Here is a 71,147-nt window from a genome sequence, read left to right as displayed (position 1 = left end):
GAAAGATGCCAAGAGCCCTGATCCAACTCTGGGGTCTTAAACCACAGTTATCTTGCCTCCTGCATGTCTCTGTTAAACTTAGGGTGGTCTGCACCTCCAGCAGGGGACAGGAGAGACTGGGCAAGAGCTGGGCAGAAGAGAGAAGAAATTTTCAGTAGGGACTATATAGGATTCAGCACTAACTCAGAATGATAGAACAAAGGCAAATGATGTTTTGGAAGACCACAGCAAGTTCTTAAAGGTGATAATTGGTTTGGTGGAAGGGAGAGGGGTTTTTTTACATAGACTGTGGAATTTCTAATTCTGTATAAATTATTTTCCTTTTTAATACTAGACCTGAAAGGTTTCCATTTCAGGAATGGCACCCTGGCTGTAACATAGGCTTCTTCAAATAGGAAGCAACAGAATCACCGAAGAGTGGTAGGGCTGCTGTTTATTGCAAAGCTTCATAGACACAGATGAAAGACTCTAAAAGTGTTGACAGTCATCTGCAGATCCCATAAATCACATCATTTCACTGTGGGTAATCATCCAGGCTTCCACAAGGTCGTGACATTTTCCCCACTTTCTCCTTTTCAGGCAGAGAAACTGGACAGAAGAAGTTGTCTGGACAGCAGGTAACTTCTGTTAGCTCCTCCACAGCACACAACACCCTCCCATTTGATCAGCAGACCCCAAGCGAAGTGTCATGCCTGCTGGGAATTTGCAGGTTTATAACACTCGGGGATGGCTTGCCTGGCAGAGGTGAGTTTGCAACAGTTTGGAAGCCACTTGTGCAGATGCAATCGCATCACTTCTTTCTTTTCTTCCCGCAATGCTTGATACCTTCCTTTCTGCCACCTGCTTTAAATAGCCCTGGTTAGTTTTCCAGTGCTGGTGTTTCTTACCACAACTCCCCTATTTGCCCATAGAGAAAATGGGGCAATGATCTCATAGGAGGAAAACAAAAGGGCCACATTTCCTCTAGAGTAAGTAAGTAGGTCAGTGCCATGAGACGTGATGGAAGCGGATCCCGTGATGCCCACGGGGCGGCTGGAGGAGGCTGGGCAGGCAGTGGAGCTGCTCGGGGGAGAGCTGAGGTGGACCTTGGTGCTGGCCCTCCTGCTAGCAGGCAGCAAAGGTGGGTATGAAAGGGTTTCACCATGCAGCTGGGTCACAGCATCACTCCCGCACAGAGTGAAAGTCCAGCGAGACCTTGGTCTCCACCACCCCCCTGCTCAGAGGGAAGGTGGTGGGGCAGGAGGGCTGCCGCCTTGCTTCCAGCACTGGATGGGGAGCCAGGAGACTGGGCTGCCTTCCTGCGCAAGCGCCTGGACGTTACCTAACCTTTCTCTTTCCTCATTTGTATAATAGGGTTAATAAACAAGCTCTGCCCCACAGTGATGACATAAAGTTAAGCTCTTTCATGTTAGGTGCTACAATGGGCAGCACCATAGAAACCCATAAATAAGGTACCTTGAAGTTCTGTTGAGGTATTAGCCTTGTTTTAACAGTGCAGATATTACATGAGTTACTACACGCAAGAAGCTTCTCTTAATTAGGATCAAAACTTCCTTTTTTTAGCTTTGTTTTAGTGGCTTTTGAGGCTGAACGCATTTCACTTGCCCAGCCTATTTGGCAATTTATTATAATCTCTTCAAACTTGCAGCTCCTTTCAGTACACTGTTAAATGCTTTCCTTCTCATTACTGCAATCTTCAAATTGCAATATCACAATCTTCAAATGTAAGTGGTTTTTTTCTGATGTGTAATTAGTTTCTCTAAAGTCTAAATTCAGATACGGCATTGTCTTTTGTTGGTGGTGTGGCAGATACAGGATTTGGCTCAAAACCCTGATGGAAAAGAAAGGATCTGTGGGCTGTTTCTGGTACAACAGGAGACCGCTTTTCCATTTCACACTTTGGCTCAAGATTTGCCCACAATTGGTAACGTACCAAAGTAGCCGTTCTGCAAGGAGCGTGTCTGCACAGAGATGTACAGAGAAAATCATTCTGCCCTAACGATCTCCAGACAACCATTGTGGTAAGTGTCCAATTGTGACCCTGAGCTGGGTGCGTGGACTGAGCCCAAATGGCTGGAGGGCAACGCCAGGGAGCCATGCGGGCTCTGAAGTGGGAAACTGCAGGGCTGCGTTCAGTCTCCATCCTGCCACAAAGACTTCTGGGCAGATGTGAGTCAGATCCACACTGGGCCACCTGTAATATGGGCTACAGCTGCCCTTCTAATATCCTCACTGATCACTGAACTGGAGTTTCGGCAGCTTTTTTGTCTTTCTGTCTCCAACAGTTTCAGTGCTCAGACTAAGTACTCCTAGGAAGTGCTGCACGTGCCAAGGAAGCCTTTCTCACCAAAGTGCTATCCAGAATTGCAAGTAGAAGTGGTGGATGCCTTGGAGGGCAGATGGTTTTTGAGCTTTCCAACCTGCCAGTGTGAACTCAAAAGATTTAGATAATTCAGATACACCTTGTGTGACTATCCAAGGCTATAACATGAGGTTTACCTTCTGCTGACTACTAGTGCAACTCAGAAAATGATTAGAAAGTGCAATAGAAATTGTTTTTCACAGATGTACTATGAGGCTTTTGTACTTAATATGTGTTCACGGCTGGAGAGTGTGGGAAAACTGATGAAGGGGGAGGATGGCTTGGTTAAAAGAGTGGTGTGAAACTTGGGGGGGTATAACTCAGTTCCCAGCTTTACCACAGGCATTCTTTGTCACCTTGGGATGGTCACTACAGGCACAGCTCCAGATTTGGTGGCAATACCCGCTGAGGGTAATCTTATGCTGGAAACGGGCAGACTAATTCCCCAACCTGGATTGCAATGCAGACACAAACCGACATAGCAGAAGGACCAGGAAAGGAATATCTATGAATGAAAACTCTACTGCTGTCAAGAAGAAGCAGAGGGAACAGGGTAGTCAATCTGCTTGAACATCAATTCATCATCTGCTCAGTGGAGAATGCAAGCTGGGTTTCAGTAGTAGGCAGTCTGAATAAAGTGCTCATCTCCAAACTCATGTCACCTAATTTCAAGGAACTGCAGAAGACCAGCACATCCAACATCTTTTTTTCATTGACCTTATGGCCATTGCCATGTTAACTTAGGTATTCTAGTTAATTCACTAACATTAGTTGGCACAAGTCTGGGCTTTAGTGGATTAATTTAAGCTAATTTTTGCAATCATTCCTGATGTACTTAAAAAGAAAGCTCCATTGGTGATGTTTCAGGGCTCATTCACAAACTGGTACTCAAGATGTTTGACCTTCAGAGTATGAACATTGCTTCTCATTACAAAACCTCCAAACCCAGCCATACACTAATTTTAGAAAGTCTCACCTCGAAACCCAGCCATGCACTAATTTTAGAAAGTCTCAGTGGAACCAGTATCCAACTCTTTTACTGAAAGGATCCTGAACAAAGTGACAAACTTAATCCCATTACCTCACTGCCGGAGGGGAGCTTCCCAGAAATTTTCCTGATGCAAAGGCAAAACAGCTATTCTTTCATCTTTTTCTGAGTCATGTCCACAGCACCTCTCTGGAATGTAAATGTGCCTGGGTTTAATGATGTGACAAGGTAATTAAGTGTTAATGTGTGGATGCAAAGGGTATACAAGTTGCCAGATCTAGTAAATGCTGAAGCCAAGCTAAGGCGTTTACCAGACTTACAACGAATTGCTGATATAAGGTGCTAATGCCCACACATTATTCCTGTTAGAGAAATAATTTTTACTGTAATAGACAAAGAAATTAACTTTGCATTTGAATTTTGAATAGTTATTCTAACAAGAAAGCAAACAGGACCCAATCTTGGGCACATGAGAAGCAATAGAAAAAGTAGGACATAGCACTATTATTATTTAAATTACTATAGTGCAGTCAGGTGCCAGCTCAGAATTGGACACTCCCCCTTCCTATTCCCCATTAGCTTGATGCGCTTGGGATATACGAGTCCACATATATATAGATTTATGTTAAACACATAACAGAATTCTTTAGTTACAAAAAAGAAAACAGACAGGTCAGAACTGTCTGGATGAAATTGGCCCTGTACCTGGTCTTTAAATATCTCTAACGCCAAGCAAATGGCTGATTTAAGCAATTCAACTCTACACAATCTCATTCAAAGTGCATGTTACCCTCTAAATAAACATATTTCCTATTCAAATGCAAAACCCTTACTACTTTATGACAATGAATATTTGCATAACAGGCACCCAGTTCTGTAAACTCAGGTGCTTGAGTGACAGGAGATGAAGTTTGTAGCTTGCCTGGGCAAGCTACTCTGGGCAATGGAAGCATTCGCTGCAGGAGGCTGCAGGGTCCCAGGCTCTGCGTAAAGACCACACTGGGATCCTGCTAACCTCCAAGTGTCACCTTGGCCTTTTCACAGCTTCATAGCCCACCAGCTGGCCTGTCAGTCCCACCACAGTTGCACGTTTGATAGCTGTGCCACCAGCTGGCAAAGCCTCTGTCTGTCCTGTAGTCATTGTCTTTTCTTTTGCTTTCTAATTATGCCTTTTAGAATCACAGTACTTATTGGTTGGCATCATTTGAGTAACCAAGTGACACAACAAAGCAGTGGAAAAGGAAGATGATTTTTAAGTATTGATATTTTGAAAGAGAGGGTATAGATTGACAGGCCAAGAGGTTGGGCAGCGTGTGGTTTGCAGCAGAGCAATGAAGAGATGAGCAAGGTCTTCAAGGTTATTAGAAAGTGTGTGGGTGCCGCTTCTGAGGATCAGGACCTCTGTTTGTACATCCGTATTGTCCTATCACTTCTCCTTCTCGTTGTTCATCAATTAACTGACTTGAGATAATGAACATCAGCATCTACCAGAGAGAAGCTTACAGCTGAGGGACTCTTGCTTTTACAACTATGTTAAGCTGACCATTTGTATTTGTCTGACTGTATCCTTATCCACGTATAGTGGGCTTTCAGTCCTCGTAGCTAAAGAGATGTAAAGCATAGCCTAAAGAAACTGAAAGCTTCTTTAGTAAGATACTCTGTGTGCCTTCTCTCTTAACTTAGACGAGACCTACTGTGGTCCAGGTGGCTGGAGGCTGGGCTGCTGTGAACTTCACCTGCTTTTTGAGTTATTCTCTGTGTGACTTCAGAGACATCTGCACACCAGTGATGGAGAGAGGCGTTCAGCACAGCTGACCATACGTGTAGCTGTCGCTGCCTCATGCCAGAAGGTGAACCTCACCCAACTGCCACGTAAAACCACATTCACATCACTGAGGTAGGTCTTGACTGACGACATCAAACCTGTGGTTACCAAATTCGTTTGTGAAGCCTCTTGCACCCCTAGCCATGAGTAACCATTAGCTTCAATGGGAAGAGCTCAGATGGTTCTGGAGCTGAAAGGGGAATTTCACAACTATTAAAGCTCGCAATGAGTCTTAGGAGTAACGCTGTATTCCAGAACTGCAATTATTTCTGTCTTTAGTTGGTTAAAAATTAGTAAGAGAGCAGTATGATTTTGCAAAGTGTCTTGCCACCTAGGTGATTTTTGGGGGGATGTTTCCTAAGTGATTTAGAATATCCTATCAAATCATACTTCTACAGGTTTACACTTGGCTTTGCCAAGTTGGTAATAGAGACGTCCTCTTAGAGGAAGTTAAGCTATAAAGGGAGGGACTGAGTTTCTAGAGAGCTACGTGGGCAGGGTAATTACCAAGGTTAATAAAAGGGTGATCTTTGTGTGCCTCAATTCTTAGTTATCCAAATGGAAAGACTTTACAAAGGCTCTAATTTCCAGAAATGTTTGTAAAAAGTGACTTCATTTTGGGCACTCTAAAACTGAATGTATTCAGATCACTTGCAATCTTAATAAATAAGTCAGAAAATCCTAGAAATTGGAGAGGTACAGACAAATTCTTTCTCTCTCACTGATAACGTTGGATTATAACCTAGTGTCATGTCATTGAAAAGACCCAGTGAAGGCGGCAAGATGTTAACTTTAGAAATCTCAGACATGATAAAGCAGTTAAAATAATAAAAATAAATTTAAAAAAAATTTTAACAGGTATGGCAAAAACACCCCCCCTCGCCCCAATATGCCACACCACCTAGTCTGGAAAAAGGAGGACAAAAAAGCATCCAAACTTCCAAAAAGCCACCAACTGGCTCTAGCCTGGACAGGTAAATGAGCAATTTATGCATTCACCGAAGGATTGGCAAAGGTCCTGCCATGACAGCAACCTCCTCCCTAGCCCTGCTCTGCATAGCCAGCCTCTCTACCTATCCCAGTCCTAACCTGCTGAAAAGGAGGAGCTTTGCTCTGTCCATTCCTTATTTATAACTTGTCAAGAGCTGGGAGGGAGGGGTGAGCTCGCTGTTGTGCATCGTGCTGCTGCCTGCCCGCTGTCAGCCTCGCGATCACAACTACAAATGCCTCCCGCGCAGCGTGGTGGCTGCCTTTGCGCTCTTGGGTTCCTCTGGCTGTTTGCAGTGGTGGAAGCAAAGACCAGAACCTACTACCTTGGGATTGTGGAAGAGAACTGGGACTATGCACCTTCTGGGAAAAATCTGATCACGGGACAAAACCTCTTAGAGGACAAGTAAGTCACTGGGGGTTCTGATAAGCTGGAGATGTATTGACAGCTCCAAAGAAAATTGACTAATGTGGTTAATGTTGCTGTGAACATCTTAAGATGGTCTCTTTCTTGTTTTTCTTCTGACAATGTTGTCATAGGCGGGATTTCAGCTTCAAGGCAAGAGTAGACTTTGCTTGACTTCTCTTCCATCGTGGTTGATTAAGCAAAGTGATAGTTAGTGTGTATTTGAAGGACACATAAAGGAACTGATATTTGTCAAAAAAGTGTCAGGTACTGGGCTTAAAATCCCCTGTGTGTGCTTCATGGAGATGCAGGTATTTCTGGGACTTGTCCAAAGGCAAACTGCAACTTTGCCATAATCAAGCACAGCTCTTTGTGATAAGACATAGAAGTCTGTTTAACTGGCAAAAGATAGTAAGTTTTCTCCCTGTGAGACAATAACAGCTGGGGAGCTTGGTATGACATTGTAAAATTCAGATGTTTATAGTACCTACAAATGAGATACAAGCAGGTGGTCCATATATCCCTGCAATATATGCAACCATGGAGACCTCCATTTAGGAAATCTATTTAGATAAGTGCTTAAATATACAAGGGCAAACGGTCACACCGAAGTCCTGGCGATCACCTGTGCTGAAACTGGAGTTTGTAGGTAAGCGCGGTGATGAATCGTGCCTTGGCCAGTGGAAAACAGGCATCCGTTCTCGTGCCTGCACTGCTGGGGTTGGCTGTATGTCCCTCCCACACCAGAAGAGCTGGCCTGGACATTGGATGGGGATGGCAAAGACCCTTGGTGCCTCTCGACAGCGTGGGCTTCAAGTATGTATGGGAATATTTTTAAGATTTCATTGATATCTTTGACGCCCTAGAGATAGTTTGGGGGTCCTTCCTCTGAGTCTAGGCTTGGGGTTGGGATGGGAACTGTGAGGGAGTGAGGAGATCCTGGTGTCCATACCAGGTCTGGAGGCACGTTGGGAGCTGGATGCTGTGTCCCAGGAGTTAGAAATGGAAACGTCCTTTCTGACTTTTCAGGAAATCCCAAGCAACGGTGGACTTTTCTCTAGTGGCCAGTAATTTCAGAATCACTCTCAGCTGGATTTCATAAAGGAAATTATTTTGCCACAAGCAGGAGGCAAGAAAGAGTTTTATTTTTCAACACAAATTTGTGCTTATGCTCTTAACAACTAGAGGTTCCAGATAGCATCCAAGTCAATAGGTATTCCCTTTATAGGTAGAATTCAGGGTAATAGTTTGTTCCCAGCCCATGAAAACAAGCTTTGCTGGAAAGGTTATTCTTCAGTTGTGTTAAACTCTTGAATTTCTCACTTACCTGCTCTTTTTAGCAGAGGGTAACTTTCTCCAATCCTTAAACTGGAAGACCTCTCATTAAAAATAGTTCACCTTTAAGTGAAGGGCAGGTACTTGTAAATCCACATCAGTACCACTGAAAGATTGGAATCTGTTCTGTAAACTGTACTTTTAAGGCTGTCTGCACTTTGTGGTCCCTGAAGGTCAAGTGGCACATTTACTTTAAAGTCTGTGACATAAATGTGATGCCTTGTACATGGCACGACAGGGAGGGAAGATAGCTTATGTCTTCAGTCATCGCTGTAATGTAATAATTACAAAATGTTAATTCCAAAGGGTTTACCCACAGAGGATTTTAATGTAGACTATACGTTCAAAGCTGGGGAGATGTTTGCGATGGACTCCCTATGTGCAGAATAATGAAGTGATTCTTGTAACTAGTTAACTCCATTTCCAAACTGTATTGAGTTGAGCCAGAATAAAGTGCTATATTCGGGAATAATAGCATGTCTGTGTAAGCATGTGGACTAAATAGTGAACCAGTAATAGCTGTTTTGGCTATTTAGCTCTTCAGAATAACCTCTAATGTGAATTTAAAGCATTATACTAATGGGCTACTTTTCAGCTAATTAATTGGTTCCCATGGATATTACCAAAAACATAGTTCCATAAACAAAGTTTAAGGATCAGTTCTTAGGCAGGGACAGGAATGCATTTTGAGCCAGCTGTGTTCTGCAAGCAGCGACGCTCCGGCTCTCCGAGCCTAGCACTTCTCACCTTGTGATGCATCCTCACGGCACCCATCTGATGCGGTACTATCCCAGTTTTATTGATAGAGAAGTGAAGATAAAGAGGTTGCAGACAAACTGATTATCTTTAAAAAGAGTCAGTGCATATACATAAAGGAATGCTCCCTTTGATTCCAGCTAGCCCACAGACATATAATCAAACCCACTTATTCTTCACTACTTAATAAAACTGCTGAATTAGCAAGAGTGTAATGGAAAGTGTTACGTTACTTGGATCAGATAGTGAGATTTAAAAGATGATTTTCAAAGTTGCTGTGCCAAAGTCAATAGTACCTTCCTCAGCCTTTAGTTTTTAGCAGTAAAGAGGAGAAAGGAGACCTCGGTAGCTGAGGCATGGGGCTGGAAATCAGGTGAGCTGGTTCTGGCACAAGGCACGGCTACGCTGCTCAGTTCCCGCTGTGCTGGTGCCGAGTGAGCTGCCTCCCCAGCCAGGAGCTGTGGAGCTGCATCAGCACCTCCCTGGGTGTGAGCTGAAAAGGCTGCCTCTCGTCAGAGGTGATTAACCCAAACGCAGCCCTGTGTTAACATAACTATTCTGCTTGGAGGTTAATTTTTATTATGCTTTGTGTTGCTGCAGTGCTCAAGGGCCAACCTGCTGCTTGCACAGAGCAAGTATCTTACTGTGCATCAGTGCTTCTGATGTAAAGAGAGTAATGAGGCTGTTCACCTCTGCCATTTGTCTTGTCTACTTCAAGCCTCAAGCTGTTCCACTATTTTTCATAATTTGGAATGTTATGAATGAAATCAAGACATTTCACTCTTGGTTCTCCCTTTGAAAATTAAGCTGACATTTTCTGAAGCAGACAGGTCTTTGGAAATCACAGATCCAGATTATGGCCACTGAGTATAGGTGAGCTGGGAAGGTGTTCAACATCCCCTCCCACCTGATATAACTGGTGAAAGAGTTGACATCATTAAACCATGGTGGACTGGACACACAGGGTGCAAGGTGCTGTCGGTGCTGCTGGACGTGCTGCAGATCCCAGTGAGATTTTGTGGGTTAGGGCATGAATATTGCTGCAGTCGGAGGGTGAGCTCAGACATTGCCTTCTACCTTTAACGGTCACACAGGCAACTTTTTCTCTTTCAAGAGAAAAATACACCTAGCTGTTGTGACTTGACATACATCAGTCTTTCCCGCCCTACTGTGGCTCAGCCCTCAGGATTATAGTTTGGTTGATAATCCGTTTGAATTAATTTGGTACTAGTTGATATGATGGACACTCTTAAAGTGTCCATCTTAAATCTTAAATCTTGCTCTGCTGCTGGTAGATGTTATTAAGTTTAGCCCAATGTAACAGCTTATCCCTTCTCTTTAGGCCACCAATCCTACATTTATCTGGGCCAAATCTTGCACCCACCAACACTAACGGGTGTTTTTTGTTACCACAGCATCAAACACAGTTTGTGCAATGTGCCTATGAGGAGATCCCACCCAGATAAATGACAGTGAAACTATCGTCACAGCTGCTAAACTAATGGCAAAGTCATCACGTGGCCAAATGACCCAATTGCATCAGTGGAGATGATAATCGTGGGAAGGGTCAACATCAAAAGGGCATTTGAGGTGAAATCCTGGCTCTAACGAAGCCTGAGAGGAGTTTGGTATTGACTTCAGGGGAAGCAGAAGTTTATTCTAGGAGAGAAACCATTATAGCCACACTTAACCAGGGACGCCTCAGAACTTTGCCTAAGATTTTATGGGTTTGATTGACCTCTTCTGCGGCTCATGTGGGTCAGAAAAGGCCTAAAACATGCTTCGAGGACATTGTGTCTCTCTCTTTTTAGGGCATACACTTTGTTGTTTGATGCTTGTGGTCAGGGCACCGTCTACAAATGTGAGCTGGCACCACTGGTCCCCCTCCCTTGGCCATTCCTCTAGCACAGACATTGCATTGGCCTTAGCACAGGAGTCATGGTTTGGCAGAGGGTTACCCTGAACAGGTTACATGACCCAGGGGTTAAAATGATTGGGGCATGAAGCCATGGCCACTGTCCTGGCTTACTCCAGCCACAGGAAAAATGGGGAACTCTCAGGAAAAAAACCTGTTATAAACCCAGCCACAGAGTACGTGAAGAGGGTAGAGAGTAAGGAAGGTTTTACCACCAACAGATTTTAGGGAACAAACCCATAAAGATAGTTGTTTAAATGGTTGTCTGTGTAAAATCTATGGGACTTTAGTGGAACAATGGTAATACAAGAAAGTTTGCATTTGCCTACAGTTGCACCCAGGAATGTACAGCGGCTATTGAGCATGTTAACAGCAGGAGAAAATCTGGGACTCTACGTCTGGTAGTTATTCGAAGTGCTGATTTTTCAGCGGTGATTACAGTGGCCAAAAAACTCAGCAGGCTTTGAAATTGTATCAGTGAGGGATCTGGCTGCAGTCTACTGAGAAGCTGTTTGCTTGGCCAAGCACAACGTGTAGCTCTTTCCTTTTCTTACTGCACACTGTATTACAGTACTCATTACAGTACAGTAAGCACCTCTTGAAAAAAATAACCTGTTAGGTTGTAGCTCTGTTTCTTAAGATCAAAGGTAACATAAACACAGTAAAAATGTTGGCAAAATACTTTTTCTGTGTGATAAAAGAAACAGGTGTAGAAACTATACTTAACTTATGGTCCTACCCTAACTCATGGTCCTACCCTGAGAAGGCAGGCTATCTGCATGTCTAGTCTTGATCTGAAGTAGAATCTACATGACACTCTTGTTTTACTCTTTCTCTTATTTGGAAGAGTCATAGTTCTCATCATTGCAGGGAGATGGATGTCTATAATTATGTTAATATTTATTTTTAAGGAATTAGAGTTAATTCCCTATTAATAGCTCCCTGTCCCACTCATGTGCATTGCCAAATTTTCTTGGAGCTTAAGAACTGCTGAGAGTGGTCAACTGGCAAGATGAAATCAGGCACAGATATAAAGGTAGGATTTGCATGGTTTTCTCAGTCTGAAGAAGACTTCTTAGGCCATGATTCACAAGCCTGCTTACCTCTATATGTAATCTCAAGACTGGCATGGCTGGAGGAGATGAAGGAGGGAATTTAGGAAGCTTGTGTGGGTACAGCTCCAGAGGATGGAGTATTCCCCTTTCCTATAAGAAGTGGGACCGGTTGATCATCACGACTTTCTACACATGAATTGCAGGTTGACAACTGAGTAGGAGGGAGATAGTCAAGATTTAGAAGAGCAGCTTTTGCATCTGCACAAGACCAGAAAGATGCAAGAGGTTCAGGCAGCCATATCACAAAGCCACCAGGAGGATGAAGCAGTTTGAAGTGAGCAGGGGAGCACGAAGAAGCAGGGAGAAGGTTTGTCTTCTTGTGAGAAGAGAGAAATGACAGATAGGAGCCATTTTGGCAGAGGTTGCCCTGTAGAATGGGCACATTGAGACCACTGGAAGAAAGAGGCAAAGGCAGATTCAGAGAATTGGATGCGGTAAACCATTGCAGCATTTGGAGAAGCCACTGCTGCAATAACATATTGGAAAGTCAGTGGGTGGGAAAGAATGAAACAGGAGATGCAGCTGAAGGGGATGTTTAATGCAGTGACTGAAAATGTGAAGTGCTTCCCAAGGAAGCAGATGCCATCAAAGGAAGACAGGGAATGGTGTTTGAGAATTATTGTAAAAGACAGGAGATGAAAGGTCAGCAGGACACTGTCCTGAAGCTGAGAAAATCTCCGGGGGACTCTGGAGACGGGTGGTAAGCAACTGTGGGGTGGGAGATGTGCTGGTACAACTAGCAGTGGCAGTACTGAGAAGCTCTTACTGAAAGAAAGAAGAGGTACAGGGGGCAAAACTCTGTGTCCCATTGATGGAGCAGCAGGGGCTGTGGCACTGACCCTGTGCCAGCTCCCCCTGACACATCTGCTGGCTGCACTGCAGCACTGGGTAGAGGTACCAGCCCCACAGTGTGGCCACATGCCCATGATCCAGGCACCTGGGAGTGCAGAGAAGTCACTCAGACATGCATCCTTTCTATGAGCTTCCTATGGCTGACACCACTAGCTCCAGTGTGGGTAGTGGTAGTCTTTCTCCAAAGGACTTTAAGCACTGTAATGTGCAGCACAGCAACACTTGCAAAGAGGCACAGGGGTACCAGCTACTTGCAAGGCTCAAACGGGCACCCAAAATTCCTCCTGGATGAAATGGGGCAGCCTTGACATCTAGACTGGGACTCACAACCACCAGTGTGCTCTGTTCTTGGGTACTGAGGGCAACCAAAAGGACTTGCTGAAAATACATGTCTCTATACAGGCAGAAGAACTGGGCTCTACCCCTCCCAGACAGAAGGAGGAGTGAGGCTGAAGTGTCTGCACTCCAAGAAACTCCCAAACATCAGGGCATTTTGGATTAGGAAACTCTTCTGCCCTTTGCAGAGCGAGGATCTAGAAGGAAAGGAAGCTGTGAAAGAGCCTGAGTCTGTAACGCAACAGCAAGGGCATCCGTGACATGTAGTATTTGTCTCCCAGAGTTGATTGCTTGTTTTCTTTTGGACAATGGTTAAACAAAACCCATAATTAACCAGGGCCAAGAGGCCAGTTTCCTCCTTTCATGCTGTAATCCCTTTCTGGCTCCATGACGCTTGCGTTGCTTGATGCCCTGCACAGAAGAGCATCAGCTGCGTTGTGACTGGCGGCAGCTGATGCCCATTGCGCTGACAGTGGGCTCTAGCTCTGAACGGGGGGAGGATTTGAATAGGCCTCGTTTTAGAAAGCTAGCACTAAGAAGACTTCTTTTCCTTACACATAGATAACTTAAAGTAGGAGAGAGGCACAGATCTAGCCAACAGAGATGCTACAGCATGGCTTTAGGCACTGAGAAAATATCTGGTGCCTAAACCTACAGGGTTTTCTCAGGGTGATTTCTTGAACTTCAATACCTAACTGGATTTTGGGATCCCTGATCTATGCTTTTAAAGGAGTTAGGGTCATGTGAAGCATTTGACAAAGCCTGATCAAGAAGTGCATTTTTCTGGGGTGAAGTTCTCCTGCAGGTGAGGCAGCGTATCCCAGGGGTGTGAAGTTATGGGAGAGTGTGCAATGTTGTCTGGCCAGAAAGCCAAGGGCATAAGGGCACTGTCATCATGGGGAAAGCACGGTGCCATGGCAACACCTCATTTAAAATATTTGGTAGCTGATGAAACTGGAAAAAATTCTGCTGAAAAATATCTCCTGAAAATAAGTACTTTCTGAAAAAAACCCCTATATTATTTTTTTCCTAGAGAAAGTTTCTTATAAACCATTTTTAAAATAAATTTATAATTTGAATTACGGCATAGCCACATGAATACAGTGCCATGAGGTAAGGAAGCACGTGCATTTACACTGCACTACTACTGACACTACTTACTACTCTGTGGTAAGGGCTCTTGTAGGAGCTCTTCCCCCCAGGCAGTGGAAGGTATCTTCTCAGTCAGCGTGGTGTGACTTGCCAGGTCTTGCTGTGCACACAGACAGTTACTGCAGACCTGCTAATTCACTGAAAATCCAGACTTCTTGGCAACTCATTCCTTAACCACGCTTTTGGGGTGTATTTATCTGATACACATTATTCTGTGAAGAAGCAGACTGAGAAGCTTCAGTCCCTTCACCTTCATCCTAGCCAACTGTTTCTGCCACAGCAGTAGCATTGGTAACATTTTCATTTGTGCCAAAATAGCTCTTGGCTTGTTAGAAAGCACATTTTTCAAATGAAAAAGCGTTCTTTTTGGAGGCTTTTATATCTGGTTCACTTCAGCGATCTGGTTTAGACAGTGACCACAGAGGTGTAACGACCACAGATGGGGGATGTTGTGAGTTATGGTGTCAAGCAGAGATGGCTTGAAAAGGGGGAGTAGTGGATCTTATGGTGAAGAAATTATAGCAAATCATACCTTTCAACTCATGTGACAACCAACACTTAGGTTGCTGGCACTGCACAAAAGCACCTAATTAAAATGGGTTCAAACAGGTGAACCGGCCAGTCACAAAAACTCACTATAAATATGAAATTGCTATATTTCTGCCAGTGGTACTTCATGAAAATTTAGCTCAGCTTTTTAATGAGTTTGTTAGGAAGGACAAAAGTTCAAACAGTCTTCAGGGGATGCAAAAACTCATGGAGCCGTCAACTATAGTGAAATTGGTCATACAGTCCACTGCTGGTTGTGTAGCAAAGGGGTTCATTTCTACCCTTCTTGTGTGGGATATTTAGGGATGAAGAATGTGTACCATACTTGTCAGCTGTAACCTGGAGAGAAGTAAAAAAAGATTTTATGTCATAACAGAGGGGATGAACGTGGGTTGCCAGTATGATGTTATACTTAAAAGGGCAAAACTAATTCCCAGTTGTGTAAGAAATATTGACTGGGAGCACCTCTGGCTTTAGCTGGAATATTACTTGCCTATTGTGTGAAGCTCTTGCGTTCAGACTTCAAAAGAGATAGAGAAATATTGGAAAGCTTTCAGAAAAGAACTTCGGGAAAGATTTGTGGCATAAAGAACGTCAGTGTACTTGGTTTGTCCAGAAGAATGGTAGGTGGCAATTTAGTCAATTAATTAAAACTTATGCAAGTGCCTGCATAGAAAAGAACTCTTGATGGTATGTGGCTTCTTTGATGTGAGAGAGGGCTTGATGGGAACCAGTGGCTGGAGTGTGGAGCTAGATGATATTAGACTACAAATGCAGTTCAGGATTTGAAGGGAACAGGTATTTAATAGCTGTAGTATGTCAACCACTGACTGTATGGTGTGTTCTCCATCACTTGAAGTTGCTATAAAAATAAACTTTGGAATTAGAAATTACGCATTTCATGCAAAAAGTATTTCATGCTACTCTTCTGGGGTGTCAAACTAGTTGAGTTGATTATAAATGCTCTTATTGGCTTTTGAAAAAACTTAATTTGGTTTTGCTTTGCTTCTGAACAGTCATGCTTTCAAATATGAGGTTTCAAACCTTCAAAAGAGGGAGAAGCTGCTAAAACTGTACAGAAAGGCCTGAGTGGCTGGTCCTCAAGTGAAGACTCGTAGTAACCATGCTAAAGACCAGACCTGCAAGCAGGATGACTGTAACTGTACATAAAAGGGCTTAGACCCTGCTAAGGCTGTCCAGGTTTACTCCTCAGCTTTTATTCCACCAGCTGTGTGATATGTCCCAGGGAACTATATGCACTGCAAGCACCAGTTATTTGATCAACTCTTAAAGGAGTTTTTTTGGTCTCTGAATTACTTTCCCTTCCCAATACTAGGTTTGCAAGTGTCTATGCAACAAGAGGAGCCAACCGGATAGGACGTGTGTACAAAAAGGCTATTTTTAGGCAATTCACAGATGACGCTTACTCCCAGGAAATCCCCAAAGCAGCCTGGCTGGGGTTCCTCGGGCCAGTCCTGAAGGCAGAAGAAGAGGATGTCATTATCGTCCATCTAAAAAACTTTGCTTCCCGCCCATACTCTGTGCATCCGCATGGGGTATTCTATGACAAGGACTCTGAAGGTAAATCTGGTTTGCCTTTTCCTCTGGAGTAGCTAATATCATGGCTAAAAGTTTGTCCAAGTATTTATTGTTCTGGCCATTGACATCAGAGGACTTTAGATCACACTGTCATAAACTCATCAGTAATTGCAGCTGATGACTAAAACCAGGAACAGCCTTGTCTCTTAAAACTTTTTGCCACAAACATTTGACGCCTGGGATAAATCCAGTACTGAAACAGGTTAGGTGGGTCTTTTTTCCTGAATTATTTTCCCGAATTATAAGTCACCAAAGCATCTTCCCTCCTTCCTTCTACTTCTAGCCTGTTTGAATGGATGGAGTTCTTGTAAGTAAATGTTTTCCTCTGTGTAGGACTATAACAGGTGTGATTTAGTTTTCAGAATCCCACATCTATGCATGTCTATTTTGGTTAGAGGACTGTATGAATTTGTCTACATTCATTACTCTCACCAGTTTCCTGTGATAAGATACACAATGTTAGCTGACAAAATGTGTAGATGGCTGATGAGAATAAAGAGACGAGGAAAAATTAGAGCCTGTTAACACATTTTCAAAGCTTTGTCTACTGATAAATAATGGATTTTAACTCTCAAGATTTTTTTGACATTTTTACCAGAACTTCTGAGTTTTCTCAAAATTTCTCAGTGATTCTGTGTTTGTGAGTGCTACTATTATTTTATAAATCTGTGATAAAATAGAAGAAATTAGACATTTATTTAAGAAAAATAGTTAGGGGCGGGGCTAAAAGCTTCCTTTTTTCTTTTAATGCATTAGGAGCACTTTACCCTGATGGAACCGGCGGTAAAAGCAAAGAGGATGACTTTGTGGTTCCCGGTGGAAATTACACGTACACATGGCCAGTAAGGAAAGATTATTCCCCAACTTTGGCAGACTCAAACTGCTTGACTTGGATTTACCATTCTCACATTGACACACCAAGAGATATTGCATCTGGTTTAATTGGGCCACTGCTGGTTTGTAAAAAAGGTACTGAGCTAGAAACATTGATGAAGCAAGCCCCTCTGCCAAGCTTGGCATCTTAACAGTCATTTTTGCTTACAGGTATAAACATGATGGTCTAGAGTCTATCCCTACATAGCCCATAAAAAGGGGCAAGGAATAGCTGGGCCATTCCAGGAGCATCCCAGGGTAGGTATTGTAGCTCTGGGACAACCCCCTTCTTGCTCCCCTTTGGCTTCACGACAGATTTGCCTCGGCTGGTGGAGGGACTGCAGCATGCTCTGTGGCCAGCCAGTTGTGGCCGAGACCAAAAATAAGCGTTCCCAAACTGGGATCATTTCAGGACAAGCAAAGGACTCATTGCCCAGGAAGTGAAATTAGGGCTGGGCGGGTGACTTCGGCATTGGCATTTGCATATTTGAAACCCCAGTGTTCTTTGTAATTTTTTCCCCATATGGATTATATATTTATTTTTGCTCACAAGTTGTATATCACAACCATATGGGGATGTGTGCTGAACAGCTGATGTGACAGCCTGTTCTGCATGCTTTATAGCCTGTTAATTTTGTGCTGGAGCCATCAGGGACCATGTACCAGCCCTCTCCGCCTTATCATCTGAGCCATTGCCCCCTCCCCCCCCCCGGGCATGTGTAACTCTGCCACCTCTTTCCAGTACCTCCCACAGTACAAAACCAGCCCTGATTTCACATACAGAACATATAAGTGAAGCAGGTTTTATATATGAAGAAGAAAAAGACTTAAATGTGGAAAGGATAGGCCTGGTGTCCAGCTTAACTCACACAATTAAAATATCTCAGATTTTTATTCTCCTGGAGAGCCTTTGAAATCTGCAGAACTGCCTGAATGTGTGAAATGGCCAATAAGTATGCAATAATACATGAAGCTAGGAGATAGCACATTCGAAACAATCCCAGCCTGAAAGGCCAGGTCAACTGCATGTTTGGTCTTGAATTCATCAAGGTGGATAACTGCATGATGTTACTGCTGTAGTCCTTCATCCAGCGGTGGTGGGTGGCTCCGTACAGGACTGACAGCAAGGCTCTGGGGCTCCCTCCCATAGGAGACAGGGGAAGCAAAGGTTTTCATGGGTTCAGAGGTAGACTGGACGATTAGATGAAGTGTAAACCTGCCAATGGTTGATAATAGACTACTCGGTATCGCCACTCCTATGGTCTCAGGTTGCTTCCCAAATGGTCACTCAGATAATGGTATTGAACTTAGCCTGAATAGATTATATTCATCCTGCTTTTTAAAATTTAAGTATCTAGTCCCAGATAATTGTTGAGGCTTCCTCGTTAGTCCGTGGAGAGTGAGCCACATTTAGATGGCCATTCTGAGGGTATGGTTCACCAGTTGCTTCAATGCAACAGAAATGCAGGCTGCCACTTGCCTCTTCCTAATTCCTGGCCAAAAAAAAAAAGTCACTGGTTTGTGGCTGGATCAGGCCCATGATCTGGCTCACTATAAGCACACAGGTGCTAACACTGACTAAAGGGCAGGGTTAGGTGCAGTAGGCCAAAGATGGGGAAAATGGGACCACAGATATTGGCAGGTACTTGCACTTATATCAAATCAAAGAGATCCTGAAATATCAGCTTGACTTAGACGAGATGAACTGCCTTCTGGAGGCACTCATCTGTTCAAAGGCAGTTGGAGGGGAGCCAAGATGCCTTAGAAGAGCAAAATTAGGCGAGATTCATCCTGCCCTATGGATCATGGGCAGAGCACCATATTTCCCCGAGTGCTCCAAAGTTATTGTCACTTTTAAATTCAATCCCCTCCAAGGCTTTTTTTATCACTTTCCTTTTCGTTTGCAATTTAGGAACTGCAGATGAGACCTCACTAGAAGGGACTGGTGCTGCTAACGCTTTTGCCCTGATGTTTAGCATTGTAGATGAAAACTTCAGCTGGTACCTCGATGAGAATATAAACACCTTCTGCTTAGAACCAGCCTCAGTTGACAAAGAGGATGAAGGTTTCCTGACCAGCAACCGAATGCATGGTGAGCAGGACTCTTGAGCAAATGGTGACCTACAGCAGTGACGAGGCTCTTTTCATTTCAGTAGGACTTTCTGTCCCTTGTGGTGTCTCTCCTTTATCTATGTTAGCAAGGAATGGGTCAGGATGTTGAAGCACTGTGTTGACAAAGAGCCTCTCCCTAAATACAGCCCAACACGCTAGTTTGCAGAAAGGAGATTCGGCTTTCATGCTCAGCTCTGCCACTTGTTTAGCATTTTATCTTAGGCAACAGATTTAAGCCATTTGGTGACTGTTTGACCAGCTGTGAAAAGAGAAGAGTAAACTGCAGAGCACTTTGAGATGTTGTGTTGGAAGAGTCCAGCATTTCTCAAAGGGCCTTGTGGATGGTGGGCTGGATGGAACAACCATTCCTGCCCTTCAGAGATCCCTTGGCCGATAGTACTTTGTGCCATTTGGAGATCTGGCGCAAGTTAAATTCAAATATTTCTCTGTATTTTGGTTGTTCCATGGAGCTTAGGAACTAAAATATTTTGCAAAATATGAGTTTCATTCTCCTAGTGTCCTGATACATTGTCAGGTGTGGAAGCTGAGCAACAGAGAGCTGACTAGGCTGATTTGACCGATACAATCATTTTCAAATCTAAATTGCTGAAGCCTGGCATATAATGGTATATTTATGACTCAGAATAGGAGGAAATAGATTTCAGACATGCTAAATAGCTGCAGAACAAGTTAACTTCATTATCAGGCCTTTTTGGTGATGACTTGGCCTTTGCAACATCTTGATATCACCCAGGAAGTTTTTCACAGACCCAACCAGAGAATTTGGGCCATTTGATCATCCGGCGCTGTAAGCTGTGTGTTCAAAATGTTACTCTTCCTCAAGGAGCCTGTGAGGGCTTTATTCAGTGTGGACATTCAGACAGTTTCTTTTCTGGGCCAGGAAAGGATCATCCTTAGAAATGGGGTAGAGGCACTTGGCACTTCTCTTTTACCTCTCATAAAATCTCATACTTTTGTTTTTAGCTATTAATGGTTATATTTATGGCAATCTCCCCGGCTTGGAGATGTGTGCTGACACTTCCATGTCCTGGCACTTGTTTGGCATGGGAAGCGAGATAGATATCCACGCTGCATATTTCTACGGCCACACATTCACTAACAGAGACCAGAGGGCAGATGTCATCGGTCTGTTCCCAGCAACATTCATCACAGCGGAGATGAATCCCGGGAACCCAGGGAGGTGGCTGATAACGTGCCAGGTTAATGAGCACTTACGAGGTACGCTGCTATAGATCTCCCTGATCCTTTCAGAAGTTCCAGCCTCTATTAGACTTGCAAAAGAAAACTGAGAGATATTTCCCGGGGAAGCAGGATTTGACACTTTTTTTGTGACTAACCGAACACTTTGGAACTATTTCACCAGATAAACATCATGAATATGAGTTTAGTCACCGGTGGAAATTATACAAGTTGGGCCAAATCTTCAGCTAGTGTGAATGACTTAGCTGTGTAATTCATATGAGGAAGGCTTACTAGACCCAGCGCTGACACCACGCTTTCTATGTAAACCAGAGATTTTGATGAGCAATGAAAGTAGCCTTCATCATCAGTTTTTATTGTAGATAAGTACTTACACATAATGAAAAATCATGCCAGCTGAACACTTCATAGCTTTTTCCTTTGCAGAAATCAGATAAAGATTGGCAGTGTTTTCAGAAACCTTTACGTGAAGGAATTTGACAGTGATGTTGTGATATTTATGAGGTGCAAAAGCCCGAAAGCACGTATCATAAACCAAGTCTCATGACAGAAGATAGTGTATAATTATCATATCAGAGATGAGTTGGGAGAATTTTTACTTTTACAAACTTGCATGTTGATTTCAGTGGGATTTGCATCGGGCAAAATAGACTTGATTCTGGCAAGCAACAAATCTCTTCAGTGTGGTAATAACCAGCCTATATTTCAAAAAAAGTCAAGGGGAGATGATGCCATTTTGCACACTTCAGAAGGCACTCTGACCCCACAAATCACTCTACCACCCTTACCCAGATTAAGGAATTAAGTAAATAAGCCCACTAAAGAGTGTCATTGAAGTCGCTGGGCTTCACCTGTGGCATAAAGTACCACCTTGCAAGAGAAGGGTGCTAGCATCCAGCCCACTGTAGGCAGAGGAAGTCTTTAAAAATAGAAATTTACCCTAGTAATTGTTTCCAATCCATGTAGCTCCTAGAGAGTTTTGAATGTGCATTTGTACCCATGAGATTGCTGACTCCGCAGATGGCCAAGGACTGTCTCCAGACTCTTTCTCCTCCCAGGTGGCATGGAGGCACTATATGATGTTCAGATCTGCCAAAAAAACCTGTCTCGGCCTTCGCCACTCAGTCACAAGAGAAGATATTATATTGCTGCTGAAGAAGTGCTCTGGAATTATGGACCTGACGGTTATGATAAATTCACTGGGCAGGGTTTAAATGCCACTGGCAGGTAAGCTTTCTTGTCCTCTCCTGTTGTGCTTTAATTTCAGGAGTCTGGGTGAGACTTCCCCAGTGATTCACCAGGGCTAGGTCTGGCACTGTTATTAATTTTAATTGAAAGGGGCAGGGAGGAATGGATTTAAACAACCTTGTTGGGAAGTTAGATTTGTAACTGCGATGTTCAGAGTTGCCTTCTGGAAGCACTTATCTTGCTCCATTAAGTCCATGGAGAAAGTGAGTCCTGGTGAGGTATGCAAAGTTCAACAGAGTTAATGGCTCTGTGTTGAGACTTCTCAGGCAGCTTTCATACTTACAATCGGTGTATTTCAGAGGTGCCATAATGCTAGATTTTCCCCCCCTGTTATTACTGATGAAGACGAATTGTATTACAGTATCTCCCAGGAAAGGTAACGAGGATTAGAGACACATTGTGCACAGGTAATGGCACAAGTCTTGCCCTAAGGTAGTTAGAGGTAAGTTGACATAGATGTCTCCCTAACTAAGTTGGGGTTAAACACATGAAAGTCTAATGCAAAATGAATGCCCATTTGTTAACTAATTTATAACTGTAATTCAGACCAGTAATATATCCTTTTGTCTGCTAGAAAAGTGTATGCAAACTAGTAACTCGGGGGGTCATTTCTCCCATGTCTGGAGTAATAACTTTATCCAAAATGAAGGGTACTGCCTGAACCTCCAATTATTTAACCAGTCCAATTTGTTAATTCCACAGTGAATCTGCAATATATTTCACACAAGGGACTAACAGAATAGGAGGGCAATACTGGAAAGTTCGCTATGTGGAATATACTGATGCAACATTCAGTAAGAAGAAGATTTGGTCAGAGGACATGAAGCACTTGGGAATACTTGGTACAGTGAATATTTTCCGCTCCTGTCATTACATGGGGTTTGAAAGCAGATCCACTTGGATCCAGAGGGGAATTTTGTGCATGCAGCTTCTAGTCAGCCCTCGCTTGTTTAGATGGAAATATGTTAGAGGGTAGTTCTTCTAATACCTTCCCTCCCTCTCTCACTCTTTGTTTAAGGCCCCATTATAAAAGCAGAAGTGGGAGATACAATACTAGTTACTTTTGCCAACAAAGCCAAAAGAAGCTACAGCATTATGGCCCATGGCGTAAGCTTCAGCAAGCTGTCGGAAGGTGCTCCCTACTTAGATGGTAAGTTCTGACTGTCCTGTTGTATCATCACATCCAGAATACCTGAGTCTAATGATTTTCTCTTGCTCTGCAGGTTTGTCCTTTTTGTAGATGCTAAGGCACAGAAGGGATGATTTGATTAGTTTGTACCTACCTCACATGTCACAACCCATGGGACTCCTCAGTCTGCCAATATGCTGGCTGGTTCTTCCTCTTGGACATGTGCCAGACAGGGCGTCTAAAACTAGCTTAGGTCCATGTTGAGCAAAAGTCACAAGCACAATCCAATTTATATTACTTCTAATCTAACATCGCTCAACTGCAGTCAGTGGATCTCCTCTGGACATGCTCCAGAATTACGAAGCTTAAGATCTGGCATGATGCCCCTGCTGAGTCTTTGGATATAGCTATCCACATGGTGTGGGCTGCTTCACTCCTGATTCTCTAATCCATGTCAGGCATTGCCCTTGCTTCACTGTCAGGATAGTCGGTGTCAGAGGCAGCTTTTATCTGATTGACCTGGAATGTGAAGCAGCAATAATCCTTATTAATCCTCATAAATATACAAATGCTGAAACGGAGCATTTACTAAAGGCTTCTTCTCGTTTTGTGCAAGGACAGGATATTTATCACCTAAGTTTAACCATTAAGTGTTAAATGTTGTGTTTATTTGGTAGGCATCTTTTTCAGTCAGTGACAAGAAACAAACCCTTCAGAGGGTGAGAAGTCCCATTTACTTTGAACACCTATTTTAGGAGACAGTAAGTCACCCTCTAGAGATGTGTTTCTGTCTCCATCAACTAGAGAAGCAGCCTAGAGTTTGGGTTAGGGAGTAAGCTTTGGATGGCCCAAGTAAGGTGAGCTGAATCCCATCTGTAGTGTCTACAGAGATAATATTGTGGTCTCTGAAAAGTTTTTGCTGCATTGGCAGCATTGAGCAGAAAGGTAGGTTTCTTGTTGTCTAAATTGCTTTGTTTCCACTACAACACGTCAGAAAGAAACTCATGGGACAGAATCACTCTTTTGAGAACTGTGCTAAGAGAATTAGGTCAACATGTAAAACTCATAACATCATACAATAAAATCAATACAAAAGGCTTTATTAAGTTCTGTTGTCTCTAGTTGCTGAACTTGCAACACAACAAATTTACCAGCAGGCCCCAGTGCATCACGAAACAACTGACTTGAGTTCAGTCCTTAAGTTATCTGCACGCATCCTAATGCCACCCATGTCAGATGTAGTTCCCTGATGGAAGTGCAGCTTCCCTGTGCTCACAGTCCCGTCATGCTTTCATGTAACGCCCACCAGTAATAGTGCCCATCAGCATTGCACGCTTTGGTGTTGAGAAAAATCAAACCAAATCCTACAATTCAGCGGCAGTGTGCGCAGCACACCTCTGGGTCTTTGGAGAGGAACCTGACTCCAGATTCATCAACAATCTTTCTGGCCCTTCTTCTCTCCTTGTAACCCTTGTGTCTTGGATTTCCATCATATCTATCTACAAGTGTATACATGTAGAGGCCCTACAGGGGCTGTAGGTTTACATTGAAGGTAAATGATTTTTCAAAGGCTGTGCATTGTCTGAGCGCAGCTTATTAATGTGAAAATACTGTACATAAATGTACCTACAGACATCCACAGATGTCTGCAGACATCTTTTTTCAATTATGCTCTCAGGAAATACTCTTCCATGTTGCATTTGACACTTGACCAATCTCAGAGGGTTTTTAGCTCCAAATCAATGTTCTCCTTATTGAGCACTGTTGCAGGATGAATCTAGTAGTATCAGATCAGTACTGTTGAAGCAGTACTGGACTTTGTATTGTGGTTTGCAGCAAATAGTATGTGTTCATATGTAATACTGCTATCTTCACTCATGTCTAAGTTTTCAAGATGATTTTCTTGGAGTATTAGCAAGGAGTATTAAATCGGCGCAGTCTGCTGCTGCCAGATACATCTGACCGTGCTGAGAAAATCCAGTCAATGGATGCCTAAACATTAAACAGAATTTCTGATTTGATCTTCCTCATAGCAAAGACCAGAAAGGTTATGTAGTACTTTGTTTCTGCAAAGGGTGCAGGGCTGACCCCTTTTCCCAACTTTCCTTTCAAGTCCCTCTTGTAAGTCCCCTCTGAGTGGACAAAACCACTCTTTCACAGTGGCTAAATTACACAAGTGGTGCTACATCCAACCTGTGCACAGCAGCAGATAATGGCCCAAATCCTTTAAAAGTAGCTTCCAAAAAAAGTAATAGCAACTGCCCTCTGGAGACTCTGACAGAGGTTCCTATGCATTGCTACAAAATCAAAAAGAAACAATTACCAAGATCAGATATGGTTTGAATTTCTGAAGAGCCACTGATGCAGCTCTGCTCACTGATGTAATTGCTTTGTTAGTGCTTAATGAAAAACTGGAGTCTGCATCCATGCCACAGATGAATCTCACGATAGGGCAGGTAAACTACAAACATGAGAGGAAGCCATTTAAGCACAAGGATGAACTCTGCGTGTCTTGTCTGATTGAATCCAGATAATCCAGATAGCATCAGAAGGTGTCTGGGTGAAGCAGCTAAACTTGTTCTGCAGGGAATGGGCTTGGTTGTCCCCATGGCACAGGACTCCAGTGAGATGTCCCCATGGCATTAGTGCTCAGACTATGGGATGGTGATCGAGCTGTGGCTGCAAGGGGGAGCTTGTCCACAGAAATCAGCAGCTATGTCTGACTCCCAGCTAACACTTGTATTCAGGAAGACAAACCCTTCCCGTAATCTTGGTGCTTCTCAATTTTCTCTCTGCAGGCTATATGAAGCCAGGAGCCCACGTTAAGCCAGGTGAAACCTTCACATACAAATGGAAGGTGCCTGAAAATGGAGGTCCAACAGGGAGTGACCCCCCATGCCTGACCTATCTGTACTACTCAGCCACTGATGCTGTCAAGGACACCAACTCCGGCCTCGTGGGGCCTTTGCTGGTCTGTCGGAAGAACACGCTGAATCAGGATGGGACGCAGGTGCCCAACGTGGACGTTTGCTTGTCCCTAACAGCAGGGTGGTGCACTGAGGGGCTGGGGGGGGGTGTCCCATATGGACCAATTTACCCAGTTCCCAGCTCAGTTTTAAGAGATTAAACCTATGTCATTCCTCGGGGTAAAAGCTGACCTAAGGGGATGGTTAGGAAATGAAACTGTCATTCCCCCAGTATTCTGGCTCATCCCTAGGTTTTCTATCTTTTTCATGCACTTATTAGCAAAGAATGCACCTTTCCACCCTAAGTAAGTAATGGACACTTTATTTGTCCTTCTGGCTGACAGAAGAGTGCCAATCCCTGTCTCTACAAGGACATAGTAAGAAGGCAGCTGCAATTTTGGGGGTAAAGAAAGCTTTGTTAAAAAAAAATATTCATTTTTATTTGGGTAATTCTGCACAGACTTTTTTAAAATGTCTTGGCTTCCTTTTTGGCTACAGAAAGGAATAGACAGAGAATTTTACCTCCTCTTTTCAATCTTCGATGAGAATGACAGCTGGTATCTGAGGAAGAATATTGAAGCATTTACTGGAGACCCTTCAAAAGTAGACGAAAATGATGCAGATTTCAAGGAATCCAACAAAATGCATGGTATGAAATAATATGTGTTAATGGCACCTTGTCTTCAGTCATATTAGGAAGATGAGTTAGCAGATTTTATCATTTATAGTCAACTGCAGTGTACTGGGGGGTGAAGTGGAAAGCTGTCAGTCAGCTTATGGCCGGCACCCAATGCCCTTGGAGCACATGTTGAAACCCCAGTCACATTAGCAATGAATGCATCCACCTACCAACTACACCTGGAGAAAGGGAACGGAGTGTAGCTTTTAGATACAGCACCTGGGTCTCTAAAAAGGCATAATGCCAGAGTCAAGCACAACTGCAGAAGAAGCCAATGTTCACTGGTGATTTAAATTTCACTGCTGGCCTTGGCACTGGGTCAGACAATGAAGGTCCACCTGCCCTGCTCTGCCAGCTCCCTCTTGGGCAGTGACCACCTCTGGAAGAGGAGAGGCAAAGACTATGGGAATGGCCAATAATATTTTAAAACGTCACTTCTGGATGAAAGTATCTGGCTTCAGCATGCACCTCCTCCAAGTTATTCCTGACATGACAGATGGGAACAAATCACATAACCTCTCTTTGCTTTAATTTTCTGAAGAGCACCGAGAATATACATTGCTAGAGAACCTCGGGGCTTTCTGGACCTATCTATTTTATTCTTCCATTATGAGGTGCTATCTCATACTAAAGTTTTGTTCTGCCATAATATCTTTCACCAAGTGGTCACAGAGAGCATTGAGGATCAGGGAGTTTAGCTTCATAACGCCCTTGTGAAAGAAACAGATACATTTTGGAAGTAAAAGTGGAAATCAAAGGTCAAAGTCACATAAAAAGCCTCCATCAGAACTGAATTTAGAACTTGAACTCTTTACGGCCCACTCCATAGCCTTAATGATCTGGTTATACATTCTCCAGGCTGAAAGGAGGTACCTAATTCATTCACTTAACTGCTGTCTGTGAGGCACCCTGAAAAGCTCAGAGGAGAAGTGCTACATTACTGCAAAGGGCTATTATAAGATTTTACAGGCTAAAAAAAAAAGGTAGAAGCTCAGAGTTTATAGGAATAGCATTTAGATATTAATTTGGTGTCATCCAGTGCTACCTTTGCTTCACAAAATGCCCCTTTAATTAACACCATGACTTGTTGAGTCATGAGTCTTTTGCTGGGAAGGTGCTAGAAGGCTCCGTCATGAATTTACATCGACGTGCTGCAAACCGGACTCTTTTCTTCTCCTCCAGCTGTCAATGGCTACTTGTTTGGTAATCTGCCAGGCCTGGCCATGTGCAAGGATGACAAGGTCTCCTGGCACCTTATCGGTCTGGGCAGTCACTACGACATGCACGGGGTTCATTTTCAAGGAAACACCATCGACCTAAGAGGGACAACGAGGGACGGGCTGGCCTTGTTTCCTCATTTATCAGGGACAGCGCTGATGCAGCCAGACCGTGTGGGTACGTTCATGAACTTATCTTGGTAGTGTGGCACATGCAGAAATCATGCAGACAAAATAACTGTTGGTGAGATGCTCTGCTCTGCCTCAGGGGGCCTGAAAGCGTGAAAACCATGGGGACCTGGCATAGCTGGGAATTCAGGCTGGGCTACTTTTCTGGGAAGGTACTATAAATCAAATATGTATGTTCACCAAAGAGCAGAGGCTTTGATGACCTTGGGATAGGCAGAGTAGCAAGCAGAGAGATGGCTAATGGGATGCTCCAGAGTATCTACAACTCTCAAAACAGGCTTTTTCAGCAGAGATAAAATTCACTGCTCTGTAGGTAGCATCATTTAAGGTATTTTAGGACTTCGATAATAGTTTTTCAGTAATAGTCTGTAGGAGTCTCTTCAGAAGCATATACATTAAAGATACTTTTAATTCTCATGTATAATCCAGTGATACATCCTTCAGACTCAGAGGGGGTGAATTGTTTGTTGGAGACACCTAGAATATACGGCTTAGTGTGAGTCCTGCTGTGCAGTTTCATGACAGATGGTGGAAACGTATGGGATATGTGTAAGAAAAGAATCTGCTGTCTTATAGACACCAGTGCCAGAGGTCTAACCTGGCAAGTACACAACGCCAACAGATTATTTCTATCGGGTGCTCTGGCCAGGAGCAATGGCAGCCAGGACCCCCCCCACGTATAAAAGAAGCCCCAGGGGAGCACTGGTGACCGGGAGCACAGCGAACAGGACATGGCGCGGCAGTTCGCGTGGCAGTTTGTGCAGGAAGGGCGCTGAAGCCCTGCCAGCTCCACCAGGGAGCAAGGGCATCCACCCGGCAGAAAGCCGCGGCCTCTCTAAGCTCTGCGCCCACCACAACCGACGCAGCCGCCCAGAAGAGCTCCGGTGCCAGGCTGCAGGTCGTGCCCTGCTCTTAACGCCAGTACCAGCCCGCAGCAGTGAGCAGAGCTGTGGGAACTGCAGGCCCAGGGAGAGGAAGACGCAAGGCTTATTGATGTGTTAGGAACCAGGGAAGCACCTGAGAATAGACATGTAGGAGTTAGGGCTTCTCCTCTCCAAAAAAGGTGGTGGGGTCAATAGCCCAACTGAAGTGCACCTACACCAATGCACGCAGCATGGACAACAAACAGGAGGAGCTGGAAGCCGTTGTGCAGCAGGAAAACTATGATACAGTTGCCATCATGGAAACAGGGTGAGATGACTTGCACAACTGGAGCGCTGCAATGGAGAGCTATAAACTCTTCAGAAGGCATGGGCAAGGCAAGGAAAGAGAGGCGGTGAGGCAGCCCTGTATGTTGGAGAGTGTTTTGACTGTCTAGAGCTTAATGATGGTGACGATAGGGTTGAGCATAGATGGGTAAGAATCGGGGGGAAGGCCAACAAGGCAGATATCATGGTGGGAGTCTGTTATAGACCACCCAGCCAGGATGAAGAGGTGGACAAAATATTCTATAAGCAGGTGGGAGAAGCCCTTGTTCTCGTGTGGGAGTTCAACTTACCAGATGTCTGCTGGCAATACAGTACAGCAGAGAGGAAACAGTCCAGGAGGTTTCTGGAGTGTGTGGAAGCTAACTTCCCGACACAGCTGGTGAGGGAGCCCACTAGGGAAGGCGCTGGACCTGTTGTTTGTGAACAGAGAAGGACTTGTGGGTGATGTGATGGTTGGAGGCTGTCTTGGGCACAGCGATGACAACACGGTAAGAGATTTTGATTCTTGGAGAAGTAAGGAGGGGGGTCAGCAGAACTGCTACCTTGGACTTGTAGAGGGCAGACTTTGGCCTCTTTCGGAGCCTGGTTGAGAGAGTCCCTTGGGAGGCAGTCCTGAAGGGCAAAGGAGTCCAGGAAGGCTGGACTTTCTTCAGGAAGGAAATCCTAAAGGTGCAGGAGCAGGCTGTCTCCCCATGTGCCGAAAGATGAGCCGGTGGGGAAGAAGACCAGCCTGGCTGAAGAGAGAGCTTTGGCTAGAACTCAGGAAATCAAGGAGAGCTTATGACCTTTGAAAGAAGGGGCAGGCAACTCAGGAGGACTACAAGGATGTTGTGAGGTTATGCAAGGAGAAAATTAGAGGGATCAAAGCCCAGCTAGAACTTAATCTGGCTACTGCCCTAGCAGACAATAGGAAATGTTTCTGTAAATAGATTAGCAACAAAAGGAGAGCTAAGGAGAACCTTATCACTCTCTACAACTACCTGAAAGGAGGTTGTAGTGAGGTGGATGTCAGTCTCTTCTCCCATGTAACAAGTGATAGGACAAGAGGAAACGGCCTCAAGTTGCGCCAGGGGAGGTTTAGATTGGATAGTAGGAAAAATTTCTTCAACGAAAGGCTTGTCAAGCATTGGAACAGGCTGCGGTGTAGTCGCCATCCCTGGAGGTATTTAAAAGATGTGTAGATGTGGTGCTTAGGGACATGGTTTAGTGGTGGACTTGGCAGTGTTAGGTTAATGGTTGGACTCGTTGATCTTAAAGGTCTTTTCCAACCTAAACAATTCTATGATTCTATGTAAGCATCCCCTTCGCTTGCCTTTCCATACAGCATCACAGATTAGGTTTGTCTGAGGACAGATCACAGATGTACAAGGCATAGGACCTAATTTGACAAGCTGCTTTTTAATGTTTTTAAATTGCCTAAATCTCTTGCTCTTTCCTTTCCAGGCACATTCAAAGTGGTTTGCAGGACTTTCGATCATTTTGTCGGCGGGATGAAACATCTCTACGAGGTCAGCAGCTGCCGTAATAACACCCGCTCCCAGCAGCAACACGGAGCCATGAGGCTCTACTACATCGCTGCAGAGGAGGTGGAGTGGGACTATGCCTCAAATAAGAGCTCAGCACCAAAGATTTACAATGTCAGCAGCAACGAGGAAAGGTACCCAAAGCAAAAAATGCTTATGGCATGGGGCACACTCATAGTGGAGGGGAAACTTTGAAGCATCCTTTCACGAAGCCAGCCTTGTACTCTTTAGGAGGGACTCTTTGCCAAACAAATAAGAGAAAATGTATTTATTAAGTGACAACCTCTCAGACTAGACTTGTTCATAGGCAACATTTTCAGATGTTTTTTTTGTCTCAGAGTGTCTTGTAATGCTGTTGAACCCAAGAAGGCTTCCAAGTCCCTAAATCTGTATGTGCGTTCCAGCCCTGGCTCGACCCTACAATGATGCCCCCCAAGTCCCTCCTCTCCCTTCCTCACGCTCCCCAGTCTCCCCATCCCAGTGCTCTGGTTTTCATAGAGAAGAAACCCAGGTGAGCCCAGACGTGACCCAGATGTGAGCCCCTGCAAGCACTGCAGATGCATTAGGGAGGTGCTGAGCCTGCTTCACTGCAGCATGGTAGCCCCTGGCTTCCACGGAAAAATCAGGGCACTGTAACTGCTGCAAGTGAATCATGTCTACACTGCACTGTGCTATGGAATAGAAAGAATGTGCAGAAGCTACACGTTCCAGGTCAGATTGCATAGGGACATCTCTGAGACCACTTTGGTGAAAACAAAAAAGAATGAGAAACATATTCAAAAAATAAACCTCAGAAAAGTGGCTGGGAAACTGTACCCTGTAAAGAGGAAGATTACGGTGGAGTCGGTAGAAAATACACCTGAAGAGTCACAGGCGATGAAGCGCGTTTAAAGAAAATATTAACTCCAGTATTGTCAAAGGCTGCTGTTGCACAAACAGTATATTATTACAGTAAGCAGTATTCCTGGGGCATTTTTTTTGTTTTTATTTAGTATGTTGGGAGCCAACCTCGCAACTCCCCTGCCAGGGGCACCTTGGAGATAGGCTGCCAGGAGCCAGAGCTGCTCTCAGAAGAGAGTGGACGCTCTCCTCTGCAGCTGGTGGCGAGTGTCCTCTGCTGGCGAGTCAGCCCGCTGGGATGCCACGGGAGCAGCAACAAGATGTGGGTGACTGCACAAACCTGGAGGGCACAAAAAAGCATCCTCTGCCAGGTGCAGAAGGCAAAATACATTTCTCACTTTATCTTCATGCTGGGAAAGCATCCAGCCCTGTGCAGTACATAGCAGCAGGAGGACAGGGTAAAGCAGGTCCCTCTTACCTCAGGTGACGGCATTTGCTTTTGCAACTTAGGCTTCGGTTATCATCTTCCTGTAGTTGACTAATAGCCGAGATGGTGAAAGCAGCCATCGTGGCAAGAGGATTCAGGTTTGCAGGGACAGGCAGTAGCTTTTACTGGAGTGGAGGATGCAGCTGGAGAGAGTGGCCAAACCCACTCTTAGCTTGAACTTCATCTCTGGTCTGACAACTCTCTGGTGAAGGATTTGTGTTCCCAAAAGTTTGTGGTGAGTGCAAGGTAACCTCAGCTTTACCTGTTTGAAGAGGACGTACATTTAGTGAAGATTATAACTGTTGTTATTTGCTGTTTAAAATCTCTTGCAGCACCCAGGGCTTCACATCAATCAGCACATTGGACCAAGCTGTAAATTCTTATTACATCTGTTGTGAGTAACACAACAGTTACTAGTCTTTAGGTATGTAAGGTTCAGTGCTTTTAATCTTTGCCTTTTTATTTTGCAGCTATGGGCATGTTTTCCTGAGCCAAGCGGAAGATCTGATCGGTTCAAAATACAAGAAAGTGGTTTACAGGGAGTACACAAACAGCAACTTCACGCAGCGCAAAGTGAGGACAGAGGAGGAGGAACATTTGGAAATCCTGGGCAAGTAGCTCTCACGGCTCACAGACTGAGCCTGATGAGCAAGACGATTGTTTTCCAAAAACTAGGAGTTTTTCCAGCTCTGTTAACGTGGAAAACAAGGAACACTGATACCTATTCCAGGTTATCAGTGATTTTACACCCAATTTGTGTAATGGCTGAGTGTAAAGATGCTTTCCAAATTAGACAATTCATTCTCAAACATGAATAAGGAGTTTCCTAAGGAGTATTAACAGGGAGGATGCCAAAATGGCAATTCCAGGATTCACCTTCAGAGCCTGTAACTTGGGGGAGACACTTGTAGGGAGATTAAGTCAATATTAAGGGGCTGGATTTGCATCTGAAATTGGGCAAGACAAAATTTTATGCATGTCATAAAATAACCATCAAGTCGTGTTTTTTATGGGGTGAGAAGTGGGCAACAACTGGTCATAAAGTAGTCAACACTCTAGTAATATTTTTGACATTTCCTTTTTTGCAGTACAAAAGTAAAAAAAAAAAAAAAGTTAAAATAAAAAAGCTGCTACCAACTTAAGAAGTAAAATTTTGGAAGATACAAAAACCATCCACAAGAGTTATCCTTAAAAAGCTGTCCAAACACCTGTCTCCAGAGTGAACAATTCTTACTGACCGAAAAGAAAAAAGATTATTTATATATAGGGAGCTTTTCATCAGCTGAGATAACAAACCAATTTTGATGGCTTTGATGAAAGAATAGAAAAGCCCACATGTTTTGAGAAAGACCTTGGCTCCTCTCCTAGGCCAAGCTATTGAAAGTTTGTTAAATTTAGAAAAGCAGCATTAATCACCAGCATCTTCTGGTTTAATTTAGGGCCGTTACTCCATGCCGAGGTTGGTGACTCTGTACTGATCATATTTAAGAACAAAGCCAGCAGGCCTTATTCGATAAGCGCACATGGTATAGAGGAAGTGGGTTGTGAAGAACAGCCTGAGACACCAATTACCCTCCCCGGTAAGGCTCTTCTTTTTTTTTCTTTGAGCTACAAAGGCTGTATATAAAAGCATTTTAACGTATGAGTGATAATTCCTCTTTCAAGCTTATGCATACCTATATGTTCTTCTAGCCGTAATACACTCAACGTTTATTCAGATACAATTCTGTGTTGTTATACATGTAGGTTCTTGATCAAGTGAGCATGTTTGGGCAGAGAACGACCCTTTGTTCCTACCAGGGGTAGCAACAGGAACGCAATATCATTGGACAACCTCCAAAAAAGGCAGAAGCAGGCGCATAATCATGGCAAGAGAAATGTAAGCCAGCACTGCATTTGGCTCCAGACTGACACTCTTAAAATGTTTTAAAAATTGTGAAAGTCGGTGGTAGAGCTGCAGTTGGCAATATTAACTCTGCCTCTCTCTTAATCTACACAGAATTGGCATTCACATTCAGAGTTGATGCATAAAAAGCAAAATGTAGCTGTCGTGAATTAAAAATCTTTGAAAAAGTGTACCAAGTATGCCTCAGTTTCTAGTGAGGAAAATAGTGGAAAGTAGTTCTCACAGCATTGCAAATTTTCATATAGAAAAATACCTGTTAAAATTTTTATACTTCAATTTTTGTGTTGGGTTTTATATTCTAGTAGGAAGTAAAACTCAAACCCAGACATTATAGTCAATCCTAAATGTACATACCTTCACTATCCAACACCCATACAATTTTTTAAAAAGTATTTTTGAGTTTCAGTGCAAAACTAAATGAAAAGAAATTCTGATGTACTAAACTTCTTGGCAAGCTGAAATTTCTTTCCTGTAAATAGCTATATTGATACATTACAATCACACAGAAATTCATGGCCAAATGTGAGCCAACATCTGTCTTGCTGGAGTCTGATGAATGAATACCTGTGGTTAATATATATAAATATATAAAAAAGGAGCTGATTTATATGGTTCCCCTTTTTTGTTATTTGCTCCATGATGTTGTTGATGCTATTTTGTTGACAGTTGAGGTGTAACACTGGCAACACTACTGTCATGTCTCCTGTGTCCACATGGGAGCAGGCTTGGGACGAGTTAGACCAAGGAAAGTGCCTTTGACAGTAAGCCAAAGGAAAAGACTCTTCAGCAAGATCTAAAGACAGACTTTTCCTTAGGAGTTTGGAAGGAGCAATTAACACAGAAACCAAGTCCCTAAAACCAAGAATATTTCCTGATCACTTCAGTCCCCACCACCATCACCTAGAAAGCTTCGCTGTCTGTCTTCCTAGGCCAGGCTGGACTGCTCACCCCAAGCTTCCCAGAGCCCATTTAGTTCTACTAAATCCTGAACCAGTCATCAGTCAAATTTATGTCCTGCTAAATTGTGCTCCCAAGAGCACTGCCAGCTCCTAAAGAGGCTGTGGGTGGCATGGTAAAGAGATGCAGAGAGCAGATCCATAGCAGCCTAAGCCAAAACAGCTCTCAGCTGCCACAGCTTTGTCCTCTCCCTGTCCATTCCTCCACTTACCCAGCAGCAAAAAGGGAGAAAACATCCATTTTCCTCTTGCTTATCAGTCTTTTCAGGGGTTATGCTTCATTTACACTTCAAATATAGGTCTTTGATGCCGTCTGAAGTGTCTCAGGTTTTGAGTAGAGGTTTTTTCCATCTACAGCCTCCAAACATCCTGAAGTGAGGAGTAAAAAACAAGGCAGTGGTGAAGGACCATGGCCAGGGGCTCTTCTCACATCATGCCCTCTAGAAAGGGGTGATGACATGTAGGTTAGATACAAGTGGATGACAAACTCTTCCTTGGTATATGCCTCCGTGGCATGAATGCTTCTGAGACCAAGGGTTTTCTTGTTAGTGTTTTCTGTCCTATTAGTGTAGTGCTGTGTCTTAAAGCCTTTCTGATCACTGCTGAAGTGTGTAAACCCATGCTGTAATGAGCAGAAGGTGATTGTCCTGTAAGATTAAATGACATTGCAACACTTACGTGCGACCCATCTCATATAGTATGACATTTGAGTGTCACCATTTCTTTTTTTGTAGTTATTGCTGTATGATAAAACTCACTATTGCATGATTCATCAAAATGGTGTAGTGGTTCAGTGACACAAAACTAGGCTCAGCCACTTCACAACCATTTAAGCTTAAAAACTCTCCTTCACCCTGACGCCCACAGCTGTTGGCAGCTGTTGGGATGTGGCTGCCCTAAGACCATGGTCAAGAGTTCTGTGATTTCCTTGTTTTCCCCTGATTCATAGCATGTCCCCAGTTGTTCTTGGTTTTATCACCCTTGAAGATTTTGGGCCAGAGACTGCCTGGTTTAACATTTCTCCACCATTTAAAAGGGCAAGGTGTTGACCGCATCTTGGTCTCCTACCCTCCCCTGCAGTACCAGCAAAAAAACAAAGCAGAAACACAGCACAGGCAGTTCATCTGAACACAGATGTGTTTGTGTTCAGTGTAGAGAACTGATCCTCACCCAAATAGATAATTTCCCCATCAGATTGTTCTGGGTTTTTTTTAAATCAGAGGTCAGGGAATCTCTGCTCAAGGAGGATGTGGAGAAGTGATGGCTTTTGGTAAGGGACAGGGGTTCTCCGGTAGTTGCTGGGGAGCAGGGGCTTGGCTGGGAAAGGACAGGAACCCCTGTCGCTCACAGGCAGCAGGTTGGTACCTACTCAGCTCTACTCTCCTGGCCCAGAGCTGATACGCTGCCGCAGCACCGTCTGCAAAATCCCAGTGGCAACTGCCACATCGTTGTGCCCTTTTCAACTGACAAAGTCCAAGAAACATTTTCTGGACCTTGGCTCCCGACATCTTCAACTGACTTTAAGCATCGGCATCCGAGATCATTGATCTGCTACTGTTGCCAGCATCATTTGCAGATCTCCTTTTCTGGGGTCTGCCTGCCTTCATTTACACCACTGGAATCTCATCGACTTCCTGGAAGGCAGAATCACATCCATATCCCATTGCTGCATGCTTCCACAGATAGTTTTGATGCAGATCATTTTTTGATGGGGAGGGTAGCAGATCTCAGTTACATACTGTTCAAAGCCTCTAATACCCAGCTGCTCTTGGTAAAATTATTCTCTCTGTTTCAGGGGAAATAAACACCTACAGGTGGAATGTCCCGGAACGATCTGGCCCTGGTAAAACAGATCCAAACTGTATCACTTGGGTTTATTATTCAACAGTGAATTTTGTGAAGGTAACCAAGAAATGGTCATTAAAGATTACATTGCTTTGGCTAAAGCATCCTGCCTTGCATAATGTTTCTGAAAGGATCCTGCTTCACATTCATGCAAGGACCACAGGCTAGAGGAACAATTTACAGAGTTAGACGCTTTATCCTCTTTGATAACAGTTGCACATGCCTGGGTAATTTAAGCTACTGAAATCCCCAAGGGTACACCATAGTAATGTGATTCCCTCCTTAAAGAACAGTAGAAGGGATTCGGGGTGAAGGCAAAGCATTGCTTTAGTACATTAACATAGGGACACGTAGAGAAAGATATCTCTAATCAGACAGAGTAATGCTTTTTTCTCATCTGATGGGAAAATGGAATTTCATCTTTATTTAATCTGTAGTTAATCTGTATCTATTTCATAACTGGGTGAACTGAAAATTTGTAATGCATATATTTATTTTATTTCAGGACACATACAGTGGTCTGATTGGGCCTCTTGTAGTTTGCAGAAAAGGAATTCTAGATGAAAGAGGTCTAAGGAAAGACATTGATCGTGAATTCACTCTTCTGTTTATGGTGTTTGATGAAAATGAATCCTGGTATTTGAAAGAAAATATTGAAACATACCTTCATAAGAATCCTGATGATTTTAATTCCACTGAGGACTTTGTAGAAGGCAACAGCATGCATGGTATGTAGGACTCGGTAGCAGCAGCCAAGAGGACAGAGGTTTATTTTTCACAGCCCTTTTAGGAAGGCATTGGACTTAGCCTGCAGTTACCCAACCATGTGACAACTTCATAAACTGCAACTCTGGAAACAAAAAAATTTCACGAGGCCCAGCCAAGATATTTTTCTAACAAGATAGTTTAATCTTATCCTCTTGGAAAAAGGCTGCCCTGCCAGACTTCCCTTGTCATTTGAGAGCTGTGTTCCTTGCAGGCTTGTTCTGTAGGAGTGTAAGGATGACATTTTAGAACTGTGGCTGTAGTAAAAACCAGCCCAGGAGCCAGGCAGAACAGACTGGATGGGGTCAGGAAAAGCCCTTGCAAAGCAAACTTTCTACAGATGGTACCCATTTTAGGCAATGACTCTATTCCCTCTTTTTCCACGTAGTTTCTCAGCATAAATCCTGTTTGTTCAGGAGTTCAATCTCAACCAGCAAAAAAGCTATCCGATGCTTTTCGAGACAGAAAAATGGTTGCTGCTGTGCACTTAGTTCATTTGGAAACTGAAAGAAAAACCTAACTGTCTTCTTGCAATGGCAGTGGTCACCATGCAGATCCCTTGCCCTGGCCACACATGCCTGTCCCCTCTCTGCCTGGGGACCCCTTCCTCCAGGAGAGAAAGTGTGAAGGGTGCCTGAAGTGGAGGTTATCGTCAACGTGTACCATGGCTAGTTATTAATCAGTCCTATTTTGTCATTCTTCCAGCAATCAATGGGAAGATTTATAACAGTCTCCTGGGTCTAACGATGAATGAAGGTGATAGGACAAACTGGTATTTGATAGGAATGGGCAATGAAGTGGATATACATACAGTTCACTTCCATGCACAGACCTTCATCTTCAAGGTTGGTAAAATTAATCAAAGTAAAACCTTCATAGTGTGATGGGAAATTTCTGAAAAATGTCCAGGTTCTAGCCTTGTTTTGCAGCTTGGACGCAGAGCCCTGGGCTGATGCTGAGGTCGGTGGGAGTTTTGCACGTGAAGGAAATACAAAATGAATGAGATCCTTGCAAAGCTTCTACTACTCTGAGCCTGTTATGAAACATGAATAAATGTCACTGTTAGAGGACATGGTTAGGTGGGTCAAAATGCATGTTTAACCATGGGTATAAGGGAAGATAAGGGGGGAAATCAGAGAGTTGTGCCTGCTTGGAGTGTGATTTTTATGTTGTGACAGCTTGCCACTGGCAGGACTATCTAAAAAATCTGTCTTTCAGAGAAACACCTGTGCTCAACCAGCACTTGAAGCCCTCAGGAAGGGCCTCCTGTTGTTAATTATTTAATTGATTAAATGGGAGGTGTCCACGGACCACAGTTTCCCTGGATGAGGCTCACTAGAAATATGTAACAAGAAATGTTTGATCTGCCTTGAGGGGCTGAAAGTTTAACTGCACTATTGCAGTGCCCGTGGGGGCTATTTGAGGCACAACTCTCATGATGCTTGTTTTGCCTTGCCACAGACAGATAAGGACCACAGAGGAGACGTATATGACCTTTTTCCTGGGACTTTCCAGACAGTTGAACTCTTAGCAGAAAACCCTGGAACATGGCTTCTGCACTGCCACGTAGCCGATCACATCCACGCTGGCATGGAGACCACCTACACCATCAATAAGTCAGGTGCAGTATCTGAAACGTGTCCTAGGACTCGGAGGTGGTATCACAGCAGATCAGATGGAAGGCAGGGAGGAAAGGAGGAGAGCTAACACCACTGCTGCACCCTGCACGCTGGTGGGAAGCACCTGTACATTACTGCCATGGCTAGTTAGCATCATCTAGGGACAGGACAAACACCCCTGATGACATGGTAAAGACGGTAATCTTTGCTGCACGCTGCAACTTAAAAGCAGTTGGTGCTTCACAAGAGTCCTTCTAAGACAGTGGCAACCTGCAGACCGTTAGCCATCCCCAGGTGGTGCAGAAAACAACTGCAAAGCTATTTCTCAGCCTTGCTGCCACAGGGTGTGCAGGAGGGGCTGCAGACTGGTGTGGTGCTAGTTCCTCCCTGCAATCACTGCTGGCTCCCAGAGCTATTTGAGCTCCTTCCTGCACAGGCAGAGGCCAGGTGAGATGCAAGATGCTCCAGAAAATGATTCTTCATCCTGTCCAAGAAATAGATGATCCTTTGACTAAGGAAAGTTGGCAAACTTTTTGAGTGGTGCTGGTCCCTTCCACAACTTGTGATTGAAGCCAAAAGTGCTTTGTGAAGCCTCCCCACATCACATAATTTCACTAAACATCTGTATCCAGCACCTCCTGCCTGGATTCCCATTGTGCTTGCTACATTCCTCCACAGAGGTTGCAACAGTGCCAGCAGGTGTACCTCGTACCTCTAACCCTGTAGCAGCAGGATGACAAATATAATGCCAAATGTAGCCAAAATACTCCTTCCTCTGATAAGGTGAATTTATTTTATACCATATATTCATGCGGGCTGTGAAACTTCAAATGAACAAGCAAATGCAGATCTGAATTGTAGAACGGTTTGGCTTAGAAGCAACCTTGAAGATCATCTAGTTCAACCTCTGTACCATGGGCAGGGCCACCTTCCACCAGACCAGGTTGCTCCAAGCCCCATCCAACCTGGCCTTGAACACTGCCAGGGATGGGGCAGCCACAACTTCTCTGGGCAACCTGTTCCTGTGCCTCACCACCCTCACAATGAAGAACTTCTTCCTTACATCTAATCTAAATCTACCCTATTTCAGTTTAAAACGGTTACCCCTTGTCCTGTCACTACAGTAAGTAGTGAAGTAACAGACAACCTACAGAGAAGGGGGACGTTGCCCATGGAGCTGCCTAGAGTAATAGCAGTGCTGATCTAATAATGATTTCTGTTCAGATCAACAAGGTAGAACTAGTTAAATTAAATCAGCGCTACTTTTGCAGAAGAGAAAGAAGTATTTATTAAGGTTTTCAACTTAACTATGCTTTTTCCATCTCTGCACAGAATGGGAAGCTCCTTCAGAAGGAGGACTTACAGCTGGAGCATACAATACAACTACTGCAAATAATGGAACCACTACAAAGGGTAAGGATTTTTTTTAATGTCATTTAAAACTCTCCAGATTCATGCATAGATTCTCATGAACTACTTCTCTTTTAACAGATTATGACAGCAAAGGGGGCAATTTTTTTGGCAAAACTTTGAGTTCTGGAGAAGCCAGCCTGATACTCGCAGCCTTTTTTTTCATTGGACTTGTTCTGCTGTCAACAGTATTAATCATCTTCTGCCTCGTCACCCGCCAAGGAAGCAGGATCCATTACATGGCTCTGCATGACAAAAGTGCACTTCTAACAGATTCCCCGTAAATCCCCACTTTAAGCACTATTCACAGAGCCGCACCGGATTTCATGACATGCTGCTAATAAAACTGGAGCAAGACATATCCTGATAGTCCTACCCCGTAGCCAGTGCTCTCAAGAGCAAACATGAGCTGTAGCGTTCAGCTCCAAGATCCACGTACCACCCATCACCATTTCCACTCCTCTGGAGTTCAGCTGAGCTTTGTCCAAGATCAAATTTGGCAGCCGAGCAGAGCAGCACACTTCTTGGCATCCACACCGGCTGCACAGGTTTTCCACAGGAGTAAGGAGTGGGCACTATGGCATCCATGCGCTCTGTGCAGAAACACGGGGTTCACGTTAAGGAATAAATACCACCAGGGACTGTTTTAAGCGTGCTGGCTCCCGAAGGAGCAGACGTTAATCTGGAAGTCCCCGTATTTTCCCAAAGTCTGGCTCAATAAATTCACTGACATTTAAGCAATTCTCCTTTTTTTGCCCTGCTAAATGAGGAAACTGTGCGCTGGGGACAAATTTTTAAAGGCATTTAGGGATCTACCAATATATTTTAGCACCTGATGGAGTTCAGCAGTGGCCCTGTTGTTATTTTCTAACAGCTTTTGTTAATCCCTTTAAAAATCTGGCCCTGAGCAACCTCTGAGAAAGTTAGTTGACTTTGCTGCTTATTGTGGTCCTGATTCTGTACCTCTTCTTTGCACCAAGTAGCACCTCACTCCCCACCTGTAATGAAGCCATCAGGAGGCTGATCTTTGTGCTCTGCAAGGAAGACAGGCAGAATCAGGCCATGTTTAACAATACTTGAATGTTTATAGCTCATTTTTAATTAGATAGTGCTCATTCTTGCCTGCTCACGTCAGCTATCGCTCTTGCAGAGGAATGCCAGAACAAACAGGTCTGTCTTGTGTTTGTCCAAAATTGATTTTGAATGTAAATTCAAGTTGCTGGGGTTTTTTTATTTTATTTTTTCCACTTCTGTGTTTTGAAGTATGTTCGAGTGTAGGAAACTTTACTGCCCATCATTCTTCTTGAGCTTAACGGTGTCCTGGATTGATGTCCAGCTAACCAGTATGTTGAAATTTCTTGGATGTTTTTCAGTTATTTCTCGATTTTTTGTTTTCCCCAGTCATTTAAGAGCACACATGTGAGGTAGAACTGCAGGACTGAGCCCAAACAGAAGTTAACACCATAGCAATAAACACCTCCAGACTTATCCTCTAAATCTTCCCTTTGAGCTGACAAAACCAGATGATACTCTAAGCCGTCCCATCTTTCTGTTTTGTAAACATTAAAATTGAGGTCTCCTGTTCTGTGCAAAAACACTGTCTGCCTGTGCAGAACATTTGCTCTCTGTATACCTACAAAATTAAAGCCTTTCACTTAAACATATTAATAAAGGAAATTATTTGGTACTTTCCTTTTAGAGTAGCTAATGTGTCTGACTTTTTAGAAGCAGAATCATAAATACCTTTTGACCATAGAAACTAGCCAGACAAAGTGATTACAATGACAATAAAAATCTGGTTATTTGTATGAACCTTCTGGCACAGTCCGTTTCACCTGGCATGCTTCTCAGCTGGATGGGAACATCACGGCTGCTTGTCCAGGCGACACAGCCTGCCACAGAAAGACAGTGGGAAGCATCACAGAAAGCAGAAATCATTGAGTTTACCACTGCCTGCCGCGTGGCCAGCTGTGCCCCGACACCTGTGTTGAAGGGCAGCATTTGTGTTGGGCTGAAGCACCGGTGGGAACAGAGTAAAGCAACAAAATGAACAAAAGAAAAAACCAAAGAAGTTACCAGGGCAGGCGTGTTCTCCACAGAGTGCTACAGGTCCCTGAGTATGAAAAATCTGGATTATGAACTTGGGTAGCAGTTGGCAACTGCCCTAGCACCAAAACCTTGGAAGGTGACAAATATATAATCAACCTTTAAAAACTTCCCAGAGGAATAAGCAGCTCTGACACTCACATAATGCAAGCTGGCTGAAACATTTTTTAAAAAAAAAACAACCACAAAACAAAACAGAAAATTGTCCAAAGGAACAAAACAGATCATGGAAGAATCAATGCTTTCTTTTCATTTAAAGAAAATTGTGCATCAGTGAGGTTTTTGAAGGATTCAACACATAGATAAGAGACCTGGATGAATATAGCCTACTTACATTTCCATAAGATGTTTGAGAAGGTCCTTAGTTTAAGCTTCTTAAGGAAATGAAATCACCATGGGATGACAGGAAGGGGTCGGTGGAGGTTAAATAGCTGGTTAAAAGACAGGAAAAAGTGGCCAGATTTCTTGTTGAAAGTCACTCACGGGGTGCTGCAAGGACCCTTGCTCTTCACCGTTTTCTGTCAGTGGTGTGAAAAAGGGTGACCAAGTTGAGCAACTATCATAAGGATGTGTAGCATGAAAAATGAGTGACAAAAAGATAAAATTCAGGACTGATACATTTACAGCAGTACTTGTGGGAAAAAAGCGATCCTAGCCCTATGTGCATCATACTGTCTAAGCATCTCGGAAATGGGGTCTTATCTGTAGTAGTTTAATGGCAACGTTAGTGCTTTTTAGTGGGCAGAAAGGCAAGGGAATGTTAGGAATCAGTAGGAATTAAGAACAGAGCGAACCAGAACGCGAGTTGGTACTATGGCGTAAATGCCTGGGGCACCTGCCTCTCGAACGCAGCGTGAGCCACATCCCCGGCCCCACCCGGGAGAGGACACGGCAGCGCAAGAGCAGCACAGAAAGAAGAAGGAAGGGAATCGGCGTCGTAGCACAGTTTCCATATGAGGAGTGATTGCCTTGGATGGCGGCGATTTCCTCGGAGGATGCTCCGAGGTTACAGAAAGCGACTGGGAAAACAGAAGGGGCCGAACCGAGTTACGGGGTATGACCGCTGAAGGCGCCCCACGGACTCCCGCAAGAGGAGCAGGGGCGCTGGGCGCAGGGTGCCGCCTCCAGCCCGGGGACAGCCCGAGGCCCCCGGCCCGGCGCAGAGCCCCCTGCCCCGAGCGTCCCGGGGCGGGGAAGCCCAGCCCGTCGCCGGGCCCGGCCCCCCGGGCGGAGCCGGGCGAGGGCGGAGCCGAGCCGGGCTGAGCCGAGCCGGGCTGAGCCGAGCCGAGCCGGGCCGGGCCGGGCCGAGCCGAGCCCGCCATGGCCATCGCTCACATCGCCACCGAGTACGTCTTCTCCGACTTTTTGCTGAAGGAGCCGCCGGAGACGCGCTACAAGGGGCTGCGGCTGGAGCTGGCGCTCGACAAGATCGTCACCTGCATCGCCGTGGGGCTGCCGCTGCTCCTCATCTCCCTCGCCTTCGCCCAGGAGGTCTCCATCGGTAACCGGCCTCACCGACAGCCCCCCCCCCCCCCCCCCCGGTGTCCGTCTGTGTCCCCCCGGCCCGTCTCGGCGCCTCCCGCGGCGGACAAAGGGCTCGGGGCGGGGTGGGGGGTGGGGGGGGGGGGGCGGCGGAGCGACGCGGAGCTCCGGGGCGGGGGGGGTCAGCGCTCCGTGGGGGGCTCAGCCGGGAGGGGGTTCCACTGGGGGGTAGGGCCTGTGGGCGGCGGGGTGTGCGCGGGAGGGAGAGCAGCTTCCCGGGGGAGCATCCCCAGCAGCAGGCGGGGCCTCCGTGCGATCTGCCCCAGGTACGCTGGGCCTTTCCCGCTCCGCGCCAGGCCCTCCTCCTCCTCCTCCTCATCCTCCTCCTCCGGCGTGGGGGGGGGGTGTGTGTGTGAGGAGCTCTTTGTTCCCCAGCGCTGCCCAGGCCGTCTGCCGTGAAAACGGCCCGTGTGCCGCGGCCGGCCGGCCGGCCCCTCGGAGAGCTTGGCAGGGAGATCTCGCCGCTTTTCGGCGGCTGTCAGGGGCAGGTGCCGAGGGAAGAAGGCTCTCGGAGCTCTGCGTTCGGAGCGCGGGGGGCTCGGTTGCCCGCTGAGGGTGGTCGCCCGCCCCGGGGACGGGGGGCAGGACGGGCAGTGGAAGCTCTTCCCGAAGCTTTCCCCCGCTCCGCGGCCGTGCCAGTTCAAGTTCTGGTGTGAGTCAGTAGATGAAGCGGTGCTTTAGAGGAGAAGGGCCAAGTTTCCCAATTGTTTTGCGATCTTTTTCCCCATCCCCAAGTTACAGAAGCGCATCTGCAGCAGCCTAGTAGCCAGCCCTTTTCAGAGCCTGAGATGATGAGGAGACTCTTGAACCCAAATGACCGGGACTTGTAACCTGGGGGCTTGCTTATAAAATCTGTTTGCTTATAAGAATCGCTCCGCATTTAAATAGCAATATGTGAATGAAGATTTCAAAGGCGAATAAGCAGAACTGTCCATTTTGAAACAGGGGTGAATCGTAGGACTTCCACCCTTTCAGAAATAGTTTGATTTAGTGCATGTACCTGTTCATTGGCATTCAGTGTCCTATACCTGAGATACATCATCTATAGGTTTGAGTCAAGCAAACGACAAGGGAGTGGAAGCTGGAATGGGACTGTGAATTAGTGGTGAATCTGTGCAAAAACATCACGAATAGCATTAATCGGGTACTAGACCGCTTAAGCGATGAGATGCTTCAGACCGCTGTATGTGCATCTACCTACACACCTATTGCGATAGATGTAGTTTTGACCCAAAGCACTGTGGCCTGCAATAACCACGCAGAGGAGTCAAGGACAACCAGGCCGGGAATGCCGAGACCAGATCCGAGCCTTGTGGCAGCTCTGGTCAATCGGGGACTGGATGGATAGAGCAGTATTTCTCTAAACTAACCTGCTGCTTTTAGTTTTAGATCTGCTACTGATATACACACATTTCTTACTCTTAAAGCAATGAAAAAGCGTGCTTGCATTTCCATATGCTAGCTCGTGTATGGGCCCCTTAGTTCTTCCTTCTGCTTCTCCTCTAAGAGTGCTGGATCCAGTTTGAAACAGTGCTTGTGTATCAAGGTCTCTTTTATGAGCTCTATAGAAGTATTTATTTCATTTTTCCTTCCTTTCATAAAGGTCCAACGCACAGTTGAATTTCAGAGTTTGGTAAAGTGTGCCTTTCTTTCAGATGAGTTAGGTTCTCATCTTCGCCAATCAAATACTTGGGCCTCAGTGCGTGTTAATATAACATATTTCATTATTAAACTAATTCAAATTAAAACTGTGACTGCAGTAGATTCATAAAGCAAGACTTAAAATGCGTGCTACATCTTGCATGTGCTTTATTTTGCTTATAATCCCGAGAACCTGTTAGAAGAAAACATGGGGTTTAAAACCGAGCTCTTCTAGTTGCAAAATAAATATGAAAATAAGTATGCGAATTATGCCAGGCCCCCGGTGTGAGTGAAGCTACACCACGTGGTTTCCATACAGAAAGTGATACTATTACTGCTGTTACGGCTGTCACGTATTTCCCACATGGTCCTTGCGGCTTAGCAGGCTGGCTGCTTATGGGAGATCCCGAAGCTGTTTCCATTAAGGCTTTTTGGGGGATAGAGAGGGTCTTGGGGGCTGGGTGTGCCCGGTTCTGTGAGCACTCGTGTTCAGCCAGTGAGACAACAGAAAGCAAGGACTGGTTTCAAACGCTCCCTGACGTAATTGTGCTTTGAAAAAGCTCAGGGGTGCTAAACTGAGAGAAAATGGTAGGGTCCTTTTTAGGTCTGAAGAAGAGCAACTCGGAATCAGGAGTGGTTGTGAAAGCGTTATGTGAGTCGCAGCATGGAAATATCTCTGCCTCCGGGTACAAAAATTGAACACCCTTTCCAAAAATGAACGCTCAGCTCCTGTTTCTGTTGGGATAATTGCGTTCTTCTAACCTAAAATTCTCTCGGCACCTCGAGCTGTCACCTTTCCTTCCCACTCTGCTTTCCTGTTTCGTTGCAGCGTGGTGACAGATAACTGCAATTTTCTTCCTACATGCGGTTGCAGTTAATTGTGCGAAATGATTAAAATGTTTACGAAGGCTGCGGAGGTTTTCTGAAGCCGCCAAGTAACTTCTAGTTTTGATAGAAGTTTCAGGAAATAAGTGAGATTCCAGTTGGGTATCGCAGAGGATTTCTCTGCCGGAGGCACGGAAAACCCAGCGGCTGTGCTGAGCCAGCGAGCATTGCTGAAACTCCTGGGGTTGGTGCCTGCACTGCACTTCGGCATCCCTCAGGGGCAGGAGAAGAACTATATTTTAGAAACCCATAGTCAGCTGCAGGTTTGTGATGATTTTAAGCTGGTTCTGGTAGTGCTTAGCTGTGATTAAGCTGTTCTCTGCCAGCCCTGTGAAGCTTTGCTGCTTGAAATCCTGCAGCTGTTATCTCTTTACAGCTAGACCTTGTTTTATACAAATTTATATAATTTTATGTAATTTTATATAATTTTATACTGGGGACTTGGAAATAACAATAGGATTGTGAGGGTTGTGTTGTGTGTGCTTATATTTCTTATGATATGGGCCAATATTATTTCCTTATATTATTTGGCAGCTCTTGGAGTAAATATACTACAGGTCATCAGGTAGTATGGTGACAGAAACCATATAAATATAGCTAAATCACCCCTCCCTCTTATAAAAAAAAAAAAAAAAAAAAGAAAAGATAAGGGTGCCCTCAGCAATCTATGAGCCACAAATCAGCAGAATTTTATCTGTGCCATTTTTCCATGACCATGTTTTTAATAAGAATAGCTTTGTGCCAGGATTGAGACTCCAGTTTTTAAACTGTGCGTGTATATTGTGAGATATGCTTTCTTACTGTAAACAACTTAGCTGAAAACATAGATATTTATTACCAAGACACTGCTTGTAGCAGGATACTGCAGCCCTAAGCAGGTAGAGTCAGTTGAGCAGAGAGGAAATCGAAACAAGCTGCTTAATTTTGGCAGAGGCTTGTTTCCAGGTTAGTTCTGGGAAAAATATCAGCGGCTGGCTTGGGTTGCAGCCGAAAGAAAAGCAGATTTGAGAGCTCCCCACTTGACATCAAATATTTGCATCTTTTCCCACAGGAAGGTGATTGGGAATTGCTCATACATGCTTAAGCCCAGCAGCTTCTTGTCACCAAATGATGTCTTTTGACGTTCTGTATACAGCAGGTTTCTGGCACCGCCGTGCAGCGGGCAGTGCGTGCCGGCTGCGCTCGCTGCGGCTTCGCGTGGGAGGTGATGGCTGGGAAAGGAGACAAGGAGGGAGGGAGAGGGCTGAAGAGGGGAGTAGAAGGGAATCTCCTGGTAGCCACCAGCCGTCCTTACTACACGTTCAGTTTGGGTGTTGGTTGTGCATGACTCATACATAGCTGGTATGAATTAATCCTCTTGTTTTAGCATCTCTCTTTTATAATATCAGAAAACACCTTGGAAACCTTCCTAGGACACAGAAACCATCACGTGTTGAGTAAAGACACCTGAGAAACTTGGGTATAACCAGCAGGAAGGCCTGGGTAGTGCTACTGCCTTGTCAGTTGTGGCAGGATGCTGGGTTAGGAAGCACCTGGCCGTGGATCAACCCACAGCATCTGCATGAATCTGTCAAAATGAAGATTTGCTGCACTAAAAAAGTCTTATTTCCCTCTGATGCTCTCTGATGCACCTTACCATGCTGGAGGGTGCTCAAAAGTGGGAAAGCGGAGCCTTGCCCTATACCCTACACACTGCGGGGTTAATGTCCCCATTGACCACTGTGGGCTTTGCCAGTGGTGACAATCCTTGCTTGCCCCGCTCAATTTCCACCTAGTTTCTGGGAAGGCTTTTTTCCTCAATTTGTTTGGTTTAGTTGGGATCCCCCCAGTTGGCTGCCAGTGGGATTTGAGGTGCTTTGGCCAGCAGAAAACACAAGGTGAAGGGTATTAGTGGGGAGCTCTGGGTGCTGCACCCCGACAGCTTCGGTGGGTGCCACAAGGGCAGCAGTGCCCATCTGTAGCATCCCTTACCGCATGTCCAGTTGAGCCTGTATCTCTCTATACAAGTTAATCGTGTTTCTCAAATAGTCATGAGAATCAAATATATAGAAAGGAAGAAAAACCCACCACAACTGTGAGACTAAATCACAACAAATGTACAAAAAAAAATAGCCTTATCTCTTGAATTAGGCTCCTTTCCTCTCCTGCTACCTCCTTGTTGGCCCTGCCTGCTGATGTCCCTCTCCCTTCACATTCAGAAGTTGCTGGGGAGGCTTTTGGGAAATACTCCTATCTTGTGACTTCCGTAAGAGCTAGGGGCTAAAGTTAAGTTGGGTATAATTAGGCCAAAGACTATTACTATGGCAGCTGCTGGCTGAGAGCCTGAAAAACATCTCCCAAGTGCTGCTGAAGCAGGCTGTGTGCTAATAGTTGACATTTGCACACCTTGCATTTAGTTCAGCAGGATGCTCTGAAACCCGGGGGCATTAATGACAGGACTGAGTCAACAAGTGTGTGAGTAGCATCAGTCTAGAGCAGCCAGACAAACGGTGAACTCCAAAGCATCTTTCGTTAGAGGTGCAGACCCCAGAGAACAGCAGCATACGCTGTGCTGCTCTTTGGCATGTAAGGAGTGCTCAGTAAAGAGCAGAAGTTGCCAGCATGAAGGACAGGCCTGCCTGGGAAGCCAGGACAAACTTGTAAAAACATTTACTTTCATGTAAAGTCTAAGTTGTTTTTTTCTGTTTAACTTCTACAGAGCCAGGTTTACATTCCCTATGGAAATGATGGGAAGCTGCTTTTGGTGCCAGAATTAATTTAAAAAGCATCATGGCCCTCTCGTGTTGCCTGAGATTTGGGGTGCCACCAATGTTGGCAGTGGAGCCAGATGGTCATCGCTGGTGTTTTGAGATGTTTCTCCTTCAGGTGAAGGGAAACATTTTTTTTTTTGTTTCCCTTAAATCTCACTGGTGGGAATTTCATTCACAAGTTTTTTCCCCATGAATCAAAAACCCTATTGCTCAGAAGGCGATTCTTGATAAACACCCAGCTCTTTTCCTACTGCATGATTTTGAGACTTCTCTGAAGGATAACTGGCAGCCCTGTGGAGAGGGAAAGATACTTGCTGGCTCCTCTGACCCACTCCACTTAATCATTGCGTCACCTGAGCTTTACATTCTGCTACACTTCATTGCCAAAGTAAACCTCAGGGAACAGGTTTTTTACTCCAGCGCACGCATTTGTGTCTCTCCATTACTTCTTTCTTAAACATAGTGTTTATCCTGTTTCACCCAACCTGCCACTTTGGTCCATGAGAAGCATCTATAAAGCTAATAAAATCATTCCTTCTGGTCCGCTCTTAATGCATGTGTGTATACCCACACATACAGTTGCTTCTTCTTTGGCATGCATTGGGACATCTTTTTTCATATTTTAAAATCCTTTCTAATGTTGGGGTAGAGGATGTGCATTGGATGGTGCCTGGCAGTCTGTACATAGTATATGTGTGCCTTGATTTTCTTGTTTGTGGGTTTTACTTTATTGGCTGCTAGGAAGAAAATTAACTCTATCCCAGTTGAAACCAGGACATGTGGATAATTCTTGCTAGATAAAATCAGGTGTTTGGGTATTGTGGCTAGTTCATTTTGCCTTGTGGAAAATTATAGTAGTAATTAATGGCTAGGTTTTAATTCAAGCTTATGCAAATCTTTTCCCAGTGATTGCAGTGTATTAGAAACCAAAAAATTACTTACTAAAGGTTTAATCCTGTCAACTACAACCACCTGATCCTGGTTCAGGAAAAATAGTTCAACATATGATTAACATTGATTCTTGGAAGTACTCTCTGTTAGTTGTAGTTTCTTGATTAGATGTTTAAGTCAGAAGGGGGGTGTTGGGCCACTGGGGAGGAAACCAGTCCAGCTTGCCGGCTTTGCGCTCTCTCTGGTAAGGGATGCAGCCAGAGGATGCTGAGCCCTCTGCTCGTCCTGCCTGGCACCCCGGCAAAGCACTGGGATACTGAACAGGGACTCTTCTTCAGATTTGAGGTTTTCCTTGGGATTCTGAGAGTTTCTTTTTGTAGGTAGGTTTCTTTTTTTGGAAAGCATCTGCAGGGGCAGTAGGGTGGGAATCGCAGAAGTGACTTGTATCCTGCTCATTTAGAACCGATAGCAAAATTTCCACCTCCATTTGGGCAAAAGGAGCCGGAGTAGGCCCGCTGCTTGCATCTCAACTCTGAGAAGTCCCAGCTGGGATTGGGATGTCTTCTTTTAGACACCCGACGGCAGATCCTACCGAAATGAGCTCGCAAGACTTAGGCAAAGCAGATTTGTTACCAAGGCCCAGGACCTCCACCCGCAGGCAGCCCCGTGCAGGTTTTTGCAGTGCTATACATGGCATTTTTTTAATCCTCATTTGTTTGTAAAAGTGTAAGTCAAATCCCCATCGCTCCCTCTCCAAAGTTGGTTTAGTACCAGGGAATGATTACAATAAAAGTGCATTGCCAAGTGTAATGGTAACTTAGCCAAAGACTGTTGTGGCAACTGCTTAATGAATACAGTCATTTGTTATTCCTCATCCTTCTCGCCATGTATTTTATCTCCCTGTTGTTGTTATGGGCTTGGCTGCTGCTTTTCTTTTTCCCATTCTATTACTTGTGGGAGCGAAGGACGGGGAATGGCTTCGTGTCACCAAGCCAGGAGGCTGTTCCTTTGATAGCAGAGGACTATTAGCCTTTCATAAACTAACCCTGTGCATGTGTGCGTGCACAGCGGTTCTGTGAAAGGCATTTGGCCCTTTGCCTAATTTCTCCTCTAATAAAAACTACAGATTTTCTTTTTCACTTCCTCCAGAATAGCCCAACATAAAGTAAATTATCTGTATAGATTTATTGCTATTACTTCTTTGGAGGGGAGAAGGAAGGAAAAAAAGATGGAAAATTGTGACCGTTTCCAGAGGCATTTAATAATCCGTGTGCTGTGCAGATTATGCACAGAAACATCCTCTCCGTTTAAGTCTTAACATTTCCACTGTTAGTGCAAAGTTGTATTTTACATTAACAAGTGTTTACAACCAAGACTGCAATAAGTTAGTCAAAAACCAGTGTAATAACCGGAGCGTCCCCAGCTTCTGCTTGACGTGGAGCTCTATCTGCTTGGCTCCCGTGTCAAGTTGCCAAAGGTTTCCAATGTCCCTGCTGAAACCCTGGGGATCAGAAGAGCCGAGTTCACTGCTCCGCTGCACCACTGGCATTGCTGTAGCTATTCTGGTATGAAGCTGTGCACGTAACTCTTTGGAGAAGGAGCCTGGCTGCCTTTTTCATCGCTAATTTTGGAGAAGGAGGCTGGCTGCCTTTTTCCCCACCAATTTAAACACTCCCATCACTTTCAGTGGTTTCCCACCCCTTAACGAGAATGAACACAGGGAATGTGTTTCTTGTTGCAGATACACAGACATGAATGGGACAAAGCATCTTTCTGAATGCTCCTATTGCTCGCCCTTTGAAAGGGTCGCTTGTTTGCTGCTTCACACCGGGCACAGCCAGCAGCAGGAGGTTCGTGAAGTGATGAGAGCAGAGCATAAATGGTCCCTATCCAGTGGAGAACAGACACTCCAATTGCCTGCTCTTTTCTTTTCTTTTTTTTTTTTTTTTTCCCCTGCAGTGTATTATTTCTTGAGCTTCCACAGCTAATGGAAATTCTCTGGAAAGCAGAAACCCCTGAAGCTTTAGGAGACTGCAATTGCTTGTCTGGTGCCAACTTTACTAAATCACATGAGCTCTGGTCTGATAAACAGTAATTTGTTTTCCCTAAGGGAGGCTTGTGACAGGTCAAACTATGTCCTTATGATACTATAGCCTTAGAAATAATTATAATAGTGACTCATAAGGAAAGGCTTCTAATTATAATGCTCCTTGACTATGCTACATTGTAAAAAGGCTATACAAGTTGCAAGGCAAATGTGGTGGGCTCCTGTTAGAAAAGAAGTTCTTACTCTCTGAAAGCTAAACCAGCAAAAAGACACAAATGATACAATCTTAGACAAAATACTTTTTACCTATAAATCACACAGCAATGCCATTAGCGCTAATTTTGATGAATATATTAAGGGGAAAAAAAAGTAGCAATATTTCCCTCCTCTTGCTCTTTTGATATTGGTGTTGTGTTGGAAGAAGCGTTGGAGGTTGCTCTTGGAAGCGGGATGTTTATGGAAGAGCCATCTCCCCTTTGCGTGCTATCCTGTTTCAACATTTAGGAAAGCCTGCTGGAAGCGTGTGGGTTTGATTGCTTTCACTACCAAAGCTTCAGAAAGAAAATCAAAACCCCGCATCCTGTTTTACTAGCTCTCATGCAAGGAGCCACTGATACTCCACATCCAATAACCGCTCTTCCTCATTGAGGTATGCTGCAGTGAGACTTAACTGGTGCCTGTCGCTGGTCAGAGCAGAAGCTGACCCTAAGGCTGAGGCTGGCTAAATAGCTGCTCTTGCTGTCAGTTAGTGCCCTGATGTTAATTTGAAGTTCCCAAACAGCTCGAGAGGTGCCGCGAGTAAGTGGGGATGACTGCGCTGGTGAGGAGGGGTCTGGTGCCCTCAGGAGGTGTCTGGAGACCACGATTGCTCTGCCAGAAGTTACCTGAGGAAATCCGTGTTTTCACATGCGTAACGTGAACCCCTCAAAATTCACGTGCAGTCTCAGAGGCAGAAGAAGTGGCAGCACTCTGGGCCAAACCTGCCCTTGCATCGCTGCAAGGACTGCTGGGCTGCGGGAGTGGTGTTTGAGGTCTTGTTTCAGTAAAGGTGTAAGCGGTAGGTTGTGCACTTGGGAAACACAGCGGCATGATGGTACAGGATGGTAGCCGTTTCCTCGGGAAACCAGCCTTTATCTGATCACACTTTATATCTGCCGGTTCCCCTTTGGCCAACCTGAGTCAAGTGCAAGCGAGAGAGACATGTCTTGGAGGTCACGTTCCCCTCAAAACTTAAGAAAATAGGCCTAAAAGACAGGTGCTTCTAATATACTGTCTCAACCCTTAGGAGACATCAGAGAGTTCCTGTGGGAGTTTAACCCTTTGAGTGCAGTGGGAATTTAGTGACTCTCCTCCCTGCAGAGCTGCTGTGTTTCATTTGATCGCTTAACCTAATAGCTTTGAATACCACAAAATCTCGAGTATGAGCTCTTCTTCCTAAACTTGATCTCTTTTTTTTAATCTTCCAAGGGTGTGATAACTTTTGCTTTGTTTTCCCAGGTGCTCAGATAAGCTGTTTTGCACCCAGCTCCTTCTCCTGGCGACAAGCTGCTTACGTGGACTCCTACTGCTGGGCAGCTGTGCAGCAGAAGCAACCATCCCAGAACAACTTAGAAAACATTCCCCTGTGGCTGCATAAAGTATGTACGGATCTCCTTCTCCTGGAAAAATTGTCCCCATGTCGAAGCCTGCCTTCGCCTCACTTTTCTTGCTCCTGTTCTCTGCTGTAGTCCTTGGCTTTGACTGAACTTTATTTTTCGAGAGAATGTTTTCTTTCCCTTACTTCCAAAGAGGGTTGTACTAGAGGAGGTATTTTCTGCTTCTAAGTAAAGGGTCTGTCCTGCCATAATAACAAATGTCACCGGTTATCTGACACAAGAGTAATGTTAATGTTGCTGTGTTGCCCTGGAGCTGAGTGCCTCACCTTGCTTTAGCCAGGAACTATTTTAAAATCAGTATACAAGACACAGCAACTGCCCTAATGCTTGTAGCAAAAACTTACTTTAGGAAAACGGGATAGTAAAAACATTTTGTATTTTTATTGTATTACACTTGGAACTCGTGGCAGATAGGCATTTTGGGAGAGGTGAAATCCATCACTGGTACCAACGGGTTTAACCCTGTCTTCAGTCTGCTATTCTGAGCTTCCACAGGCTTGCAAAGCTTGCAAACTGTGAGCTGGCTTTCACTGCTCTAGGTGAAGCTTCATCATACTGAGTGCACAGTAAGAGACTTATTTTATGGGTAAAAAGTGCAGTAGGTACTAAGATACTTGAGCTGGCTCGAAGCAGTTGGCTGAGCTTTGGCAGGAGTTACAAACCCTGAGTAAGTGCCATGCCAGTGCCTGGAGCTGACTCAACTCGAGAGGCAGCATCACCCTGTTTGGGCAGGGCTGATGCCAAAGAAATGCTGTTGGAGCTCTGCAAACGTGGGGGGTTGTGTGCTGCCTTCCCCATCCCTTTTATTACTTGCTCCAGCAAATAATACCCCTGGCACCTGGGAGCGGAGGAGAACCTGGTGTTAGAGGTTGCTCCGGTCTGGGACCTGCAGCACCTGTATTTCTGGGGTTTGCTGCTGTATCCTGTACCTCAGCTTTTATTATTGAGTCAGCTGGTGGTATCTCCTCTGAAAGACTCTTCAGGGCTGTCTCCGATTCATTTGCTGACTCAAATCGCTAACTGTGGGGATTTACTACTGCCTTCTCCAGTTAGCTCCACTCATAACCTTGAGCCAACAGTCTTGGCGTTTCATGAATATTAAAGCCAGACTTGTTGGTTTCTATCCTGAACTCTTCCTTGCTCAGTTAGTTCTCCACTTCCCTTCAGCCAGGCTTTCTACAGGGGCCAGTCGAAGCTGCTGGGACATCTCGCAATGCAGGTGGCTTGTGTGGATGGAATCTCCACCTGCAAACCTGGATACGTTGCTGCCCCTGTCTCTTGAGGGAATGAGTTCTTATTGCCCAATTTCTTTATGTTGAATTTTATGTCCTAGTCACCTGCTGATAGCTGTAAGTCTCCTCGTTTGCCAGCGGTGACTAATAGCTTAAGTAGTCATACGTTTATGATGCAACCCATGTTAATTTGCTGACTGGTGCTTTTTCAGGAATTGATGCAGGGCCCTTCTCCCCACAGTTCCTCCATGATAGCTTAATGGTATGTGATGTTTCCTTGTAAGTACCCTGCAGACTGCCTGCAAGAAGTGTGCCTGAAGAGCTGAGTCAGAGCTTGTAGCAGAGGCTGGGTGCTTTGTCTTAACCTCCCAAATCCATGCTTAGTCACCTGCCTTTCCACTAAGCCAGGCACTGGGAGCTGCAGATGCTCTTTGGAGGCCAGTATTAATTAATATCCTTTTACCTGTTGTTCATCAACTTCCATGCTTAGCAAGTTTCCAGGGAAGGAGCAGTGTTAAAGCTATTAGCGCCGACCTTTGGTTCCCCCTGTGGTGGGAAGATCTGAAGGTGTTTGGTTGTTGTTTGCATCCAGGGCCAGCAGATGCCTGCACTGCTGGGTGGCTTGCCATGGGGGCCGATGGCTTCTGCAGGAAAACAGGGCTTGGGTTGTCTCCTGGTGCAGGCTGTGCGCTGCAAGGTACGTACAACCTCATTGCTGTGCAGGTTTTGGCTAGATAACCATTCTTAAAATGGGCAGAGCAGAGCCTTTGTGGGGAGCACAATGATGTTAATGAGACAAGGGAGCCTTCGTAAACGCAGGTGAGAGAAGATTTGACTCCGCAGTGCAAGGGCAGGGATTCACGGAGAGGGACAGCAGGGATTGTTAGGCCCAATTTTTCCTAAGACAACCCTTGAGGCTTTTTTTCTGCTTTCTGACCAGCAGCGCATTTATTTGCAAAGCATCTCACGTTCTTTCTAATACTCTGACTCAGTTAGCGTCTCGCTATACTGGCGTGCTACAAGGCTCTGTAAGAAATGCTTAAGGAGGCATTAGGTTACAGTTTGGGGGGATTGAAGTTGTAGGTCCCAATTCCCGATTGAAATGGATGGGTTTCCTGGTGGCGTACTCCCTGTGGTCTTGTCAGAAGAAAAAAAAAAAAGTGCTGTCGAAGTTGGTGTCCTAGGACAGTGCTCATCATGGTATAGAGTGGAAGTCGGACCGTGTAGCTCCTGGTGAAGAAGCCAACTTGCAGCAACTTGCCCTGCTTTTGTTCTAGGCATCTGGTTGCTCTGAAGGACCATCAAAACCAGGTTGCATTACAGAAAAACGGAAACCTTCCCATTTCCCTCCTACTTCAGAGTACAAGTTTGCTCTGGGATTTTTTGTTTTTCGTTCAGTAAAATGTATGTTTCAGTTTTGGACAGTCCACGAAGCTTGGGCACCTTTACCTGCTGTCCTTTCTGCTCTGGGCGATCTCTCCCAACACTTGAATGTATCAGTTTGGAAACTTGTTTTGGAGTGGAGAGGAGGATCGTACTGCAACTTTCTGGGTTCCCTGCCTCTCTAGTGGTCTGTGCACTCCCAGAGGGTGCCCAGGGCCTCTCTCCTTGGAGAACATGATTTTTTAATTTTCCAGTGATCCTGGAATAACTCTTCACACTGGCTAACCCTTAGCAGAAAGCAAAATGAGTTGTGTACTCAAATGCACAATTCAAGAAACAAACTATCTGCAGATAGATAAATGGAAAGGAGAGACTATGGTACACCCTGCCTAAATTTTTCGTTTAACACGATCTCCTCCTCTTTGTCAGTGAAAAAGCTGACAAAATGATTATATGGTTGAGTCCTCTGACAAGAGTCATCTTCAGTTTTGTCATTCATGAAATTAGTCTGGTCAGGCTTCACTCTTCTGTTGTCTCTGTTTTCTTCTGAGGTTTTCCGTTCAGGCTTAATTCCCTCATGAGGTTTCTTGTGTACATCTGAAGTGTCAGAACAGAGATACTAGTTTCTAAAGTATTTGCTCCCTCTGTGCAGATAGTTTGCTTTCTGTGTCTAAAGATCAGTGCTCCACCTGACAACTTATTTTGATAAAACTTAGCTTGATCATTAACTGGAATAGAAACAAGCTTTTGGCCATTGTGAGTGGGCAGTCCTTGCAGTGTGCTGGAAGAGGGGACTGCACTGCCAAGCCTTTTTAATCCGTAGTGCACAGAGAAATTTATACATAAACACATGCAGGAGAATAGTGATCATCATCTTACTGGCTCTTCATAGCCACCAGACATGATAGCAACCAAGCCAGCAGGAGCAGTTGGACATTGAGTGATGATGTCTCTCTAGCCCTGAAATCTGGATTGCTAGGATGGAGGTGCCTATGATCAAGAGACTTCTAGGGATTTTTTAAATTACTCTATTTTCTAGTCTATTATTGATGGGGGAGAATTAAGGAGGAAGATAAAGGTAAGGAAAGTAGAGGTAAAGGAATTAGATGGTTCTTCAGAAGAAGGGGATTCATACCAGTGTGAAATGCAGGCAAATATTTCATCTGACTGACAGCAGAAGGAAGAACTCTTCACACACGGCACAGCCAGGAGAGGTCAGTTGTCTGGCTCAGATCTCTGTAAAGGGACAGGGCAAGTGCTGTGGGACCTGCTCAAAGCATTGCATACAAAGAATGGGTCTGAAGTCTTTGTACGCCTGAAGTGAAACTTACCTTGTTGAAAATATTCACTTTTCTTGATAGAAGTAAGATTTACCACGGACCTGTGGGTTGTTCTTTGAATTGCTTGTCTGTAAATACACCAAAAAACCCCTGAGGTTCTTCATTATGTTGTTGGTATGATTATAATCACGATTGTTATCTGGTTCTCCTTACTCACTGTTTGTACAACTTCTTAGTTGACTGAGGACTTCTCATGTTTCACCTATAAAACCCCACCCAGAGGGATTAAGGGCTGTCAGAGCAAGGAAACCTAAACGCAGACGCATTTATAAGCCATTCTTTGAGAGTGTACGGTCACATTAGGCTTACTGACTGAAACTGGAGAAATACAATTTTTAAGCTGTATCAAAACAGAAAGTAAGTAACAGGTGGGGTAAAAAAGGTCATGTGTGGTTTGAGGTTCACTTTCAGGTCTGGAGGCAGGATAGTATCTCAACCAGTCATTTATAGCTCACTTTTCTGCCCTAAACACCAGTGAAACATCTCCCATTGACTCAAACAGGAATAGGGTCGTATCCAGAGGGAGCTTAATACCTTTGCTTCTGGAAACATGCCATTGCTGTCATTAGCCTGTTTGGGGGCTGGTGCCTTTGCTTAGGCTCTTCCTGGTGGCAAACAGAAATTTGGAACTGAAGAAGCAGGCACTTCACCGTGATCTTGTATTTTAATGAGAAATATTTTCATCTCAAGTGAGCGAAGACACTTCAGTGTTTCCTTCTTTGTTGAGTACTATATGCCAATGAATTTTCTTAAGGCTGTAATGCAGACCTGTGCAGCTTAACAGCTTTGTGCTGTTGTACTTAAAGTTACTGTCTGACCACTATTAGGTATGGTGGAAGTCAGAATGTTTGCAGTCACTTCAACAGCGTTTGCCCAGAGGAAATAAAAACTGAAGATGCAGTAAAATTAGAAAACTGCTGTTTTCTAAATGCCACTAAAATGGTTCTCATCTTCTGCCAGCCATCTTTATCCAGACCTTGGCAAGCTTTCTGTAGATTAGGTCCTTGAAAATGCCTTTTGGGTCACACCACCCTTGGCAGCTACGTTTTCTTTGGATGATAAAAGCATATTTGAGTTTATGAAGAAGTTTTTTAAATGCCCTTTTAACTTATTTGCTCTGTATTTACTGTATCTTAGCACAGTTGAAGCTGGGGATGTAATATAATAGACTATTTTGTGGTTTAGTCTGGTTTTTCCTTTCACTTTCAGGTGAGTGTGATGCTAACGCATCTTTAAAAGACAGTTTCGTGATTCCAGTGTCTTATGTGCTTATGCAAACAGATTACTCAAACACTTCCTCTTCTATGCTCATGCATATGTTCCGGTTGAACAGTTGGTCGATTTCTAACAAATTAACTTAAACAGACTGATGTCTTCAAAGCTTATTTCCCTGGCCTCCCAATAAAAGGTGAAAAAACTCATGTCATGAGAATATTAGGAATTCACTTTAATATTTGTAGTTCTAGCACTGTATGTGCATTTATCAGTGAAAGGCTATGCGTGTGTATCAGGAGCTGAAATGTAGTGAAGATGGTTCACATCATTCTGAATATTTGTCTGAATGTAGATGTTCACAAATTCTGGTAAGACAGAGTTATTTTGGAAAATATGCACTCAGTTTGTGTAGATAATCTTCATGAGAGGAGCAAATGCAGGCACTTGAATAAATAGTCATGACTTCAGAACAGTTCAGTGTGTTAAATAGGCACAAGATTTCTAGAGTTTGGACTGCACGCGTGCAGGTTATTCTTCTTCTCCATTCATAGTAGCTCGTATTGATTTAAAATTGCTCAACCTGTTCATGGTCAGCGATGTAAGAAAACAGCACGCATCTATGAAGTGCTTGTGTTTTGATGTGTACAAATTATTTGCTTTGATGATAATCTTCATAGCTGCTTTTGCAAGTGTAGAACACAAGACTGGAAACAACGTGTTGTGCTGAGATGGGGGGTCGGGGCTTTGCATCGTAACGCTACTGGACATCCTATTCCCTAAGCTCTCGCTGTCCAGAAAGATCATGCTTTCTGCGTTGCAGGGCTTGGTGGAATGTTGTGCCACAGGCTACGAAAGAGCCAGTGTCAGATCTGGTCCTCTTTTTGTCTTTGACTGCCCTGTAGGGTTGTTACTCTCCGAGTACAGCTGTGAGATAGAAAGGCACTAATTCTGCAGTTCCCGTTTCAGTTACTTCTTGCAGAGCAGTGATGTTGAGCACACACGTCTTTAGCCTGGATGGAGGAATCCTTCCCTGCACAGATTTCTGCTTGGATTTCAGTGCCTCGTCAGTACCAGTTAACATGGTACTTCGGTGGTTTCTGGTGTTGAGTTTTCAGACGTGTCCTGCTCAGGTATGAGGTACTCCTGGCTTTCAGGGGGAGTAAGGATATAGCCTGTAATGTATACAGAGCTTAAAGGTTTGTCAAGTGAAATGGACTGCAGCACTATGCAGCACGTTGGGACTGTCCCACCCAACGTGCCATCAGACTAAGGGACAGGCAAGGCAGGTGAACCTGCTCCCATCACCTTTAGCTTTCAGGAGCTCAGCAATACTTAGCAGAAAACATATAGGGGACTCTAGTTTGAGTCCCTGGTGCATACGCTACTAGTTTTGTCTGTCTCATGCTGAATATTAATCACATGGTACCTATGCCTAGTACCTTCCAGAAACTTGGATTAGCCTAGCTGAAGCTCTCCTACTCTGTTTTTGAGTGCCAAACTCGATGGGCTTTTGCCTGTCCTTATCTCCTTTCAGCTGGGTGGAAACGAAGACTCAGGGCATCCAGGCTGAAGCACGGTGTTATAGCCCTCAATGCACTTTCTACTAACGAAGTTCAGAAAAGAGCATTTTGAACCATAGGATATTGTATCTGTTCTAATCTGTTTTCAGAGGACCTTTCTTCAGTTATGCAGTCTCATACCATCTTATATCCAACACTGTGAACTTGCCATTGAAAAAGAACTTGATAACTAGACAGCAAAGGAAAAACTGAATTTTACTTTTAGGCCAATATCTTTCTCTGGCGTATCATTGCCCATACAGTTCTTGAGGTTGGTGACACTTCCTATTTAACTTAAATACTACAAACTATTCAGGACTGAAGTAGCATTTCCTCCTTGTGTCTTTGGTGCCTTGGAAGTAAACACATAAACCATAAAAGAATGGTGTATGGCACATGTTCATCTGCGTATGAATACCACGGAGTCGTCGTCTTAAAATGGGAAGTCATTATGTGTGACTGTAAAATGCAGTCAGATGAGCTGGATAATCCGAATCTGTTGCTCTGAAACCTATGACTCGTGCCAGATGACTTTGCATTTTCACTTCTGCCTGTTGGTTTAAGGCCTTAAATTTTAATGATTCAAAACAATTTGCTAGTTATCTAACCCTACTGTTAACAAATAGAACAAGCGTATCTTTCATTTTTAAAAAAGCCAGAATCCGAGAAGGATGGAGTCATGCATCAAGTGCTGTGGAAGGGCTGACAAATACAGGCTTTTGTTTCCAAACAAAAAGAGCTGGACTAACGGTCACGCTGCTGCTCTGGTTTTGAGACCATTCAGAAAAGAGCTGCATAGTGTTTTCTCATGCTGCCATAAGCTACAGCTTTGGGAGTGATGAGAGCCTGGCGAGGGCAAGCCCAGTAAACGCGTGGCAAATGTGCCTTTGCCCCGTGCTGTGATGCTTCTAGGTGAAAAGGCAGTGGTGGAGGAGTCGGGCAGAGGAGGAGGTGCAAGGGAAGGTGGCAGAGGCTGGGTTTCGTAAGACGACAGTCTGTAATGAGGCAGGGGAGATGGGGGGGATTGGAGGAGGTCTGGGGCAGGGCAACAGGGCTGATGCCAATGTGCTACTCAAGTGCAGAACGTGCCCACGGAGTCTTTTCCTAGGTATAAAGGAAGGGATGGGGACTGGGACAGTGGAGGTTTTGGGCTGTGACTTCAGTGTGTCAACTGTCTTGCTTCTTGAGGCTTGTCTTGTAGGCCTTGGGGTAAAGAGATCTCAAGGTTTAATCAGATGCTGCTGGCGGTGTTCCCAGTTTTGTGGCTCAGAAAGGGAATTCATAAATCCTTTGACACCTGTAAAATTTCAAATGAGTGAGTCTTAAAGCCAAGTGGTATAAACCAATATAAGAAGCTTTGGTCGCTCCTTACTAAATCAGATGTTTCTTTGTTGTTTCTTTCCCTGCCTGGCACCAGTGGAAGGGTGCTAAGGTGTATGACATAGAAGTGAAGTCAAACAGGCTTTGCAGCTTGTACAAGCTGGCATTTGTTAAGGCCTGTGGAGAGGGTGTTGCAGCAGCTTAGAGGAGCTTAGATAAGTTTAAGCTGTGTTCATAGATAGATCATTTCTATTTCTACATAATACAAAATTCAGAGGACTGAAAGAGCCTGGACATGAAAGCATAAAGCTTTGGGTAGACCAAGGCATCCAGGACTTAGAGCTGTGAGACCTGGTGGCATTGTCCACAGTGATAAATACGAAGGGCAGATCCTTGAGCTGTTGGGTTTGAGTTGATGAGATGCCTACAAAACCATGCTGGACACGCCAGAGCTTTACATCTCAACTGGAAAGGATAGACTGGGAGAAAAAACAGGTGATATGAGGTTATCTGCTGCGTGCAAAGAGGGCAGAGGGGCAGGAGGTCAGAAGGAATCCCTGGGATCCCTCTGGCCTGTGGGGTCAATCCACGGCGGTGGAGAGGGGACAGACCACAGCTGTGGTACACAGTACAGGGTTGATGCTTCTTCCTTGCTGGTGGGGAAGAGCTACCTCTAGTGGGATGTACCGTATAATCACAGTCAACTCTGCTTTGCTAACTTAGGTTTTTGAAACAATCTTGTTACTGGGTCAGCCCATCCCTGCAGGATCTCCGTTTCAGTTTTAAAGGTGAGCCTTGCTTGAAGTTTTCTTTCTCGAGGGCTTGTTAAAGACTGAAGTAGCAATTTTGGCCAAGTTCAATTATGTTTCTACTGAGCAGAAACAGTTCAAGTATGAATATATAAGAGGGGTTAAAAGGGAAAGCTGACCTTTAAATACAGCATCCTCGGTTTTCTTTGGCTATTCTGTGCTTCTCGCGGCTTTGTCTTACTGAGTGTCACAGTTTTCCAGTCTGACTGCTATGTAGAGAACGTGCACATCCAGAATGATGGTTCGTATTTTGGTCTCCAGTTGCTGATGCAGTTCCTTTAAGAAGTCAGCTTTTATTTATGTGTCAATACGTCATATGCATTCCTAGTATTAATAATAATATAGGATTTTGCTTTAATGCTAGGTAAGCTTAGAAGTACCTTTCCTGGATAAAATGTTCAATAACATCAAATTACTTATTTTGTGCATACAAAACTTTAATTGCTCTTAATGCAAATACAAGTTAACGTATTAATATTAGGTCCAGATTCGCATCTTGTTAAATATCTACAAATGTAAGTCAAGCTGTTCCACTTGCACTGATTAATGACTTCAGTCTAAGTTTCCTCTAAAATTCTCCATTGGCTTTTTTAATGTATTTGCATGTGTGCATGGCTGTAACATTTAAGATGCCTTAAATATCTTTCAAATTTGTTCACCACAACTAGTTTAGAATTCCTTAGGAACTGGTTCTGGATTTGAGTTAAGTGCGCTTACTGTCAAAAGTTGAATGTAATATATTAGAGTTCAGCCAAATTTGCAGTACGTTTTGTTGACTAACTGCTTGTCTAACTAGATCTTACGTCATGTCTCTGTAAGGGTAATGTTATGTATGAATGTACACCTTGAATGTAATGTCACAGAAGATAGAAAATACCATCTTCCCAGCAGCTGAAGGGAATCAGAGGTTATATCTCATGGTGAAAAACTCCTGCTTGTCGATGACAAGAAGAAAAACGGAAAGACTTCAAGCTGTTGTATTTTATACCTGCTTCAGCCCTTTCCCTAAGCAATGGGGACTGTGTAAGGGCTGACTTCTCAGCACTGCATTAGCACCAGACCATTCTGATGCTGTGTGTTTGTTTCTGTTTAGGAGTTACCTAAAACTATGTAAATACCCTTAAATATTACAACCACACTTGCATCCTTTACAGTCACTGTATGTCATGCGCTCTAAACAGATGTGTGTGTTTGCAGGCAGGTGCAGTGCTGTAAAGGGTCTATTCATTAACCTCCTGACAGCTAATGGGGAGCAGGAGAGATTTTGCTGGTGTTTGGAGCATTTTAGTTGCTATAAACAGTGGTGACACGTCTGGGAGGGAGAGTTGTGCGACACTATCCTCTTCTTCCAGTCAGCCTCTCTGACAACTGCTTTGATTGCCTTTGCTATTTGTTGTTCCTCAGGTTAATGCTGCCTTTCAATTTCAGCTCCAGCAGTGCAGTTCTGAATATGCAATGAAAATATTATCAGGATCATGGTAACTTTATTCTGCCCCATTTTATTTTGTTGGGTTTTTTTTTTTTTGGCAAAGCTCTAAGCAGCAGCAAGGTTGCTGGAGCTCTCTGAAAAAGAGGTTTCACTTTCCTGTGTATCCCCAATAACCACAAAAGTGGGTTTTACTAAAAGCATTTAAATAAAATTATAGGGAATTTAATAGGCTTATAGGGAATTTAATAGACTTATAGGGAATGATGGTGACTGGCTGACTTATTTTATATACACATGGAGCCTAACCTGAATTCTTTTCTCCCTTCAGTTCTTTCCATACATCCTTCTGCTCGTCGCTATCCTGCTGTATCTACCATGTTTGTTTTGGCGCTTCACCGCAGCACCTCACCTTTCTTCAGACCTGAAATTTATTATGGAAGAACTTGACAAAGCCTATAACAGGGCAATCAAAGCTGCTAATAGCATCCGCAGTGGAGACCCCAAGGACCCCACTGACTTAGTTGCTGCTGTTAATGAGAACTTGACACAGAGGTAAGATGCTTGGGCTTGGCTTTCTTTGCTCTTTTCCTTAAGCTCTTAACAGATGTGACACCTGCGCTCTCTTAGAAATTTATTGCAAAGGTCTGAATGGTGACCTGACAGACTTTTAAATTTGGTTATAAAAAAGAAGATATCTGAAATCACTACTGTGGGCATGTGGAGCTGGAACTTATAACTTTCTTTTTTCGAAGAAAACATTTGATGAGCTCTTCAGATTCCTAATTACCTGAGATGTCGTGATTCCTTTAGTTGTAGTAGGTGTAAATTAGTTTTACCCACTACAGCATAAGAAAACGGGGATGGCTGCAGCCCTCAGTTCTCAATGCTCTTGACAGTCGCTTTCACGCTGTGAGCAAAGTCTGTTATTTGTCATCTCCTGTCCTTTCAGATCTAGGTCTGCAAAGCTTCTGTTTAAAGAAAAAAAAAACCAAACTAAACACCAAAACCAACAAAAGCAAAATGGGTGCTTGATCAAATTGGTGCACTGTTCTAACCAGATCCAGTTTCTGCTTAATCCTAGGTCAGGGTACCTGTTTCACTTTGCATGTAGGGGTACAAGCAATGCAACGGGGACTTAGGTCTGTTCTTTAAAATGTGGAGTTAGGTCTCGACAAGTAAAAAGCCCTCCAGTGTGCTATTATTGAACAAGTGCTTGGGAAGTCTGCTTTTCCTCATGGATTTCCTTACTATATCTGTTTTGTATTGGAAAAGAACAAAAATATTTTTTTGCTGCGAGAGCAATAATTTTTTCCATTTTCCAATGTTTGAGCTCTCTTGTCTCTTAAGTGGCTTTTCTGTATTAGAGTATCAATATTCTTAATTTATCTGCTATTCTGTTGTTTTTCTGTTGACTTCAGTAAAACTACCCTTGATTTACCCCAGTAAGAGGAATTCCAGTCTTGTGTCTATTTTAGAGTACTAGGTTTCTTTGAAATTTGAGGTAGGTGAATGCTGCAGCATCTGGCCTGTGTGATTTGTTTGTGGTTTTTTTTTCCTCTCTTTCAGTTTGTGGGAAATATCTGAAAGCCACTTTAAATACCCAATTGTGGAGCAGTACCTGAAGACAAAGAAGAATTCCAAATGCTTAATAATTAAATACATTATCTGCCGTTTACTCACACTAGTAATTATTTTCATTGCATGCCTCTACCTGGGCTACTACATTAGCCTCTCCTCTTTGAGTGATGAGTTTCTCTGCACTATCAAAACTGGGATCTTAAAGAATGACACAACTGTTCCAGAAGTGGTTCAGTGCAAGCTTATTGCTGTTGGTGTCTTCAAGGTACTCAGCTATATTAACCTGATAGTCTATCTTCTAGTGATGCCGCTGGTAGTGTATGCAATGTTTGTTCCGTGGAGGTGGAATTCGGGTATTCTCAGAGTGTATGAAATCCTGCCGACTTTTGATGTTCTGAAACTTAAGTCAAAGTGTTTTGATGACTTAAGCCTTTACCTCCTCTTTCTTGAGGAAAATGTAAGTGAACTTAAATCATTTAAATGCCTCAAAGTGCTGGAGAACATTGCAGTTTCTGAGAAGTTTGATGTCATGCAACTTTTGGTAAACCTTGGTACCATTAAGACAGATACCATAGATGGGAAGCCAGGGACGGCTGTGTTGGAGAAGCCTGAAGAAACAACTACAGAAGAGCTGGAAAAAAATGCAACAGAGCTACAAGGTAAGGTGACCTCCTCTTTCTTCAAAAAGAAAAATCAAAGAAAGAAACATCACAAAACACCACATCTAAATCAGCTGGTATAGAGATAAGGAATCCATTAAACCAAAAATTCATTCATGCAAAACAAAGCAGGTTTCATATAGATGTGTATTCCCTGCTAAAAACATTTTAATATATTCTACAAGAAAACAGACCTGCTTAGACCTTGCTATGTTGCCTGCACTGTAACTGCTATAACTTCGTGTATGTGCCAGAAGATTGTGGTGTTACAGGTCAGTGGCACAGGCTAGATGCTGAAGCGTCTCTCAAGTTGGTGGTCCTTGCTGACATCTCTGCAGTAAGAGGCTTCAGCTGTCTGAACTTGAACTCCTTAAGACCACCTGCACGGTAGAAGAGCACTAGATTGGTCTACAGTAGGTTGTGCTTGAAGAAGCTCCAGTGAGAAAGCTGGTGGTTTCAGGACATTTGTTTTTCAAAGATTAGCTCAAAAGACTAGTAACTGCTGCTTCCGCTTTTCATTGAGGCTTTGGCAGAAATCTTAGATTAATGTAAAAATAAGTCTGATACTCAGAAATGCCGCTGGCAGAGGAACAGAAAATGACAAAAGAAGGGAAGTGGGACTGGGGCCAGTGAACATGCTCCTGTTCCTTCTTATGCAGAGAGAAAGGAAGAGGATTGTGAAGAGATTTTTGCCAAAATGGTCTGAGTCAATCTGGATCGGTGCAGCTGTTCTCTGAGTATTCCCACCAGTTCCCAGACACGAGCGGCTCTGAGCAGTCGTTCTTATATGAGATGTAGTCTTAGATTCTGTGCTAAAAAAATGTGGCTTGTCTTAAACGTGATTCCAATTCCCTTCTCAAGTGCAGAATTGGAGAAGAGAAGCCAAATATCCAGGGAGAGGCATAAAGGGATGAAAGACCTTTCTTCCCATTTGATGTAAGCACGGCTGCTGTCGTAGCTGTCCGCACAGAAGCAGCGGGACACCGGTGCCTGCATCCCCTGAACGAAGTAGTTCAGACTCTGTGGGCTGCCTCTTCACAAAGTCCCTGACTCACAGAAGTGAAGGTGCTTTGAAACGTTTAGCCGGTGACCTGAGTAGGCGAGCACAATGCTGAGGGCAAGTTAAAGAACTGTTTCAAAGGCAGGAAAAAATTAAATCTACTTTCTCTTCAGAAAGCTATGCCATGTGCTTAATAAAAAAGAAGCAGCAGCACCCAGAGGGTAACTGTTCCTCCGTACTTTGGTCAAGCAGTTCTGGCAGGCTGAGGTTTGGAGAAGTCAATTTGTACAACAGGGGACTTCAAAACAAACAGGCAGAATTATTTTCAAACTAGAAGAAGCACTTCTGGCAGCCAGCTCTAGTACAGAAGTTTGGAGTAATTCTGACAGAAAATTGTTTTTGTCTTAAATGTGTCCCTTTGTGAAATGACAGGTGGGTGGGTTTCGGTAGGAGAATTTAAGAGCCCAAGGTGGAGGTCTCTGCTCAAGGAGCTGAAAAAGCTAATACAAAATCTGACTCATTTTTATCTGAAAGCAGAACTTTGGAGACTGTTTTCATCTCACAAAAACACTTCAAAGACTTGTTTTCCTCCAGAGCAGAACAAACTCATGCTTGACGCTCTGTTCAAATGCACTGCAGAAAGAAGCTGCCATTTCACGACCAGCCTCGGCTGGTGCAGCCCTCTCCTTCGGCCTGGGTGCAGCTGCAGACTTCACCGCCCGTCAGCAAAGCTTCGCCTCTGGCTCATCGTCTTTTCTTCTGCCACCAGTGGCATCAGCACGTTTCAATTAGTAACCGTGTTAACAAACCAGCGGTAGACGCTGACTGGACCGTAAGGGCGGGAGAGGCTGCAGGGCATCGTGCCGCTGGGTGCCGCAGCTGGAGGGTGCTCAGCAGCTCCAGCACCGTGCAGGACAGCCAGCCTTGCCCCACTGTCTTGGTTGCCTTTTCACTTCTAAAGGTTTACTTTCTCTTTAGTTTTGTCAGTGAGAATATGGCGAGCGGTTCGATGGCCGTTTCGCTTCTAAAGCTTTACTTTCTCGTTTTAGTTTTGACAGACCATGACGCAAGTGACAACGCGAGTCCGAGAGAAGATAAAAAACTTCGCCAAAGACTTATAGATTCTTCATGCTGATGCTTCCCCGCCGCGGCAGGCAGGAGCTTTGTACCGCAGGAGGGCTTCTCCTCCGCCTTCGCTGCGCTCCACACAAGGTGCTGCTCATGGAATGCAATAGCCTGACAATTCCTCAGAGGCCAAACTGGTTTACAGACTACTTGTTCTATAATAATCACCAAGCACGTACCTGAAAAAGCATATTGTAGACTTCCATTATTTATTAAAAAAAAAACCAAAAAGACAAACCACACAAGGAACAAGAACAAAAAATTTCTATCATGAGTAACAAGTGACATGCACTGAATGCAATCAAAGCTGGCAGCAGGGAAGAGCTAGCACTATACAGGAATGGGAAACATAACCCTGTAGGTAACAAAAAGAGATGGCCATGTTGCATTCTGAAGTGTTGCTCTGCCCAGAGCAGCCATCTCCATTCTGGGGTTTGAGGCATCTTGGGGCTCTCTGCCCTGGAAAGGGGGGGGGGGGTGGGGGGGTTGTTTTTCTATTTTAATGAGTCTGGTTAATCTGTACCAGGCAGTGGCTGGCCACTGATACTGGCTGTGTCTTCACAGGAAAAATAGAGGTTGCTCTGTTTAGCCTGAGATGTCTTGGTTAGCCATCTCAACGTTGATGTCTGGGATTAATTACTTGGCACTGATGGAAAAGAAACTACAAACAGGCTTAGTATGAGGGGGTACTGTAAATGCTAGGGATTTTGAATTTTCTATGTATTCGTAAGTTAATAATGTCTTAACACTTTCTTTTTTTTTTTTTTTTTACAAAATTTAATGATATGTAAGCTAAATGTTAGTTTAATTTCTATTTCTCAGTTGTTTTGGTCTTAGTGACTAACAAATCTGCCTTGGAGTTTGGACTGAAGACCAGTGAAGTTGGTCCCATTTTTTGTAATGGTTTGTAGAAGTTGTTCTGTAATGTTTGTATGTGTGGAATTTGTTCCAACATGTTCGTAGTATCAAACACAGTATTAGCTGTGCTGTTTTCCAAATCCCACTTGAGAAGATGGTCTTATTTGTATTACAGTAGCACCCGAGTGCCTCAGCAGAGCCAAGCACCCGATAGGCAAAGTGAGGTGGATTGGAACAGATAAAAGAAGGGAGAGCATCTGTAAGTTTGAAAACTGTCCTGGTTTGTTATTGGACTGTTTTGGGAGAGTAGCATTCAGCTTAGCGTTGTGCCCCTGCCCAGGACCTCTACCTTCAATGAACATTAAAATGATCTTTGTCTTGAATTTTAGATACAAGGTGAGGTGGGTTTAAGCACCACAATGGCAGTGTGTATCCATCACAAACGTTATATGCTCACTTGTTTTTCCATATTGTCCATGTGACGGAAATGTTTTGCCTGTCACCTCTTCCGAGTTGTCTTTTTAGACAAAGTAGAACCTCTTTTATAGCTTGGTAGGACTTCCATTTTCCCGTTCGTCTATGTCACCTGCCATTGCGTTCTCAACTGTTAGCATTCTCCACTTGGCTGAGGATGAGGGGGAAAAAGAAGTAATTGGTGTTACCATCTTTGCACAGAACTGTTTATGTACTGCAGCAGATTTCAAAGAGATAGTGCACCTACTTGAATTTGGCAGCTGTTGTTAAACAAGTGGATCCCAAAGTGCTGCCATGCTATACTTCAGGTTAGTGTTACAAGAACTCTTCAGTTATTATATGGCTTTCAGCTGAGACAAGCCTTATTTAAAAGAAAGTCTTTAAAGCCATAGTATTATGCTACCTCTGCAGAGGACAGTAGCACAGCTGCAGTCCTAACGTCTGTTGCATTACCAGCAAGAAACAGGGCTTGCGTTGGGTACTGGTGGTCCAAACTGCTCAATTTGACTGCCATACTTCTCCCAGCAAACTTACAACCCCTCTGACCCTTTCTAGATTTTTTTCTGTCTGGCTGTGCTGGTGTGTTGCTGATGGTCCTTTACATGTGGGTAATGCAGATGCATATTGTGAATTGCGTGTTTTGAATGAGGAGCTATAGTGCAATACTAAGATTTTGTGATGTGGATGTGTGTTTGAACTGTTCGATGTAAGTAGAATTCTCAGTCTTTAAAACTCGAAGCTCCTGAAAGCAACGTGTTCATGTTTCATGTTGGATATGAACCTCTTTTCACTAATTCCCCTTTTGTATTTTAAAATATGACTTGCTGCAGTGAATCTCTTGTTGTCTTCTAAAGCACTCAATAAAATGTGTATCAATTCTTCTCAGTTATTTAAATAAAATCAGTTTTGTGAACTACAGCAGTGTAAGTGACTGAAGGTTCCAGGAACAGTCACATGTCACCGTCTGAAAACCTGTAGTGCAATACATGTCGTCTGATGCTAAAGCCTGAGTAAACTTTTTGGACAGTAGTTATAATTGTGTTCTTTTAAATTTTGTTCTCATAAAATTGTCAGAGCAACATGAATTGGTTCAAAATCTATTCAACCTTTAAAAACTGTTGAGAAAAACTTCAGCACGTGATAAATAGCCTATGTATTGTGTGAGTTACTATCTAAAAATTGGCCACATTCTGAGCACATTTGAACTTTCCAGCTGTATCTTGCTGTTCTAAGATGTGTTTCTGCAACTGCCCAGCTCAGTTCTACTTATATTTTAGTG

At 44.2% G+C, this 71,147-nt stretch overlaps 2 protein-coding genes across 2 annotated transcripts; both read left to right on the top strand.

Moving 5' to 3' along the window:
* The first annotated feature begins 6,398 nt into the window (after positions 1–6,398).
* Positions 6,399–40,814, top strand: HEPHL1 (hephaestin like 1). The gene is made up of 20 exons (XM_049823372.1): positions 6,399–6,568; positions 15,915–16,159; positions 16,934–17,146; positions 18,963–19,142; positions 20,147–20,401; positions 21,442–21,610; positions 22,334–22,473; positions 22,650–22,781; positions 25,559–25,770; positions 26,225–26,375; positions 27,588–27,800; positions 30,463–30,676; positions 32,340–32,479; positions 33,309–33,449; positions 36,527–36,633; positions 37,082–37,304; positions 38,047–38,186; positions 38,803–38,962; positions 40,293–40,373; positions 40,452–40,814. The coding sequence occupies exons 1-20, from the start codon at positions 6,399–6,401 to the stop codon at positions 40,652–40,654; spliced, it is 3,489 nt and encodes a 1,162-aa protein (XP_049679329.1). The 3' UTR covers positions 40,655–40,814.
* A 2,941-nt stretch (positions 40,815–43,755) lies between these two features.
* On the top strand, positions 43,756–70,806 carry PANX1 (pannexin 1). The gene is made up of 5 exons (XM_049823373.1): positions 43,756–43,977; positions 53,730–53,869; positions 64,503–64,726; positions 65,741–66,411; positions 68,461–70,806. The coding sequence occupies exons 1-5, from the start codon at positions 43,797–43,799 to the stop codon at positions 68,544–68,546; spliced, it is 1,302 nt and encodes a 433-aa protein (XP_049679330.1). The 5' UTR covers positions 43,756–43,796; the 3' UTR covers positions 68,547–70,806.
* The last annotated feature ends 341 nt before the right edge of the window (positions 70,807–71,147 follow it).

Source organism: Accipiter gentilis, chromosome 19 (assembly GCF_929443795.1).
Source record: "Accipiter gentilis chromosome 19, bAccGen1.1, whole genome shotgun sequence".
Classification (NCBI taxonomy): domain Eukaryota; kingdom Metazoa; phylum Chordata; class Aves; order Accipitriformes; family Accipitridae; genus Astur; species Astur gentilis.
This window is presented reverse-complemented; position numbering and strand designations above follow the sequence as displayed.

What these genes read in the sequence shown, in the direction of transcription:
- HEPHL1 (XM_049823372.1), top strand. Translation starts at nt 6,399, where the DNA reads ATGCCTCCCGCGCAGCGTGGTGGCTGCCTTTGCGCTCTTGGGTTCCTC. An exon ending in AGAAGGCAACAGCATGCATG is followed by an intron (nt 37,305 to 38,046) that starts GTATGTAGGACT and finishes TCATTCTTCCAG; the next exon opens with CAATCAATGGGAAGATTTAT. An exon ending in CACAGACCTTCATCTTCAAG is followed by an intron (nt 38,187 to 38,802) that starts GTTGGTAAAATT and finishes GCCTTGCCACAG; the next exon opens with ACAGATAAGGACCACAGAGG.
- PANX1 (XM_049823373.1), top strand. Translation starts at nt 43,797, where the DNA reads ATGGCCATCGCTCACATCGCCACCGAGTACGTCTTCTCCGACTTTTTG. An exon ending in CGCCCAGGAGGTCTCCATCG is followed by an intron (nt 43,978 to 53,729) that starts GTAACCGGCCTC and finishes TTGTTTTCCCAG; the next exon opens with GTGCTCAGATAAGCTGTTTT. An exon ending in AAATGCAACAGAGCTACAAG is followed by an intron (nt 66,412 to 68,460) that starts GTAAGGTGACCT and finishes TTCTCGTTTTAG; the next exon opens with TTTTGACAGACCATGACGCA.